General features: G+C 35.5%; 1 protein-coding gene across 1 annotated transcript; it reads left to right on the top strand.

The window, feature by feature from the left end:
• The first annotated feature begins 11,756 nt into the window (after positions 1 to 11,756).
• PTGFR (prostaglandin F receptor) lies at positions 11,757 to 66,056 on the top strand. The gene is made up of 3 exons (XM_053693326.1): positions 11,757 to 12,036; positions 15,949 to 16,781; positions 62,524 to 66,056. The coding sequence occupies exons 2-3, from the start codon at positions 15,981 to 15,983 to the stop codon at positions 62,854 to 62,856; spliced, it is 1,134 nt and encodes a 377-aa protein (XP_053549301.1). The 5' UTR covers positions 11,757 to 12,036; positions 15,949 to 15,980; the 3' UTR covers positions 62,857 to 66,056.
• Positions 66,057 to 72,089: the final 6,033 nt, after the last annotated feature.

Genomic DNA, 72,089 nt, shown 5'->3' with positions numbered 1-72,089 from the left:
GCTTATAATCTAGCCTTATATATTTCTATGTATATCTGATAATGTTAATGTAAAATATATACTCATACCTATATATCTATATGAATATATATGTATATATACAGTAGATATATATATAGAAATATTTATTTAAAATAAAAATAACATTTTCCTGTATGTGAAGAAAATTGGAATGTTAAATATTTATAGTAAATACACAGTAAACCCCATTATTTAATATTATTATATAATTATTATTTAGACACACACACACACACACATATATATATATATATATATATATATATATATATATATATATATATATATATATATATATATATATATGTGTGTTATAGCCCTTTGCATTCAAACAAATGGCCATATACCATATTCCTTTAAACCTTAAATATTTTTAATTAATATTTATATGAATATTTTTTATCAGATACTGTAGTGTTTAAATGAGTGTAACAGTTTATGTTAATGTATTTATTTTGTATTCGGTGCAACTTTTATTTTAGCCCTAACCCTTTACACAAGGTCTTCAGTCACTGCTTTAAATCCGATTGTGCTCAATCAAACATGTTTACTTTCAACTTGTAATATGCGTAGAAATTAACGGGCCCACGATATTCCAATATAGCTCTCGAGCTAACATTAGCACGTCACTTGTAATCTAGCTCCGTATGTTTTAACAGATATTATAGGAGATGGAAATTAGTCAGATTTTTTTTACAGATAATAAGTCTTTAATGGATATTTATGCATCTTGATCAGATAATGTTGGACAGAGCTGCATCACTGAATCTACAAAAACTGTTTCCGTAGCAAAATCCCTTGCTATGATGCCAAGTAACCTTGAGGCTAACAAGCAAGATGAATGATATGTTTACTTCAAAGCTCTTATAGATGTTGATAGCTGAGCTAACTGGCATGAGAACTCAATAAATTTTAGAACTTAAGCGTACTGAGGACAGAACATGATTGACTAGTAAATAGAACATTAGCTCACTAACTATGTGTGTAATGAAGATATAAATGGTCAAGCTATTGGCTTCATACTGTATAAATTTGCTCTTCCTTCCAATAAATGAACTGGTCCCAGAGGCAAAGTTCCTCCCAATTTCTAGACATTAACAATAATTGTTTTGGCCTAATGCTTCTATTTGAAAGGGACTTGAAACCCAATATTTTAATGATTTAGAAAGAGCATGTTTTGTTCTTTTTGTATCCTTTGTTGAAAAGTATATCTAGATATGCCGGAAGCTGCTGATTGGTGACTGCACATATATGCCTCTTGATATTGGCTTTCAGCTAGTTACCAGTAGTGCATTACTGCTCATTCAGCAAAGATACCAAGATAATGAGGCAAATTAATATTGTATGATCTTTCTGAGTCATGAAAGAAATGTTGGGGTTCATGACCTTTTAACCTTTAGCTAAATGCAGCTCTCTCTGTGAAAGGACACTGAGGTAGGTTCAGGAGTGTGCATGTGTCTTGACCACTGTATAGCAGCAATGTTTGCAACAATGTTAGCTTTAATGTTTATAGGTCTGACAGGGGCTGCTGGTTAGGGCTTCTTTGAACTTGCAAACAATAAGTTGCCGGAGGAATCTATGGTTGTGCTTGTTTGCGCATAGCCAAGCTTTGCTTCGTACTGTTGGTGACCAGGGATAGTTCTAGAACTTAAAAATTAGGAAGCTAACGTAGGTTGCCAACTCCAAAATGAATGGCTGTTGACATTATAATTAGGGTAAAACAATTGGAGGTGCATAGCACCACACTAGTGCGTCCACTGCCACATCTCACATTATGTAATTGGCTCCTACTGCACATGTGCCAACAGCTATGCTTGCTCATACACTGTGCCATCTGGTGGTGAAAGAAAGGAGCACACAAAACAATTAAAAAAAATGTATTTTAGCCTCATCCTGCTGGTACTAATTTGTTAAATTGGAACAAAGTTCAGATGTAAACAAATTAGTAAAAAATTGAAACCACGCGATCGTACATGTGATCGCATGATTTCAATGATGGGATTGGGTCTAGGGGGAGTGCCTATGATGCTAGGCACGCCCTCCAGTCCGCGATCCCAGTTAGGAAGCCATAGCTGCTTTAGTACAGCAGAACGGCTAGGACATGCCCCAGAAATTAGAAACTGCTGTTTCATGAAATTTCTCGGTTTTGTTTAACCCCTTAATGACAACTGACGTACCAGGTACGTCCTGCAAAAACTAGCAGTTAGTGACAATGGACGTACCTGGTACGTCAGTTGTTTAAGAGAGTGCTGGAAGCGATCGCAATTGCTTCCAGCAGCTCTCAGGGTATTGCAGTGATGCCTCGATATGGAGGCATCCTGCAATACCTTTTAACAAGCCTCCGATGCAGAGAGAGCCACTCTGTGGCCCTCTCTGCACCGGTATCAATGGTGCAGTGTTCCGTGGGGAAGGGAAGCAAAGAGGCGGCAGCGTGCGGGCGCGCACGTGCACGTGGGGCGCGCGCGCATATTAGCCACTGACACCAATGAAAAAAAAAAAAGTTCAAAACATAAAAAAAAAATATATATATATAAAAGGATCTGGGGGGGGGTTGGGGGTATTGAGGGGGGGGGCTGCTACACTACAGAAAAGTTTATAAATATTTTTGGGGGCAAAATTTATAAATATTTTTGGGGGCAAATTGGGTACTGGCAGACAGCTGCCAGTACCCAAGATGGCGGCAATTAAGTAGCAGGGAGGGTTATAGAGCTGTTTGGTGGGGGATCAGGGAGGTTGGGGGCTAAGGCAGGGCTCCATTACAGCAGAATACATTTTTTTTAAAAATAAAATAAAAAAAACTCCTTTTATTTAGTACTGGCAGACTTTCTGCCAGTACTTAAGATGGCAGGGACAATTGTGGGGTGGGGGAGGGAAGAGAGCTGTTTGGGAGGGATCAGGGGGTGGGATGTGTCAGGTGGGAGGCTGATCTCTACACTAAAGCTAAAATTAACCCTGCCAGCGCCCTACAAGCTACCTAATTAACTCCTTCACTGCTGGGCATAATTCACGTGTTGTGCGCAGCAGCATTTAGCGGCCTTCTAATTAACAAAAAGCAACGCCAAAGCCATATATGTCTGCTATTTCTGAACAAAGGGGATCCCAGAGAAGCTTTTACAACCATTTGTGCCATAATTGCACAAACTGTTTGTAAATAATTTCAGTGAGAAACCTAAAATTGTGAAAAATTTAAAGGTTTTTTTTTATTTGCTCGCATTTGGCGGTGAAATGGTGGCATGAAATATACCAAAATTGGCCTAGATCAATACTTGGAGTTGTCTACTACACTAAACTAAAGCTAAAATTAACCCTACAAGCTCCCTACATGCTCCCTAATTAACCCCTTCACTGCTGGGCATAAAACACGTGTGGTGCGCAGCGGCATTTAGCGGCCTTCTAATTACCAAAAAGCAACCCCAAAGCCATATAAGTCTGCTATTTCTGAACAAAGGCGATCCCAGAGAAGCATTTACAACCATTTGTGCCATAATTGCAGAAGCTGTTTGTAAATAATTTCAGTGGGAAACCTAAAGTTTGTGACAAAATGTGTGAAAAAGTGAACATTTTTTTTAATTTGATCGCATTTGGCGGTGAAACGGTGGCATGAAATATACCAAAATGGGCCTAGATCAATACTTTGGGATGTCTTCGAAAAAAAAATATATACATGTCAATGGATATTCAGATATTCCTTACAGATATCAGTGTTCCAATGTAACTAGCGCTAATTTTGAAAAAAAAGTGGTTTGGAAATAGCGAAGTGCTACTTGTATTTATGGCCCTATAACTTACAAAAAAAGCAAAGAACATGTAAACATTGGGTATTTCTAAACTCAGGACAAAATTTAGAAACTATTTAGCATGGGTGTTTTTTAGTGGTTGTAGATGTGTAACAGATTTTGGGGGTCAAAGTTAGAAAAAGTGTGTTTTTTCCATTTTTTCCTCATATTTTATAAAAAAAAATTTATAGTAAATTATAAGATATAATGAAAATAATGGTATCTTTAGAAAGTCCATTTAATGGCGAGAAAAACTGTATATAATATGTGTGGGTACAGTAAATGAGTAAGAGGAAAATTACAGCTGAACACAAACACCACAGAAATGTAAAAATAGCCATTGTCATTAAGGGTAAGAAAATTGAAAAATGGTCCGGTCATTAAGGGGTTAATGTTCCTTTATTATAATCCATAAATTGGACCTTAAAGGAACTAAAAATGTAATGTTATAGTCTTACCATAAGGTTCCTAAACATATTGTAAGTTTATTACAGCACTCAAATATGACTTTATGTCACATAGCAAGGCAGCATTTGAAAGTCTTATTTCTTCCATCTGATAAAATAACACAAGCTCTGCTGCCAGACTCAATCTATAATTAGAGTCTTCAGACTGGACTTATGAAAAATGTGCCAATGTTTTCAATATTTTATTAATGATATCAAATGTCCAATACATGTGTTCTATCTTATTGGACATTCAAATGTATGTTCCTTCAAGTTTTCATTTGGTTGCTATTTGTGACTTGTAATGAAAGTCATTTGGAATTCACATCTGAATGTTACATTTTGCTATTTTGATTAGAAACATTGAACCTTAGATTTTGACAGCAGATAAGAACCATAGGGAAATGGAACCCACACTTTTTCTACCATGATTCTAATAGAGAATACAATTTTAAACAATTTTACAATTTACTTCTATTATTTTAATTGTTTCATTCTCTTGTTTTCCTTTGCTGAAGAATAGCATGGGTGTGCCAATAATAAGGCATTTATGTGCAGCCACCAATCAGCAGCTCCTGAGCCTACAAAGAAACCAAAACAAACTAGATAACAAAAGTAAATTGGAACGTTTTTTAAAATTGCATGCTGTCTCTGAATCATGAACAATTGGGTTTCATGTCCCTTTAAATCTGCCTATATATTTATATAAAAGTGTAAGCTTAAAGGGATATGAAACCCAACAATTTTATTTCACTGTTCAGATTGAGCATGCAATTTTAAACACCTTTACCAATTTACTTCTATTTTCTAATAAGCTTTTTTCTTGTGGTATCCTTTGTTGAAAAGCATAGCTAGGTAGGCCCCAGAACAGCAATGCACTACTGGGAGCTAGCTGCTGATTAGTGGCTGCACATATGGGTATCTCTTCATTGGCTCAATCAATATGTTTAGCTAATTCCCAGTAGCAAATTGCTGCACTGTCACAGAGGATATCAAGAGAAAGAAGCTAATTTAATAACTGTTATACCTGGAGCTGAACCGGGGCCCCCAGCTTGCTAGACAGTTTCTTTGCTTTTGTGCTATATGTGATCTGTGGCAGTGGCTGGTCTCGTTTTTATAAATCTTGTTTTTGTTGTTCTCTCTGGCTCCACCTATCTTTAGCTGCAGCTTATTTGCAATTACTATCTGTCCGTATAAACCCAGCACTTCCTGTTCTCTTTGTCCAGTTATAGTTATCTCTGGGTGTGTCTGTTCCTATTGGTTTGGTGGATTCTGACCTTGTATTGTTTCTGACCATTCTTCTGAGTTGTCCTCTGGTACCTTGCTGCTCATGTGGTTATTGATCTAGTTTGTGACCGGCTATTCTCTGTCTAGTGATTTTGTTTACTGCTGCTTACATGATATTGACCTTGGACTGTTACTATTCATTTGGAATCATGTAACTGACTCTACTATTCAGGCTCTTATCCTGAACTTTACCCTAGTCTAAGTAAACTTCCACCTGATGCCAACCAGCGGCCAGGAGGTAGGGAAGGAATCACTGACTGGAGGTGCCTGACAATAATAGAAGTAAATTGGAAAGTTTTTTTACAATTGTATATTCTATCTAAATTGTTAGAGAAACATTTTGGGGTTTGTATCCCTTTAATTAGTTCATAAGATAGCCTTATGCTTATCCGAGATATTCTTGAAGTCCCCCACAGTGTTTGTCTATGTCCTCTCTAAAGAAAGTTTATTCCATGAATCAACCCTTTCTGTAAAGAAGTACTTTTGTAAATTACTCCTGAACCTACTACCCCTTGTTCTGATGTTGTAACTTTTGTAAAATATACTCTCACTTTATTTAAACCCTTGATATACTAAAACATTTCTATCTTATCACCTCTCCCTATTCTCTCCTATATGATATACATATTTAGGTCATCAGGCTATTTTTTGTAAGTTTTATTATTTAGACCATGTAACATTTTAGTAACCCTCCTTTGAACAGATTAGGGTTGGCAATGATATTATATTATGTTGGCATCACTCATCTGTATTTTTATGGTTCAGGCCAATGAACATAATAAAATATAAAAATAAAGACCTTACTATGGTGATTCATCTCCTTAGTATGTTGTATTCTTAATTTAAAGAAATGATCATTTAAAATCAGTCCTAACAGCTTTAGTTTATGAGTAATGCTGTGTATAATTTATTTATGCAAATGTATGCAATCGCTTGTTTTGTTTCCAGTGTAACATTTAAGGAAAAATTATATATATATATAAATTCATTAAAATTATGGGGGGAGATAAAAAACTGAAATTAAAATCCTCCATGTCTCAAAATTAAATCAATGTAAATATTTGCATAGGAAATTAGCACATCTAGGCAAGAATCCCCGCTGCAGGGATTCTTGCCTAGATGTGCTAATTTCCTATGCAAATATTTACATTGATTTAATTTTGAGACATGGAGGATTTTAATTTCAGTTTTTTATCTCCCCCCAAAATTTTAATGAATTTTGGTTTAACCTTGAAAATAGCTTTATCAATGCAGCAACCAGAAATCTATCTCCTACTGATGAGTTCCAAATAGAACGAAACAGGCTGTCAAGGAGTGATTTCTGATTTGCTGCTATAATCCTGTTTAAAGGATAGCTGTGTTAAAACAGTATTTTTGAAGCAAAAAAACTGAGAATTTGTATATCTAATTTGCATAGCTTACCCAGAATTCTCTTGTGCATTGGTAACATTTTATATGAGTTATTTCTGGAGAAAAAGCAAGTGGGATTGTTGCCTAGATGTGCTTATTTCCTATGCAAATATTTACATATATATATATATATATATATATATATATATATATATATATATATATATATATATATATACAAGAAAGGAGAGGAATATGGATTGGCGCAAATATACTAACCAATTTCTAATTTATCTAGACAGAATAAATCTATTATAAAGATATTACATACAATATACACAATGTGTGGATATGTGATAAGAGGCTGTTAAGAATTACAAATACACAATAGATAAAATATCAAAGAGCAATATCCACCAACTATTTAAATGAACAGCAATTAATACCAGCTAATAAAGATATAGTTTATTGTTTCATAAATGAAAGACAAGGTTCATCAAAATGAAGATGGAAAACATAGATCCTAGTCCCTCTTGGGTGTCTACTTACACTCTTCTACCTCAATCAATATGAGGTAAAATCAAGATCATGGGGACAGCATTTGCCTAGTGTCCGTGACAGACTATCTCTACACTGTGTGGCCCCTACCTCATATTGATTGAGGTAGAAAAGTATAAGTAGACACCCGAGAGGGACTAGGATCTATGTTTTCCATCTTCATTTTAATGAACTTTGTCTTTCATTTATGAAACAATAAACTTGATATTTTTAGCTGGTATTAATTGCTGTTCATTTAATAGTTGGTGGATGTTGCTCTTTGATATTTTATCTATTGTGTATTTATAATTCTTAACAGCCCCTTATCACATATCCACACATTGTGTTTATTGCATTTATTATCTTTAGTATAGATTTATTCCGTCTAGATAAATTAGAAATTGGTTAGTATATTTGCGCTTATCCATATTCCTCTACATTTTTTGTATCTTTTTCTGTATTATGTTACTGCATTAGAGGGAGTGCAGTTAACACAATAATTGGATTTTGGCAGCATAGATTATTCGATTCACAGCACCCAGGTCACCTTTCTTTCTTCTGCTGTATATATATATATATATATATATATATATATATATATATATATATATACAACAACAATTAAAATTATGGGGAGGCGAAAAGTGAGTTTAAAATCCTCCACTAAATACAAAATGTAGAGAAAATAACTCATTGTGTAAATGGTTTACACAATGAGTTATTTTCTCTACATTATATATATATATATATATATATATATATATATATATATATTAGAGAAATTATTCATAAAAATTCCTTGTCTCTAAGGGGCACATTTCTGGGAGGGGTGTAGATTACCTAAAAGTGAAAAAATTAGGACAGAGCTCCAGATAGAGTCCACTCCAAAAATGTTTGATGATGGGAGCTATGTATTTGCAGCAAAGATAAGCATTGTCTGTTTCATATTAGAAGGGGTGAAGGAGTAGTAGGAAGGGCCACATGAAACACTGGAGGGCCACATAGTAGCCCCTGGCCCTGGAACCTACATTTAGAGTACATTTACTTTGCATTGACAAATACAAAGTAAGTTTCTTACTGATAAGTTCTGAGATTTCAGAAGCTGTCTTTGCCCTTGGAATAAATGCCTTTTATTATAACAATAATAATGTTTAACAATGCAGTTTTAAAGTCATAGCAGTACATTCATCTGATCAGATACATTTCCTTAGTAACTGTTTAGATCATATTTCTGACATATATCTCGATTTAACTTTTCTGTGCTGAACGCAATTTAGTAATTACATTGAATAATTATGTATATTGAATATTTTAATTTAAAAAGGATATTAAAGTCAATCGAGGCACTATAATATGTATTAAATGTTTCAGTTTTCTTAAAAAATGCTGAAAACTAAAACTTTTTTTTGTTCTAATGATCATTGGGCTCGTTTCCATTGAGCCGTAATTAGGTTTGCATGCACTTGCAAACCGATAAATATGCTGTCGCAAGCAATATCATTCACAACTGCTTTCAACGGCCCATTATACCTTAATTTCGGCAACCGGACTCCAGGTGCCGAAAACTTTTTTGTGTCCCATACAAAGTAACAGAAGCCGCTAATCTATAAATAATACCAGGTTTCCAATGACCGTGCAAACCGTTAATACACTGTCGGAGGCTTCCGATATAGTGAGAAACATTACACCCAGCTCAACTAGGTGTAAAATAGGAAAAAGGAGCTTTTTGAGAACTATTTCCTATTGAAATCTAACCCGCCTCCCACAAATAAACCGACACGTCAAAACCCGTCTATCCACCATCCCCCCACATCGCAACTAATAATAAATGTATTAACCACTAAACTGCCAACCCCCACATCGCAACTAACAATAAAAGTTATTAACCTCTAAACTGCCATGCCCCCACATCGCAACTAACAAAGATATTAACCACTAAACCACCATCCCCCCACATCGCAACTAACAATAAAAGTTATTAACCAATAAACTGCCATCCCCCCACATCGCAACTAACAATAAAAGTTATTAACCACTAAACGACCATCCCCCCCCACATCACAACTAACAATAAAAGTTATTAACCCCTAATCTGCCATCCCCCACAATGCAATCTACCTGTTTAAACTACTAACCCCTAATCCGCCATCCTCACACAAAGCAATCTACCTGTTTAAACTATTAACACCTAATCCGCCATCCTCCCACAACTCAATGTATTAATCTAATCCCCCTAACCTAACACCCCCTAAATTAACCCCATTGCATAAAATAAAAAAGACTATTAAACTAATAAATTAAATTAACTACCAAAATTTAAAATCCTAATCTAAAATTTAAATAAAAAATCCTAACATTACATAAAAAAATTAAACCTACAATTTAATTTAAATACAAAAGCTAAGATTACATAAAATAAAAAAAATATAAAGTCACAAAAAAAAAAAAAATCTAAGATTTCATAAAAAAATAAACGAAATTATCCAAAATAATAAAATTTAAACCTAATCTAATACCCCTATAAAAACAAAAAAGCCATCCGATTTAGAGGTTAATAACTTTTATTGTTAGTTGCGATGGGGGGGTATGGTGGTTTAGTGGTTAATAACTTTAATAGATACTTTGCAATATGGGAGTTGGCAGATTAGGGGTTAATACAATTATTAGTTATCGCGGTGGGGGCATGGCAGTTGAGAGGTAGATATTGTGCATGCGTTAGGTGTTTGCTTTTATTATAACAGCGAACATCGGGTAAAATATACACGCCACACTTGTATGTGGCGCAGTATATGTGATCAAGTGTAAGTGTAGTGTAAGGCCAGGTTACCATAGTAACCTATTAATTTTCAAGAAATCCTGCATCAGGTGGAAGCGTTAACACAACACTAACTTACACCTACACGAAAAGGGCAACTACACACAATCCGCAAACTATTTAAATGGAAACCTGGTACTAAAATGGAGCCGTAAATTACTTTTAGCTGTCGGCCGCTTTGGTAGCTTACGGCTCCATTTTTAACGGCTTAATGGAAACAAGCCCATTGTTATTAATATACTTTATCACCTTTAAATCTCAAAATGTCTGCCTGTCTCTAAATCACTACAGACCTCCTCTTATCTCAGTGCATTTGTATTGCTTTTCACAGCAAGACACTGCTAGTTTATGTGTGCCATATGGATACCATTGTGCTCACTCCTGTGGAGTTGTTGGTTAAAATGCAAGTCTGTAAATTGCACCGAGATAAGGGGTCAGTCTGGAGAGGCTTAGATACAAGGTAATTACAGAGGTAAAAAGTATATTTATATAACCATGTTGGTTATACAAAACTGGGGAATGGGCAATAATAAATGGATTATCTATCTTTTTTAAACAATAAAAAGTTTGGAGTAGACTGTCCCTTTAATGTTTTTAACAGTTGATGATATATTATTAGTTAAAGGGATATAATGCTCATATGCTTAATCACTTTATAGTGATGCAGTATAACTGTAAAAAGCTGACAAAAAATATCACCTGAACATCTCTATGTAAAAAAGGAAGATATTTTACCTCAAAATGTCTACAGCTCACGTAAACAGCTATATTTCAGCTACGGTCCACCTGCAAGTTGAAAACAAAAAACAATAGTCAATTAGCATCAGCAGTGCTGAGGTCATGCATTGCTGTGAAGGAATCTCCTGAGATTTCACTGAAATCTTGTGAGATTTCATAGTAAACTCCCTTAAACTGAATAGGGAAATAATATGACTGTGTCTGCACATGCGAGATGCACAAGTCCTGGGACAAGTATCCTGATTGGCTGCTTAAAGTCATTTTACAATGAGATGTGAACAGTTAGGAAATTCTGAGGTAAATATCTTCCTTTTCTACATAGAGATGCACAGGATGTGATATTTTATAGCCAGCTTTTGACAGCAATGCTGCACCACTTTCAAGTTAGTCAATATTTGGATATCACGTCCCTTTAATTTTTTTTATCTCCAATATACCAACATGTACCTTATACCAATTTATTGCCATATAATAATAATAATAATAATAATAATTATAATAATACTTATTATTATTATTATCATTATTATTAGTATTTTTATTATTTATGAAGCTCCAACATATTATGCAGCTCTGTAACAATAAAATGACCCCATAACATTATAAAACAAAAGCACACATAGAAGACAATGCTATATATTATCGCTAGATGATTTGTACTACAGTGGTTGTGTAATGCGACAGTGTGTTTGGAGTCTTAAAATGGTTAAATGCTGTGATGTGGGAGGGGTTGGACAACCTGCCCAGTTTGTGAAGCACTACATGCATTTGCAGTTCAGAGTACGGCACAAGCTGCTGCAACTGAGTCCAGCTCTTCCTAATTGCTTGTTTATTCCTGAGAAAAAAATGAGCACATGAACACTCCAGCCCAGGGTTAAGTGTTCTTATAAATGAAGATGTGAAAAGGATCCCAGGAGTCTTTCCTTTCTTTTGCTGGACTATCATTTCATAGTTTTAACAAGCTGTATTCACATACTGTTTGCTGTCTTCTGTAGAACGAAGATTGAACTCCAGGATGAAAAACTCAGAGCTTTGTAATTGTATTTGGAACATCTGCATTGATATGGTAATAATGTATTTTGAACATCTTGTTGAATTTAATGTTTAGCACGTGCAATAGTTGTGTTACGTATTTAAGTATCACAATATGTTTTAGCATTAATAGTGATAAAAAGTTCCATATTATATCTGAAGTTCTGCTAATGAATAATGTACTTTTTATATAGAGTACAGTATAGAAAAAATAAATGCACATGTAGGGAAATAAATATTAAATATTTATTAAATATAATACATTTGAAATCTATTGAAAACTTGTTTAATTAAAATCTACACAGAACAACACATCCAGTGTCTGTGGTATATTTATAGAACTACAAAATAGATTGTGTGATAAATATTGTATAGAATAGGCTAGTTATGAACATATGTGCAATGCGGAAAAATGTGAAAACATATATAACGTAAAAATATTAATATGCTTGATTACAAAAATATTAAACTACAATATATAATGTATTCTTATTTAAAAAAAAAGAATTAAACCAAAAAGTATAAATATACTCAATTACTATTTTAATCTATTTTTGTGTTTTGACAACAGTCAAAAAGATTTTGCAATAGCTATGGTGATTGTGTGATCTGTGGCAATGTAAATTTGCCTGTTTAAAGAGTTACTTAATGCATGTCACTGAAGTCATCTATGCCATAATCATTTTTAACACTGACAATTACATATTATTATTATTATTATGAATCAAAATAGTTTTATGAGTAAAATGTACAATGAATATGGAAAGTGACTGAGTCTACTTTTTGAAGTCAAGGCACAAATGAAGTTGTTATTGTTATGTAATAAGAGTAGGACAGCTCAAAAATACTTAAAGGAACAGTCTACTCTAGAATTTTTATTTTTTTAAAAGATAGATAATCCCTTTAATACCCATTCCCCAGTTTTACATAACCAGCACGGTTATATTAATATACTTTTTACCTCCATGATTACCTTGTATCTAAGCCTCTGCAAACTGCCCCCTTATTTAAGTTCTTTTGACAGACTTGCTTTTTAGCCAATCAGTGGGAAATTTATAATGTAACCCTAGAATTGATGTAATATGTATGATTATTATATAGTTGCAATATGATAATACTAAGTTAATATGTCTTCAGTTTAATAAACCATTTTTGTATATTATATAACCTAAAAAACACTATCTCAAAACAATAAGTTTTAAATAGGGGCATATCAAAGCACCTATATTTCTTAAAGGTGAGTTTATCAAACATGAATCTTTGAACAGACATATATGTCAACTTATACACTTCAGAGATAGCTTCCTGTATTTCATAGAGCAAGCAAAGTGACTTATAAGGAGCTTAGTAAAAACAAAAATCAATACACAAGTACTGTAACTCATTAATATATAATTCTTTAGAAATATAATTGTTTCAAGATTAATAATAATAATTCCACAATATTGTAGGTCAGCTACTGATGTCTTGAATATGGTGAGTAGTCTCCATACTCATAATCTACCTTTGGTCATGTAAAGATATATATATATATATATATATATATATATATATATATATATATATATATATATATATATATATATATATAATTTTCCTGTATGTTATTACCACTTATGCTTAGCTGTTTACTTTGGAAACATGCCTGTTAAATCACTAGCCTCCCAAGTTGTCGACTGGAATGAAAAGACCCTTCTGTAAGTTTTTTGTGACGTTTTGTAGCTCTGCGGTGTTAAAACAAGACATTTTGCTCCAGGATTAACTTGGAACACATGTTCCTAAGTCAATTAATTCTTAAGAATCCACTGCAAGAATGAACTCTGTATTACATTTAAAAAAGTATCACAGTATCATTTTTTTTTAATCTAAATTACACCAATTGTAGAGGCTTATACATTGTGACTTGTATTGTCAAAAGTTTGTGTGTTTTTTTTAATCTTTAATAAAATATCTGTATAAAATGTATAGAAAAAGTAATCAAATTAAAGACTTATGGATGCCTGAAAATGCTTAAAATCTACCAAATAATCTAAACAAAATAGAAAATGTTTTAACTGTAAGAACAATGTGATGAAAAATAACTAAACAATAACATTCCAATTACTTTGTCTGCTTTTGAGTCATAAAGTCCCATTAGCGTAATGCACACAGGACAGGGCTTTTACAGCTTCCTCCGGTTAATTAGTTTGCCTTTTACTGTGTTTTGAAAAAAAAAGGTGATATGAATACAGTATTTCATATTTTTTAACAAAAATAAGTTACATTTAAAATAAAACATAGCCACGTTTAAAAAAAAAAGGGACATGAAACACACATTTTCTCTTTCATGATTCCAACTGAGAATACAATTTTTAAAACAAAATCAATTTTACTTCTATTAGCAAATTTGTTTGGTTCTCATGTTATTCTTTGTTAAAGAGATATCTAGATATGAGCTCTAAATGGCTAGAAAAAGTGCTGCCATCAAGAACTCTTGCTAATGAATAACATTCCTGCAAAACTGCTGTCATATATTCAGGTAAACTCTGTGAAAAAAAATCACAAGACAAGGGTGCCCCCTAGTGTGATATTGTTGTGACACTATACTTGATGTGAATGTGCAAGAGCGTACTCACAAGTGAAGCAGCACCCAAATGTACTTAGTGGGACAGACTGGGAATTTTCAGTGTCCCAGCTCACTGTTCCAGCGTGAGAACCGTGTTCCTAGGTCATTTCCAACACCAGAAAAAAGCTCAGACTCTCAAAATGGATTCAAATCTTCAATTTAATAAAATACACATAAAAACAAGGGGTCTGGTATTGACCCTATGGGGCATATTTAACAATGTTCAAGCGGAAATTATACAAAGTAGCGTATCATGTCCGCCGCACATCGATAAATGCTGACAGCATACTCTGTCGGCATTTATCATTGCACCAGCAGTTCTTGTGAACTGCTGGTGAAATGCCGGCCCCTGCAGATTTGCGGCCAATCGGCCGGTAGCAGGGGATGTCAATCGACCCGATCGTAAATGATTGGGTTGATTTCTGTCCGCCACCTCAGAGCAGGCGGACAAGTTATGGAGCAGTGGAGCTTGATAAATATGGAGCATACGGAGCTTGATAAATATGCCCCTATATGTTTTAATAAACAGAAATCAACGTGTTTCTCAGATCTCTGTCTGTTTCCTCGGGCTTCTCAAAGGGACATTGAAAACTCCCAGTCTGCCCCACTAAGCACATTTGGGTGCTGCTTCACTTGTGAGTACCCTCTTGCACATTCACATCAAGTATAGTGTCATTACAATATCACACTAGGAGGCGCCCTTGTCTTGTGATTTTTTTCACAGAGTTTACCTAAAGTTTGGATGATTATATCATCACAAGGAGCTGACTCCATCTGGCAAGGTCCATCTGGCAAAGTCCATCTGGCAAGGTCCATCTATTTGGAACATCACCTGTCTGAATTGGTGACCAGACACCTACCCTAAGGACTGGCATTCTAAGCAGATAAGACTCGTTGGGAATAAGGGTCCACATTTGTATTATACCTATTGATACTATTTCAAGATGTTTTAATCTGATAATATAAGATATCTCTCATTTATCTGTATAGCTTATACCCCTTGCACCCCGTATAGTTGACACAAGGATTTGTGTATTAACAGACTAGGAGTGCTGTCATATATTGCTGCAGACACATGCATTCTCCTGAGCTTTCCTTCCTGCTTTTTAACAAAGGGATACCAAGAAAACAAAGAACCTTTGATAATGTAAATAATGGGAAAGTTGTTTAAAATGCAATGTTCCGTCTGAATAAAAAAAAGAGTTTTATGCACCTTTAATTACAGTTATCTTTCTGCAGTTACATTATGTTCAATTTTATTGATATACATAGTTGAGCACGTTTTACAACAATGGCCAGATATGTATTTAATCAGTTTGTTTGAATCTTCCATTTTCACAGATATTTTAAATTACATGTGAAGTCTGACAACGATGCCAACAAACAACAGTTCTGAGTTAATACAACGCTATGAAATTGGAAACCCTTCAAACACAACCTACCTCATTGACCAGAAAATATCAGTCTTTTTTTCTGTTATATTTATGTCAGTAGGAATAATATCAAACAGCCTTGCCATTGCAATACTTTTAAAAGCTTATCAAAGATTTAGAAAAAAGTCCAAAGCATCGTTTTTATTGTTTGCTAGTGGATTGGTAATCACTGATCTCTTTGGCCATCTCATTAATGGAACAATTGCAATTTTTGTGTATGAATCTGACAGAGAATGGATCCGATTCAACCAATCAAATATTCTCTGCAGTATTTTTGGAATGTGCATGGTATTTTTTGGGCTTTGTCCACTTTTACTTGGGAGTGTTATGGCAGTGGAACGTTGTATAGGAGTCACCAAACCAATTTTCCATTCTACAAAAATGACTTCAAGACATGCCAAAATTATTTTGACTTTGGTGTGGCTCTTTGCTTTTTCAGTGGCCTTGTTGCCTATACTTACTTTACGAAAATATCATATACAAGCATCAAGAACGTGGTGCTTTTTAAAAACTGATCGTGTCGAAGACTGGATGGATCAGATGCACTTGCTGATATTTTCCATTTTGGGACTTCTGTCCCTTACCATCTCATTTCTGTGCAATGCAATGACTGGCATTACACTTTTTAGATCTAAGATGAAAAATCAACAACACAGACAGGGAAGATCTCATCATATAGAAATGATAATTCAACTCCTGGCCATAATGTGCGTCTCTTGTATATGCTGGACTCCATTTCTGGTAAGATTTGGAATAACATAAGGAAACAATTTGTGTTTTGTTAGCCCATTATTCCACCCACTCATCTGCTAAATACTTAATGATGGTCTTGTATCAATGTGGTTTTTTCTAGCGATTTATAGTGTCTGTCTCCATCCGTCACTTTTAGATATATACATTTCTCCTCTGTTTTTATGTTTAAATTTTGCAACTTTGAAAGCTGACTAAATATCACTGAGTTATTTCCCAACACACATAAACAGTTTTAACATTTGCTTTATATTATAGTTATCTCAGTTAAACTACATAGAAAGTTTGTATAATAGGAATTCCTTTAACTTTTTTCAAGGCATTAACAATTACAGATTGTAAACTGAAAAAGCTATCACTTTTTTTTAACTATAACTAGAAATGTATGGATTTAAACAGAGAAGTGCAACAGCTATAAGTGCATATTTTTATGGATAGACATATACAGCATATCTATTTATATAGTATATATGATAGATAGAGAGAGAGAGGGAGAGATAGACAGACAGACAGAGAGACATAAATGTATAAAGAATAAAAGCAAAACCAGCTTTTAAAGAATATTATGAATTATTCTTTTTTTTAAATTACAATAGAACAGTACACATAAATGATATTTCCCACCCCAGAGACCACCTGCTAAATATGAAGGGGATATAGCATATATAATTACACATTTTAAATTGGAAATTTATTCTTGGACTACATGTAATTTTAAACCGAGCTGGGGTTTTTTTTATGTAAAGGTCGAATGAGTATACTAACCAAATTTATGACTCAAAATGTCACATCCTAAAAGTAATAAACTGCTTTCTCCATATTGACATCATGTAAAAATGATGTTAGCAAGAATATAATGTAAGTTATACAAATTCTATTACTTATAAAGAATTACAATGTGGACATCTGTTATCACTTTTATGGCTTAAAGGAACATAAAACCCAATCACTTTCTTTCATGATTCAGATAGAGCAGACAATTTTAAACAACTTTACAACTTACTTCTTATATCAAATTTTCTTTGATTTCTTGTTATCCTTTATTTAAAAGCATAAAGGTAAGTTAAAGGGACAGTCGACACCAGAATTTTTGTTGTTTAAAAAGATAGATAATCCGTATTTTCAAATAAATTTAAACTTACCTGTAGAATTAAAATAAACTATTTTTAAACTATTAATTAACCTACCCTAACTATTATACTACACATAATTAAACATTTCACAGGGAATTTAATTATGAGCTTTAAAGGGACAGTCTACACCAGAATTGTTATTATTTTAAAAGATAGATAATCCCTTTATTACCCATTCCCCAGTTTTACATAACCAACACAGCTATAATAAAACACTTTTTACCTCTGTAATTGCCTTGAATCTAAGCCTCTGTAAACTTCCCCCTTATTTCAGTTCTATTAACAGACTTGCATTTTAGCCAATTAGTGCTGACTCCTAGGTAACTCCATGTGCTTGAGCTTAATGTTATCTATATGGCACACATGAACTAACGCCATCTAGTGGTGAAAACTGTCAAAATGCATTTAGATACGAGGCAGCCTTCAAGGTTAGCATATGAGCCTACCTAGGTTTAGCTTTCAACTAAGAACACCAAGAGAAAAAGAAAAATTGGTGCTAAAAGTAAATTGGAATGTTGTTTAAAATGACATGCCCTAATTGAATCATGAAAGTTTATTTTGGACTTGACTGTTCCTTTAATGAGTGTGCACGTGTCTGCAGCAAAATATGACAGACGTTTTGCAACAATGTTATACATTAGCAAGATAACTAGATTGCAACACTATTTCCTGTCATGTATAATGCATTAGACGTGTATGTTACCTATCTCTTCAACATTGAATAACAAAAGAACAAAACAAATTTGATAAAAGAAGTAAATTGGAACATTTAAAATTTTTTATTTTCTATCTGAATCATGAAGGGAAAATTTGTGGTTTCATGTCCCTTTGAAGCATTGTCAAATAAAATATGTTTTCACTGCCATTTTGCCCGACACAATTGTGTGACTTGTTAGGAATACCAACTACTTACCATGGCATAAATGAACAATTAAGCAATGCAATTACATTTTTTTTTTTTTATATTTTACATTTTATTCATTTTGTTAGGGCAGTTCAGGTTTACTGCTCTTGGAAAGCCTGGTGGAATCCTTGTATCTATTCTCATTTGTTGTGGCCAGTTAGGGACAGGGGTAAATTAGCTTCTTCTCTGAGCTAACCAATTGCTGTGCAGGCTCAGGTTAATTTCACCATACTTAAATATGATAGAAGACCTCCAGCTTCTCTAGGGGGAAGTAAAATAAGTCTACTTTTCAGATGTATTTTACAGCAAAAGCAGGCAAAATGAATGCTGAACGTATATTGCAATGTTGCTTATTTCAATTCAATATTTTACAGGGAGATTAAATAATGGGTGTCTAAATTTAATGTTTATAGACCTCAACTTGATCCGAATTTAACAGCACATTAAAAGGACATTAAAGTTTTTTTTGTTTTTTTTTTTAGCAAATATTTACTGCATTGCAAAATAAATGTTTTAAAAAACATTTAAACTGTCATTTTGTTAGAAGAATGTGCATTGCATGCCCCTTGAAAAGCCCCTTGCAGATTTTCTACCTTACTTCCTTTGCTGTGGCCAATTAGGGACTGATAAAAATTAGCTCTTTTATGTATCAAACAATCACTGTGCAATATATTGAAGTGTTAAGGTTCTGATTTCCATGAAATTCCATTCATCACTACAAATTCCAGAGTTAAATTAAAGGCAAAGTGTTGTAGTGTTAGGACCAGTTATAACAGGGACATCTTGTTAGTTGGTGTCTGACTAAGCAGAATATGGGCATAAGATGCCAATTTTAATATAAAAGCATAGGTGATTTTTTGCAGCATTTAAAAATATTTTGTTTATTTGCAAATTGAAGTGCACCAATAACTAGGGATGGGCGAATGTTTCTCAACATTCGAAAAATTAAACAAATTTTAACACATTCGTTTGTTAGAATTTTGAATGTTTACATAACATTCTAACATTCGATTTTCGAATGTTCGGATTTCGAATTTTCCGATTACATTCGAAAATATTAGTTTCGAAAAATTTGAATTTATATTTGTAATAGTATTTCTAATGCTTTCTCTTAATTGAATATTCAAATTATGCAATATTCAAATTCGAAAAATTTGAATTTATATGTTTGTAATAGTATTTCTAATGCTTTCTTTAAACATAATATTCGAATTATGCAATATTCTATATAGAAACATTTGAAATGATATATTTGTATCTATTATGTATCAATTTACTAGATTCCCACCCTACCACATGAACTATTGAACTTCTGACTAGTATTTGTTAAATAGAATGTTAAATTCAAAATTTCGAATGTGGACATTCGATATAATTATAAACATTCGAATTCGAAAGTGACATTCGAAAACTGTAAATAGCATTCGATTATAGAATTTTTAAGAATATTCATTCATATCAAGATTCGGATTTTTAATTCGAATTTCGGTAATAACATTCATTCTAACATTCCAATTCTGAAATTTACACATTCGCCCATCCCTACCAATAACATATGTTTTATGTAACTGGTCTCAATCGCTGCACTCTGAAAGATGTATGTAAATTTTTTGTAAGGTCTGCTAAACCAAACTTTGTGGAATTGTATTTAAATTAAAGGGAAAGCGGGGAAAATAATGTAAGAATGAAAATTGCTATAAAGCAATCCCCATTGATGTCTATGGAGACAAGAACGTTTTGTTTAAATCTAACACCCTAACAAGCCGCTAACTTTAAATTAAAATTACAACATTCCTATTTTCAAATAAATTTAAACTTACCTGTAGAATTAAAATAAACTATTTTTAAACTATTAATTAACCTACCCTAACTATTATACTACACATAATTAAACATTTCACAGGGAATTTAATTATGAGCTTTAAAGGGACAGTCTACAACAGAATTGTTATTATTTTAAAAGATAGATAATCCCTTTTTTACCCATTCCCTAGTTTTGCATAACCAACACAGTTATATTTATATTTTTTTTACCTCTGTGATTCTCTTGTATCTAAGCCTCTGCAGACTGCCCCTTTATTTCAGTTCTTTTGACAGACTTGCAGTTTAGCCAATCAGTGATGGCTCCCAGGTAACTTCACGTGCATGAACACAGTGTTATCTATATGAAAAACATGTCCTAACACCCTCTAGTGGTGAAAAAGCTGTTAAAATGCATTCTGAAATTAGCATATGAACCTCCTAGGTTAAGCTTTCAACTAAGAATACCAAGAGAACACAGAAAAATTGGTGATAAAAGTAAATTGGAAAATTGTTTAAAATTACATGCACTATCTGAATCATGAAAGTTTTTTTGGACTAGACTGTCCCTTTAACCCTTTAAACGGACATTCTGTTTAAAATTGAAATGCACTAGATTAATTTAATCTTTGAATAGAAACATATTTGCATTATACGTGTATTGGCAAAAATGCTTCTATTAAAAGTTATTGCTGTTTTACTGTTAGCATTTTTCTCTGCATGTGCACGTGAAGCATAGCTATATATTCTCAGTGCACTAGCATTTCAAATACTGCACCTTCTCAGAGCATCAGTGGGGCTTGTATCATATCAGCAAATACAAGCACCTTAGCCTCTCTGAGCAAGTGCTGTGTTTAAAATGCTGGTGCACGGTGCATACTTAAATACACTTTTGAAATAGCTATAGCTTTTATAAGAAGCATTTTTGTTAATACATCTATATTACAAAAATGTTTTTATTCAAAACTGAAATGCATCTATGTGGATTTCAGTTTTGGCTGGAATGTTCCTTTTAGTCCAGATGACGAAACATGGTCAACATCTGCACAAATGTTTTAAGAGTGGAGGGAAGCACTTTCAAAGCTAATCATGCACCCCCCTGCACTTAATAGGGCATAAAAGGCGACCTAGTGGAAATCCAGGAATCTAGAATAACTGGGTTGCTGTCTGGAGCTTTTGGGAGCTGAATGAGGGAGAAAATACTCAGACGCTTAGATCTCGGTTTCCTTATCTCCTAGAGATCCTCAAGACACACTGTTTGAAAGACAATTTCCTGCTATTTAAAAAAAAATGTGTGTCTTTGCGTATAAAGTATAAACACAATTTAAAAAGACATACAATATGAGGGGGATATAGGCTCTTATAGCAGGCCATCAAAAAGGCCCCCATAACTCCTTGTTTTAAAGCCCATAAGCCCCTCTTTAAAATAAAGCCCCTATATAAATTTTAATAGTCAGGTCATCACTGTGGTAATAGTAATCACCTGGTGTGAATAAATTTGCATCTATATGAGTAGAGGCTTATGTGAGCCCCTATATACACATAAGGCCCTTATTTATATGAGGATAACACTTTCTTCTTTTACCTATAGAGTTTAGTAATAAAACAACTTTTTACTACCATGTTTATTAAAATGTTAATAGAAATAATCTTTTTTTTACACATTTTTGGATGGAAATAGCTCAGCAGTTAAGGGGTTGAATAAAACTACATTTTTTTATCCCTCTTAAAGATTTATTGGAACCTCTTATTTAAAGGGACAGTCAACACCTGAATTTTTATTGTTTAAAAAGATAGATAATCCCTTTATTACCCATTCCCCAGTTTTGCATAACTGACACTGTTATATTAATACACTTTTTACTTCTGTGACTAACTTGTATCTAAGCATCTTCTGACCGCCCCAATCACATGACTTTTAGTTATTATCTATTGACTTGAATTTTAGCCAATTAGTGCAGTGTCTGCCATTAGCCACGAGCGTGATCACAATGCGATCTATATGGCCTACAAGAGCTAGCTCTCCCCTGCTGTGAAAAGTAAATAAAATAGAGGCGGCCTTCAAGGGCTTAGAAATTATCATATGTGCCTTCCTAGGTTTGCTTTCAACTAGAATACCAAGAGAACAAAGCAAAATTGTTGATAAAAGTAAATTGGAAAGTTGTTTAAAATTACATGCCCTATTTGAAAAATGAAAGGTTTTTTTTGGACTTGACTGTCCCTTTAACTTTTTTATTTTTTTATTTGAAGAATAAAGCGTAAGTAGCATCACTTTACCTTCAACTTGCAATGTAAAAAATATTGAGCGAGATATTTTACAATGACTAAAAGCAGGCTGAAGTAAGAGTGAGTCATTGTGAACATAATTTGCATATCTTACCCAGAATCCTTTGCTGCATTGGAAACAATGTATCCAGAGGTTTTCTGTGGGAAATGCAAGTCTTCTCTCTTGTCTAGATTTGTTAATGAACTACAATGTGTTATTTTCTCTACATTTTGTGCCTAGTGGAGGATTTGAAACTCACTTTTCAACTCCCCATAATTTTAAATGTTGTATTTTGCACAAAAATCAACTTCACCTAGCAGTGATTCAAACTACTCACAGCTGATGAGTGGCCAAAACCACAAAACAGCTGTCCTGGGATGGTTATGAATCACTGTACTAAACCCCCAGCTAAGCTTAAAAGCTGTGTATACAACTATGCTATGGCGTAAAGGTAGTCTGCGTAAAAGCAGATTGAAGTAAAAAAGTGAGTCATTGTGAACCTCATATGCATATCTTACCCAGAATCCATTTAATGAGTTAATTTCTATAAATTTTTAAACTTCCTTTTCACCTCCCCATAATTTAAAAAGTTGTTTTATATATATATATATATATATATATATATATATATATATATATATGTGTGTGTGTGTATATATATATATATATGTATGTATGTGTACATATGCATTTAAATAATTTTGTGTTTTACTGTATATTTACCATACATATTTAACATTCCAATGTTCTTCACTTGCGGAACAATTTACTTTTTATTGTAAATACATTACCAATTCTAGACAAGTCAAAGACTTGTTTTTTTTTAATCTCAATTAGATATCTATTTTATATAGAAATGTAAAATGTGCGTAACACGCTTCTGGGTTCGAGCTTTAGGTCTAACGCGATTGGGTTAGCGCATATGAAGAATGAATACATGTGATACCCCGACGTGCACAAAAAGCCTATGTCTAGTGAAGTTTACACTTGAGTGGGAGCGCAAAATAGTGCTCCACTTCTAAAATAGCAAATATGAAAAAACAGAAAAAGGCCCTCCAATGGTGCAGAAGATCACAATTGTTGGAAATTGTATCAATACATCCCTCTACAGAATGATACTCACAAAAGCGGCACACTATGTTGCAGTGCAAGTTAAGCAGGCTGGATAGATCAGAGCCCACCAGCTAGCTCACTCCAATTCATGGATATTCCAAAGGTTGCTGCAAAGTAAGATACAGAGAGGGAGGGGGAAGGGTACTCTAATAGTGCATGGAATCCCTATAAAATAGAGAAAATTCCCAAAGACCCTCTAAAGAATATACTCACAAAAGTGGCGCACTATAATGCAGTGCAAGTCAGACCAGTTGGGTTAATATGAGCCCACCAGCTAGCTCACTCAGGCAAACAGGTACCAGATCCACAGTTAGAATAAAAGTAAATTATAATCAAGTTTTAAATATACTGTTTGTATAATGGTTAATTTGGTATTAATCTAAGACTGTGAGTGTGTTTTTTTTTTACTTTTATTCTAACTGTGGATCTGGTACCTGTTTGCCTGAGTGAGCTAGCTGGTGGGCTCATATTAACCCAACTGGTCTGACTTGCACTGCATTATAGTGCGCCACTTTGTGAGTATATTCTTTAGAGGGTCTTTGGGAATTTTCTCTATTTTATAGTGATTTCATGCACTATTGGAGTACCCTTCCCCCTCCCTCCTTGCATTTTATTTTGCAGCAACCATTGGAGAGAGCCAACTGGTGGGCTCTCAATCTATCCAGCCTGCCTGACTTGCACTGCCACATATTGTGCCGCTTCTGTGAGTATCATTCTGTAGAGTGATGTATTGATACAATTTCCTACAATTGTTGTAATCTACTGCACCATTGGAGCGCCTTTTTCGTTTTTTTCATATTTGCAGTTTCTCCATTTGTTCCAAGTAGAGCGGATCCTGGTGCATCTCCCAACAACCATCGACGGAAGCCTCTAGAGGGCGCCTTTGTCTTGAGGGACCATCTTTGATGGACTTTATTTGGTGATTTTTTTACTTTTAAAATAGCCCTGTATAGTATATGAACCCTGGTTAATGTAAATGTTTCAGATATGCATACACAAAAATGTGCTACCTGTGTCCCAAAGATGTCATCATGGTGTCTGATTGATTTTTAACAACAACCTTCCTCCAATGTATTGTGGTACAATGCGGACTTTAGTTGGTGGCAATTTTCCTTTATAGTTTTGTATATGAGTATAACTAGTTTTAATCGGTTTAAAGCTAGGCAGAAATCACATCAATTTGCATCTATTTTTTTTTATCTTTATGAATGATAATAAATTGATGCTACTGTGTAAAAAAATACAAGCATCAGTTCATTCTTTTTGTATCTAAATACTCCCTTTTCAAACAAATACAAGACTCGTACAAAGCTCACTAGCTTTTAGAACTCAATTCATAAAAATTACAGTAATGATTTAAAGTTCTGTGAAAAAAGCATAACTTCTTTTGCCATTGTTCTTTTAAAAAAATTATACCATATGACCATAAACTAGTATTGTTTGTGTGTGTGTATATATATATATATATATATATATATATATATATATATACATACACACACATTTATATATAATGCTTTTTATGTATATTTACTACAGACACATAGGTAGCATTATGCTTCCTCAATACCAGCCTACATTCTTAAATTTTAAAATACTTAAAGGGACACTTTCTAATTCACTCCTATAATCATTTTTTCTTAGTTCTCTTGCTATCTTTAGTTAAAAAAGAAGGCATCTAAGCTTTTTTTGGAGTTCAGAACTCTGGACAGCACTTTTTTTATTGGTGGATGAATTTATCCACCAATCAGCAAGGACAACCCAGGATGTTGGTCCGGCATCTAAACTTACATTCTTGCATTTCAAATAAAGATACCAAGAGAATGAAAAATAATTTGATAATAGGAGTAAATTAAAAATTTACTTAAAATTTCATGCTCTATCTGAATCACAAAAGAAAAAAATGGGGTTCAGTGTCCCTTTAAAATGAAATTGCTCTAAAAGTAGTTTATAGTTTTAGGAGTTTATATGTTTTCAATTATTTATATAGTGACTTTAAATGACTGGCCATATTTAATATAATGCATAACATGTTACACTAAAGGAAATTACATAAGCAGCAAAGTCCCAAATGGAAAATAATAGTTGACAGATCTGCAGCAATTCAGCTGGGTTTAGAGGAAAAAAAGAGGCTAGTTTCAAACTCATCTGATTTCACATACTGTATGTCAAATCCATTTTAGGCAAAATAAAAATATAGTACATATAATCATTTGCTCACTGGTGTGTTCCACAGTAGCTGCTTAATGACTCTAAGCAAGCTGTTGGTTTTCTATGCTTGAGGATAATGTATTTTTCATACGATGAGGTGCTATAAACAAGACAGTAAGGGAGAAAGTGAATTCAGCAGGAAGTCAACATAAATGTTAAAGTTTAGCCAGTAAGGTTTCTGTTTAAAGTCTTTGTACAGAATAAATACTAAGGATCAGATACACAAGATGCTGTTGCTAATGCAGTGACAGTTATGTTGCTGTTAATAGCTGTGGATTAAAGGGACAGTCTAGTCAAAATTAAAGGGACACTAAACACAATTTTTTTTCTTTCATGATTAAGATAGAGCATGCAATTTTAAGCAACTTTCTAATTTACTCCTATTATCAATTTTTCTTCGTTCTCTTGCTATCTTTATTTAAAAGGCGGGAATGTGATGCCATTTTTGGTTGAGAACCTGGGTTTTGCTTACTTATTGGTGGGTAAATGTAAGCCTCCAATAAGCAAGCGCTATCCATGGTGCTGAACCTAAAATGGGCTGGCTGCTAAGATTTACATTCCCGCTTTTAAAATTAAGATACCAAGAGAACAAAGAAAAATTGATAATAGGAGTAAATTAGAAAGTTGCTTAAAATTGTATGCTCTATCTGAATCATGAAAGAAAAAATTTGGGTTCAGTTTCCCTTTAAACTTTCATGATTCAGATGCGGCATGCAATTTTAAACAAATTTCCAATGCATTTTTATCATCAAATTTGTTTTGTTCTCTTGGTATTGTTTGTTGAAAGCTAAACCTAGATAGGCTCATATGCTAATTTCTAAGCCCTTAAAGGGACATGAAACCCAAACATTTTCTTTCATGATTTAGGTAGAACATACAATTTTAAACAACTTTCCAGTTCACTTCTATTATCAAATTTGCTTCATTCTCTTGGTATGCTTTATTGAAGGAGCAGCTATGCACCACTGGTTTCTAACTGAACACATGGGTGAGCCAATGAGAATTGGTTTATGTATGCCGCCACCAATCAGCAGCTAGAACCTAGGTGATTTGCTGCTCATGATCTTTCCTAGATGAACCTTTCAGCAAAGGATAACAATATTCTTATCCAGAACAGCCCAATATTGATAATTCCCTATGTGATCCTGCTACCACAAACACACTCACATGTTCAACCACAAACACACTCACATGTTTTTACTATAAACACACTCACATGTTCTACCACAAACACACTCACATGTTCTACTATAAACACACTCACATATTCAGAACATGTGAGTGTGTTTATAGTAGAACATGTGAGTGTGTTTGTGGTAGAACATGTGAGTGTGTTTGTTCTACCATAAACACACTCACATGTTCTACCACAAACACACTCACATGTTCTACCACAAACACACTCACATGTTCTACCATAAACACACTCACATGTTCTACTATAAACACACTCACAAGTTCTACTATAAACACACTCACATGTTCTACCATAAACACACTCTCATGTTCTACCATAAACACACTCACATGTTCTACTATAAACACACTCACATGTTCTACCATAAACACACTCACATGTTCTACTATAAACACACTCACATGTTCTACCACAAACACACTCACATGTTCTACCACAAACACACTCACATGTTCTACCACAAACACACTCACATGTTCTACCACAAAAACACTCACATGTTCTACCACAAACACACTCACATGTTCTACCACAAACACACTCACATGTTCTACCACAAACACACTCACATGTTCTACCACAAACACACTCACATGTTCTACCACAAACACACTCACATGTTCTACCACAAACACACTCACATGTTCTACTATAAACACACTCACATGTTCTACCACAAACACACTCACATGTTCTACCACAAACACACTCACATGTTCCACCACAAACACACTCACATGTTCTACCACAAACACACTCACATGTTCTACCACAAACACACTCACATGTTCTACCACAAAAACACTCACATGTTCTACCACAAACACACTCACATGTTCTACCACAAACACACTCACATGTTCTACTATAAACACACTCACATGTTCTACTATAAACACACTCACATGTTCTACCATAAACACACTCACATGTTCTACCATAAACACACTCACATGTTCTACTATAAACACACTCACATGTTTTACCATAAAAACACTCACATGTTCTACCACAAACACACTCACATGTTCTACCATAAACACACTCACAGGGTTTTACAAAGTGAAACTGGGAAACTATACATGTCTCAGGATTGACCTGACCCATAATAATTCACAGCAAGTAACACTAATGGAATGAATAACTTAACCTTGCCCCAGATATTCCATATTTCTGATGATGGGTTACCAGGACTCTGACCAAGGGGTAGATTTACAAGCGGCCAATGCTGCAATCTACCCCCGTAGTTTCCAGATCGCTGAAAACAGGAGTTAAGAAGCCACTGTTGTACGATCGGTTTGATTGACACCCCCTGCTAGCGGCCGATTGGTCGTGAATCCCCAGGGAGCGGCATTGCACAAGCATTTCACTAGAAATGCTTGTGCAATGATAAATGGATATTATTTTAGAAATGTTGGGAGTTATTTGTTAAACAAACTTATTCTATTAAACACTTAGTGGAAGGTTCTATTGAGGGTTCAGTATCTGCATAGGTTAAAGAGATTTATGGATTCACTTATTTTTTTCCCATGCCTGTTCGAATAAACAATATTACTTTTATGTATAGGCAAGTTTCAACAAGATAAATAGAAAAGAGCTGCAAGGGATTTCAGAATAACCAAATCAGTTTCATAATTTTCAACGTCTCTCTAATAATATTTCTTGAATTAAAACGCACTGTATTAAGTTTGATTTAAAGGGACACTGAACCCATTTTTTTCTTCTTTCATGATTCATATTGAGCATGCAATTTTAAGCAACTTTCAAATGTACTCCTATTATCAATTTGTCTTCATTCTCTTGTTGTCTTTATTTGAAAAGCAAGAATGTAAGTTTAGATGCCGGCCCGTTTTTGGTTCACAACCTGGGTACTTGCTGATTGGTTGCTAAATGTTAGCCACCCTTAAATAAGTGCTGTCCAGTGTTCTGAACCTAAAATTGTCTGGCTCCTTAGCTTAGATGCCTTCTTTTTCAAATAAAGATAGCAAGAGAGCAAAGAAAAATTGATAATAGGAGTAAATTAGAAAGTTGCTTAAAATTGCATGCTTTATCTGAATCATGAAAGAAAAAAATTGGGTTTAGTGTCCCTTTAATTTTTACCAGGGTTACCTCACTTCACATAATTGTATTTAATAAGAACATGATCATTACTTTATACTTAAAATTCAGTAAGCAGTTAATTTAGTCCAAATTATTCTGGCGGGCTGAACATATACTTTATTTTGTCACATCTTATATTTTCATTGAAATTTAATAAAGTCCAATTATGTTGGTATTTGTAGATCATCTAGAGAACATAAAACGACGATGTTCAGATTTTTAAATCAGGGGAAGGACGAATCCATTAGCGAGATAAGCTATTGTTCTTTTCACATAGTTGCTAATACATTCTGGAAATGGGATGCTAAAATCAATGAGTGTTATTGTACACACCCAGACACACATAAAGTATCAAGCCAAGTTTCTGTTTCCAACATCTTTTCTAAGTTGGATAATAAACATCTCTTGCTTTTAGACAAAAAAAGGATTTCCACACTGATTCATCAGTATAAATATATAAATCCAAAACATTTTATTAGGTAGGCATTAAAGGGATAGTAAACACCAAAAATTTTATTGTTTAAAAAGATAGATAATCCCTTTAATACCATTCCCCAGTTTTGCATAACCAACACTGTTATAGAAATATACTTTTTACCTCTGTAATTACCTTGTATCTAAGCTTCTGCAGACTGTCTCCTTATCTCAGATCTTTTGACAAACTGGCATTTCAGGCAATTAGTGCCGACTCTTAAATAACTCCACGTACAGGAGCACAATGTTATTTGTATGAAACACATGAACTAACACCCTCTAGCTGTGAAAAACCGTCAAATGCATTCAGATACGAAGCAACCTTCAAGGGCTTAGAAATTTACATATTAGCCTACCTAAGTTTAGCTTTCAACTAAGAATATCAAGAGAGCAAAGCAAATTTGATGATAAAAGTAAATTAAAGATTTTTTTTAAATTACATGCCCTATCTTAATCATGGAAGTTTAAGTTGGACTTTACCACCCCCTTAAAAGAAAGAAAGTAAGTAACACCATCAATAGCAAAAGTCTGACCGGATTCTTTCATTTGACCAAACTCACACGCCATATCTTGCTTTTGTATAAAAATAAATTGTCCCACACTCCCTGCAGAAGCCTAAAAGTGAAATCTTAGTTTTTTTTCAAAATGCTACCTATTGCCTAAACCAGCTATTAGATTTTCATAATTTGCAGGTTCCAGAATAAGCAGTTTTTACACAAAGCAAGAATTATTTACTGATCTTTTAAGCTTTAAAGTGATGGTAAAGTTAAATCCTTATTATTTGTAATCCTTGTTACTGTAAAAGTGGATACATACCCCCCCCCCCCACACACACTTTTAGTGGTTGTAAAAGGGTTAAACTGTGTTCCGCTAATACCTACTCGGTTCACACTCCTCTACTGGCCCACTGTAAACCACTATTTTTAGTAGTGACATTTTCACTGCAAGTCAATCTGTGTGTGTGAGCCATAATAGTTTAGAGTCGGCCAACAGAGGAAAGTGAACTGAGTAGTATTAGCAGAACAGAATTTAACCCTTTAACAGTTGCTAAAAGGAAAAAAAAATGATCCACTTGTACAGTGATAAGGATTACAAATAATGAATCAAAGGGACAGTCTAGTCAAAATTAAACTTTCATGATTCAGATAGAGCATGCAATTTTAAGCAACTTTCTAATTTACTCCTATTATAAATTTTTCAACGTTTTCAGCACCTGGGTAGCGCTTGATGACTGGTGGCTATGCGCTACCCAGGTGCTAAACCAAAAATGCGTTGGCTCCTACGCTTACATTCATGTTTTTCAAATAAAGATACCAAGAAAAGGAAGAAAAACTGATAATAGGAGTAAATAAAAAAGTTGCTTAAAATTGCTTGCTCTATCAGAATCTAGAAAGTTTAATTTTGACTACACTATCGTTTTAACTTCCATTAAGCTTACCATCACTTTAATTTCTATAATCACGGTCAGCACACACTGCTCAAAGGGATTATGTATATATTAAGAAGAGCTATTAAAGTGTATAATATGTGTTTAGTTAAATATATATTGACAATTAAGCACTGCATCATAATAGTTTTGTCATACCAGAATTGTTTTATAAGAATTTGAAACTAACATTTTGCAGTCCATGGCCATACTTCTTGAAGACTCTTGAGTATGTTTATGCATCTGATTTTTGTTTTCTTAAAGTTTTTAAGGGGTTAATACTTACCTCAATGTGCTTTGAAGAGTACGCTAACCCAATCCTCTTCTTGCCAGAGCCCCGGCCTCATGACAGGAGGATTAGCACGCTCAGGTTCCAGGACCTGCACTTAAGATAGTGCAGGTTCTGGGAACCAAAAGCGTTAAGCCTGCTGTTAGCTTGGCTGGGGCTCTGGCAATAAGAGGATCAGGTTAGCGTGCTCTTCAGAGCGCATTAAGGTACGTATTGTAGCTACAGGTGAAATTTAGTTTTAATACCAGTGCACGCTAATGTTTCATGGTTTAATACTAGTTATTTTGCATACGTCTTCTTCCAACATAACTCTGACCTATGTATTTTTTCCAATGCCCCAAACCGGCTAAGGTGCCTCCTGCAGAATACAGAACACTGACCCTACAACAGTCTACAAGTGGTTGCTTGATCAGTGCAGAATCTCATGTATAGCTCATGAACTGGCCACAGCAAAGGAGATAAATATTAGAGATGTGCAGCCAAGAAATTCAATTTGTGATAAATAAAAAATGTAGAAACCGAAATTATGTGAAAAAGTTTGTGAAAAAGTTAGTGATTTCTTTTATTTGATCGCATTTGGTGGTGAGATGGTGGAATGAAATACCAAAATGGGCCTAGATCAATAATTTGGGTTGTTCAGGGATTCCTGACAGATATCAGTAATACAACGTAACTATCGCTAATTTTGAAAAAAAAAAAATAGGTTGGAAATAGCAAAGTGCTACTTGTACTTATTGCCCTATAACGTGCAAAAAAGCAAAGAACATGTAAACATTGGGTATTTCTAAACTCAGGACAAAAGTTAGAAACTATTTAGCATGGTGTTTTTTGGTGGTTGTAGATGTGTAACAGATTTTTGGGGGTCAAATTTAGAAAAAGTGTTTTTTTTTTTTCCATTTTTCCATCATATTTTATAAAAAAAATTATAGTAAATTAAAGGATATGATAAAAATAATGGTATTTTTAAAAAGTCCATTTAATGGCGAGAAAAACGTTATATAATATGTGTGGGTAAAGTAAATGAGTAAGAGGAAAATTACAGCTAAACACAAACACCACAGAAATGTAAAAATAGCCCTGGTCCTTAAGGGTAAGAAATTGAAAAATGGCCTTGTCCTTAAGGGGTTAAGTAATATTCAGTATTTGTTTCATTTTAAACTAAATGAATACTAAATAGTGCAGCCACTGAATATTCGGGGGAAATGAAAATCCCTGAATATTCGGATAGAAAATTTCATCACAAAATAGAATTTCTTGGCTGCACATCTCTAATATTTATCTCCTTTGCTGTGGCCAGTTCATGAGCTATACATGAGATTCTGCACTGATCAAGCAACCACTTGTAGACTGTTGTAGGGTCAGTGTTCTGTATTCTGCAGGAGGCACCTTAGCCTGTTTGGGGCATTGGAAAAAAATACATAGGTCAGAGTTATATTGGAAGAAAACGTATGCAAAATAAACCATGAAACATTAGCGAGCACTGGTATTAAACCATGAAACATTAGCATGCACTGGTATTAAACCATGAAACATTAGCATGCACTGGTATTAAACCATGAAACATTAGCTTGCACTGGTATTAAACCATGAAATATTAGCGAGCACTGGTATTAAACCATGAAATATTAGCTTGCACTGGTATTAAACCATGAAACATTAGCGAGCACTGGTATTAAACCATGAAATATTAGCTTGCACTGGTATTAAACCATGAAACATTAGCGAGCACTGGTATTAAGCCATGAAACATTAGCGTGCACTGGTATTAAACCATGAAACATTAGTGTGCACTGGTATTAAACCATGAAACATTAGTGTGCACTGGTATTAAGCCATGAAACATTAGTGTGCACTGGTATTAAGCCATGAAACATTAGTGTGCACTAGTATTAAGCCATGAAACATTAGCGTGCACTGGTATTAAACATTAGTGTGCACTGGTATTAAACCATGAAACATAAGTGTGCACTGGTATTAAACATTAGTGTGCACTGGTATTAAACCATGAAACATTAGCGTGCACTGGTATTAAACATTAGTGTGCACTGGTATTAAACCATGAAACATTAGCGTGCACTGGTATTAAACATTAGTGTGCACTAGTATTAAGCCATGAAACATTAGCGTGCACTGGTATTAAACATTAGTGTGCACTGGTATTAAACCATGAAACATTAGCGTGCACTGGTATTAAACCATGAAACATTAGCGTGCACTGGTATTAAACCATGAAACATTAGTGTGCATTGGTATTAAACATTAGTGTGCACTGGTATTAAACCATGAAACATTAGCGTGCACTGGTATTAAACCATGAAACATTAGTGTGCACTGGTATTAAACATTAGTGTGCACTGGTATTAAACCATGAAACATTAGCGTGCACTGGTATTAAACATTAGTGTGCACTAGTATTAAGCCATGAAACATTAGCGTGCACTGGTATTAAACATTAGTGTGCACTGGTATTAAACCATGAAACATTAGCGTGCACTGGTATTAAACCATGAAACATTAGCGTGCACTGGTATTACAAGGTGGAGCGCTATATCCCTTGCACGCAAGCGATATTTAGCACTCTACTTGTAATCTAGCCCTTTGTGTGATTTCTCTCCATGCTGGTAAGATTTTGAATATCAGCCCACCAGACATATACAGTTTCTCAGTTTAGGGATGTCTTCACCAGAGGGTCACATATTTCACAATGCTTCAATTATTGAACAAATAATTTGACGAAAAAAGAAAACACATGTATCCGAATGTGCGTCACTCAATTCACCTTTAATGTCATAAGTTTAAACAACTATTTTACCTCTTTAACATGTAATCACCCTTTACATTTTTATGAACTGTATTATCTGCTAACTGATTTGACATTTTTTGAGCACCATTTTTCTTCACGGTTCTCAATATCTCTATTTGCCAATGTTTAAGTAAAAACATAACAACACTTTAGGGTTCCCCATTTTAGATGTTTTATAAAAGACAGTAACAAGATTTACTGGGTGCACTAACAGAAATCTAAAAGGAGCATCTTAAAGGGACATATATTTGCAAAATGAAAATGCACTAATTTTTTAGAACATTTTATTATTGAACTAAAGCATACTTCTATCAACAGCCTTTGCATGAGTTAAACACATAAATAAAGTAAGCTCCAGAGAAACAATGCATTACTGAGAGCTAGTATGACCACATCTGCTGAGCCAATGACAAGAAGCATATGCATAACTACCAATCACCATCTAGCTCCTAGTAGTGCTTTGTTGCTCCTGAGCATACATAGGCATGCTTTTCAACAAAGGACACTTCTTTGTCCCTTTAATTTATTTATGTATTTATTGTCAGTCAAGATGGCAGCCTTTTTAAAATGTTTCTGGATTAAAAACTTATTTGATACACTATAAACATTTCCATGCTCATGCCCGTTTCATAGACATAGTAACAGCAGGAAAAACACAAATATTGTGTCAATAAAATCAGCAATGGAGCAGTAGAACAGAAATACCTTTATTTTTAAATATACAGAAACAATGATTACCCCGCGTAAATATATTGAGTTGTCATTGTTACTTGCTGTTGTAGGGCTTTTTCTCCTCATACAGATCTTTGTTTATGCCTTTCTACAAATATTTGTTAAAGGGACAGTCTACACCAGAATTTTTATTGTTTTAAAAGATAGATAATCCTTTTATTACCCATTCCCCAGTTTTGCATAACCAACACAGTTATATTTATATACTTTTTACCTCTGTGATTATCTTGTATCTAAGCCTCTGCAAACTGCCTCTTTATTTCAGTTCTTTTGACAGACTTGCAGTTTAGCCAATCAGTGCTGGCTCCCAGATAACTTCACGTGCATGAACACAGTGTTATCTATATGAAACACATGAACTAACACCCTCTAGTGGTGAAAAACGGTTAAAATGCATTCTGAAAAGAGGTGGCCTTCAAGGTCTAAGAAATTAGCATATGAACCTCCTAGGTTAAGCTTTCAACTAAGAATACCAAGAGAGCAAAGGAAAATTGGTGAAAAAAGTAAATTGGAAAATTGTTTAAAACTACATGCCCTATCTGAATCATGAAAGTTTATTTTGGACTAGACTGTCCCTTTAAATACAATATTTTTACACTAGGCTAGAGGTGTCCATTTTTTTCAGTAACAAGACATCACTATGGACCAGACAGTTGACACAGACTTTTTTTCAGGAGTATTATTAATTCATAAGCTTCACATTAACATGTGTTTATTATGGTCATAATCCTAGGTTTACAATCACATTACAATCAATAGCTAAACAGCTCCCCCCCCCACCCCTGCATATTATGCTGATAACATAACAGGTGGAGCTGAAGCTTATAATATTTGTGATGGAAATAGAAATACAGCAGAATTTGATACTATAAATAAAAACGTTAAGCTTTATATTGTAACATTACTTAAAGGGATAGTCTACTCAAAATTAAACTTTTGTCAAGAATGTAAGCTTAGAAGCTGACCCATTTTTGGTTCAGCACCTGGGTAGCGCTTGCTAATTGGTATCTAAATGTAGCTACTAATCAGCAAGTGCTACCCAGGGTGCTGAAACAAAAATTGGTGGCTCATAAGCTTACATTCCAGTTTTTTTAATAAGATACCAAGAGAATGAAGAAAAATTAATAAAAGCAGTAAATTAGAAAGTTGCTTAAAATTGCATGCTCTATCTGAATCATGAAAGTTTAATTTTGACTAGACTATACCTTTAACATTTTACAAATCTCTTATGCATAAATAACAACTTATAGGGATTTATCACAATCCTTTAGAAAAGCTTTTTAAATTATTTGTCTACAAAAATCCCTAAAGATTTTAATGGTGAATTCTGTAGAAAAAGCATTGAACAAAATTTGCTAAAAACTATTGTGATTGACCCCATAATCTCCTTAAAGGGACATGAAACCTCAATTATTTTCTTTCATGATTCAGATAGAGCATAACATTCTAAACAATTTTCCAAATTATTTATATTATCTTATATTCTTCATTCTCTTGATATTATTTGCTTAAATGCATACCTAGGTAGGTTCAAGAGCATCAATGCACTACTAAGAGCTAGCTGCTGATTGGTGGCTGCACTTATATGCCTTATTTTATTGGTTCACCATATGTGTTCAGCTAGGACACCAAGATAACAAAGCAAATTTGATAATTAAAGTAAACTGGAAAATTGTTTAATCTGAATCATTAAAGAAATATGTGGGTTTTCATGTCCCATTAATAATATGTGGCACCTAGGGGTTGATCACAATCCTTTAGCAAAATATATCTAATGATTTTCTACATAAAACCACCATTAAAGTTTAATAGGAATTTTGTAGATAAGTCATTTTATAAGTGTTTTTCTACATTGTGATCAACCCTTTAGCTTCTAAAAATTGCCATTACCCATTAAAGAACAGATTACAAGTGGCATTAACAGTTGCGCGTGAGCAAAAATGGGTTTATCTCTTGTGCTTGCACGTCGGGTTTACTAAATATGGATGTGTATGTGTTTTTGTGTGTACATATGTATTTATATGTGTATATATGTATTTACAGACATGCATACACATATAAACACATAAATACACACATATAAACACATAAATACATATATACAGGGAGTGCAGAATTATTAGGCAAGTTGTATTTTTGAGGATTAATTTTATTATTGAACAGCAACCATGTTCTCAATGAACCCAAAAAACTCATTAATATCAAAGCTGAATAGTTTTGGAAGTAGTTTTTAGTTTGTTTTTAGTTATAGCTATTTTAGGGGGATATCTGTGTGTGCAGGTGACTATTACTGTGCATAATTATTAGGCAACTTAACAAAAAACAAATATATACCCATTTCAATTATTTATTTTTACCAGTGAAACCAATATAACATCTCAACATTCACAAATATACATTTCTGACATTCAAAAGCAAAACAAAAACAAATCAGTGACCAATATAGCCACCTTTCTTTGCAAGGACACTCAAAAGCCTGCCATCCATGGATTCTGTCAGTGTTTTGATCTGTTCACCATCAACATTGCGTGCAGCAGCAACCACAGCCTCCCAGACACTGTTCAGAGAGGTGTACTGTTCAGATCAGGTGAACAAGGAGGCCATGTCATTAGATTTTCTTCTTTTATACCCTTTCTTGCAAGCCACGCTGTGGAGTACTTGGACGCGTGTGATGGAGCATTGTCCTGCATGAAAATCATGTTTTTCTTGAAGGATGCAGACTTCTTCCTGTACCACTGCTTGAAGAAGGTGTCTTCCAGAAACTGGCAGTAGGACTGGGAGTTGAGCTTGACTCCATCCTCAACCCGAAAAGGCCCCACAAGCTCATCTTTGATGATACCAGCCCAAACCAGTACTCCACCTCCACCTTGCTGGCGTCTGAGTCGGACTAGAGCTCTCTGCCCTTTACCAATCCAGCCACGGGCCCATCCATCTGACCCATCAAGACTCACTCTCATTTCATCAGTCCATAAAACCTTAGAAAAATCAGTCTTGAGATATTTCTTGGCCCAGTCTTGACGTTTCAGCTTGTGTGTCTTGTTTAGTGGTGGTCGTCTTTCAGCCTTTCTTACCTTGGCCATGTCTCTGAGTATTGCACACCTTGTGCTTTTGGGCACTCCAGTGATGTTGCAGCTCTGAAATATGGCCAAACTGGTGGCAAGTGGCATCTTGGCAGCTGCACGCTTGACTTTTCTCAGTTCATGGGCAGTTATTTTGCGCCTTGGTTTTTCCACACGCTTCTTGCGACCCTGTTGACTATTTTGAATGAAACGCTTGATTGTTCGATGATCACGCTTCAGAAGCTTTGCAATTTTAAGAGTGCTGCATCCCTCTGCAAGATATCTCACTATTTTTGACTTTTCTGAGCCTGTCAAGTCCTTCTTTTGACCCATTTTGCCAAAGGAAAGGAAGTTGCCTAATAATTATGCACACCTGATATAGGGTGTTGATGTCATTAGACCACACACCTTCTCATTACAGAGATGCACATCACCTAATATGCTTAATTGGTAGTAGGCTTTCAAGCCTATACAGCTTGGAGTAAGACAACATGCATAAAGAGGATGATGTGGTCAAAATACTCATTTGCCTAATAATTCTGCACTCCCTGTATATATATAGCCATATATATAAGGGCAGTTGAGCCCTTTGCAGTTATGGTTGTAAACAGTGAGGGGGGGGAGAGAGGAGGAGGAAAGATAAGTGTTTGGGAGGGATCGGGAATGGATCAGGGGGTGGGAGGTATAAGGTGAGTGGGTAATCTCTACATTACAGCAAACATGAAACATACAAGCTAACTGATTAACCCCTTCACTGCCAACCATTTGTACTTGTCTTATGACTGCAGTAGTTGTGTGTAAATAATTTCAGTGAGAAAGCAACACTAATGTTCAGTGAGAAAAAGTTTACAAAATAGATAAAAAAAAATATTTTTATTTTGTTACACAATGTTATTATCTATATGGCACATATGAACTAGCGCTGTCTAGCTGTGAAAAAACTGTCAAAATTAACTGAGATAAGAGGCAGCCTTCAAGGGCTTAGAAATTAGCGTATGAACCTACCTATGTTTAGCTTTTAACAAAGAATATAAAGAGAACAAAGAAAATTGGATGCTAAAAGTTAATTTGAACGATGTTTAAAATCAAATGCCCTATCTGAATCATAAAGGTTTAATTTTGACTTGACTGTCTCTTTAACACTCACATTAGACTGTCAGTAACACATAAAACAGTGTTGTTTTTACCCTCCTTAGCTGTCAGCAACATTTATGGTAGTGCATGCACAATGTATCTTTTAGGACCATATTTGTATTACACAGAGGCATAAAGAGCCTGTTAAATTTAACTGAATCTCAGGGGACTTTAAAAAAGTATTTTTTTGTTGATTTTAATGGAGAGCCTGCTAAAATACGGCACACCTGTTAACCCTACTAGTTATATATAAATATATTAATTCAGGTAAATTGTAAAGGCCTTTCTATGCATCTGTGCATTATAAACATATCCCAAAAAGAAATGGTACAGCAAATAAAAACTCTAAGCTAAATTACAAGTGGCATGCTAATGTTAGCAAGGGACACGATAAGCAATATTGCGATCACGCTAAATAGCGCTTACCGGATTAGTGTAATTAAAGACCTAGCATAAAGTGTGAGTTAAAAACAATATTCATGTTAGAATAAACAGATAAGAACAGTGCTGAGCCCAAATGTTACAACTCGGCCGCTCCCAAACCACCTCCCTCAAAGTGGATAGAATTGAAAAGAAACAGCAGCAAACACATTTATTCATAAACATCTAGTCAGGATATTAAGCCACAATCAATACGTAAAAATAATGGTTGTAAGTATATGAATAAAATTATCGTTCAAAATAAAGGGACGTTTTCCCTTGTAGCAGAGCTTAGAATATTGCTCTTAAAAACAGACTTAATTTAAAAACAGCCTAGTTGGATAGCAGGAAAAATTACAACACTATCTCAATGCATAAAATGAAAAAAAAACAAAATATATTGTTGCATAAAAAATTAAATGTTTTCAATATACCAGCTTAAAGAAAAAAAGATATGTATCAAAAAATAGTGTGTATATGCATAAAATGTAGTCCCAAATTGGTCCTTGAAATAGCGTATCCTTAATATCTGAACCCAAATGGGTAAAGTAGCTGTAAATGTCTCCAGATAAAGTTGAAAAACAAACAGCTGTTACTGTAACACTCCTTCAACAGGGGATTAATATGGCCACTATGTGGCAGAGTGATGGAATATCAACAGGATAAACAATATATCGAACACTCCTGGCTTCTTTGTATATATAACACAAATACTCCGTTATGGGAGCAGATAGTTCACAAATAACCTCTTCAGCAGTTCATACAATTCAATGCACCCTTTGTTTCAGTGCTCTATGAATTATGAGACCGAATTTAAATTGGATAACACTCGTCTTCTGGAGATCGATAGAGTGATCTCACTCACCCCTCTTCCTCCAGAGTAATGGCTTCCGCTTTTGACTTGAATTCCAGTGCTCCAGTTTATGCAGAGTTGCCGAGATGGATGAGGCAGACTCTCTAATTGTGATCAAATGATGCCCTAAAGATATGCAACTGCACCTCACTGATGAGGCCCAAGAGAGGCCGAAACGTACGTCTGGGGTTTGTTGTTTGTCTTGTTCAGAGAAGAATTGCCTGGTATTTCGGCGCTGGACTGTCATTGGGCAAGATCAGACTGATATGCTACAGGATATTTTTTCTCTGTGAAAAGGCATAGTGTGCAAAAAGAGACTGCACCCTGAGTGGCACTGGCCTTGTGGACAAGCACAGAAGTTTTTCTAGCTATTGTTCTGTCTCAGTGAGTGCGTCTCTCTATTTTCTTGATTTTATATATACAAAGAAGCCAGGAGTGTTCGATATAGTGTTTATCCTGTTGATATTCCATCACTCTGCCACATAGTGGCCATATTAATCCCCTGTTGAAGGAGTGTTACAGTAACAGCTGTTTGTTTTTCAACTTTATCTGGAGACATTTACAGCTACTTTACCCATTTGGGTTCAGATATTAAGGATACGCTATTTCAAGGACCAATTTGGGACTACATGTTATGCATATACATATATACACTATTTTTTGATTTGTATCTTTGTTCTTTTTTTCTTTAATGTGATATATTGAAGATATATATTATTTTTCATCAATATATTTTGTTTTTTAATTTTATGCATTGAGATAGTGTTGTAATTTTTCCTGCTGTCCAACTAGGCTGTTTTTAAATTAAGTCTGTTTTTAAGAGCAATATTTTAAGCTCAGCTACAAGGGAGACATCCCTTTATTTTAAACGATAATTTTATTCATATACTTACAACCATTATTTTTATTTTCATTTTTACGTATTGATTGTGGCTTAATATCCTGACTAGATGTTTATGAATAAATGTGTTTGTTGCTTCTAACTTTCTAGCACCCTCCTTTTTTTCATCTGTTTCTTAAAAACAATATTCACCTAACACAACATAAATACATTTAAACAAACTAATATACACAGGTTTAAAATGTATATGGTATATGACAAGGTATTTAACTGGAAAGGGCTAAAATGTATGTATGTATGTATGTATGTATATATATATATATATATATATATATATATATATATATATATACACATACACAGTACATACATATAAACACATGTATACACACATATGCACATGTATACACATATATATAAATACTGTATATACTTTGCAGCCCTTTCCACTCAAATACCTTTAAACATGATAACTATTTTTTATCTGTTTTACCTTATTGGTAATAGACATATTTAACATTTCAATGTTCTTCACATAGAAGAAAATGTTCTTTTATTTTTAAAATGTATTTCTGTATATAACAAGCAATAAGTGTGGGGAGAAGTTAATACAGCAGCAATATCTGAATTCCTGAAGTTAGCCTGCATCAGGTTTCACTTGTGTGCAAACTTTTTACTTTTAATTAATATATGCATTAACCTTACCCGCCCACATTATATTATTAATTCTAGCAAAGTTAGTGGGTAACCACTTATAGTCTAGTGCTTTGTGTAAAAACACTGCTCTGTGCTTACTACTGGAGATAACAGATATTCAAATCACGGCTGCATTCAATTCAAGTTTTAATTTTATCTGTATTTTTGCTTCACTAATTCCTAATTTTAGAAGCCTGAAAAGCTCTGGAATATGTCTCTTATAATCATTTGGCATGGGCACAATTAAACAGGTGTCAGGGCACATGCATTTTGGTTTATACTACAATCTGAATGCCAAACCACTAGACATTGCTGATCTTAATTTATGCAATGTGTTTTGCTCATTCAAACATCTGACAGCACCTAATTTTAATGTCTGTTATCTACTTGAACAAGAGCGTTCATGTGTACTAAGCTATTTGATCACTTTATATTTTAGAAACTGTAGTAGAGTTAGAGGGGGGGATTAGAAGTAGTTCGGTCTTGGCCATGTTTATTTTTAGGTGGTGAGAGGCCATCCAGGAGGAAATGCCAGATAAGCAGTTGCTGATGTGAGAATTGACAGAAGGAGAGTGCAGGGGTGGAAAGGTAGATCTGGGTATCATCAGCATAGAGGTGATAGCTGAAGCCATAGCTGTTGATAAGTTTACCCAGTGAAGAAGTGTAAATAGAGAAGAGTAGAGGACCTAGGACAGAGCCTTGGGGTACTCCAACAGACAGAGGCAATGGAGAGGAGGAGCCACCAGCAAAAGAGACAGAGAAGGATATGTAAGAGAGATAAGAGTAAATCCAGGAGAGGGCAGTGTCACAAAGCCCAAGAGAGCTGAGAGTCCGTAGGAGAAGGGGATGGTTAACAGTGTCAAAGGCAGCAGAGAGGTCAAGTAAGATGAGTATAGAGTAGTAGCCTTTGTTTTTAGCAGAAAGGTAGTTCGCAGGAGAGTTAGGGTCAAGGAAGGGTTTTTTGAGGATGGGGGCATGTTTGAAGGAGGCAGGGAATGAGCCGGAAAAAGTGATAGGTTGAATATGTGTATAAGAGCCACATGTTTGCATTAATATACTGCATAAAATGTTTGACCTCCTCTAAGGTCCCCTGGCAAATAATGATAATATCAATGTAGAGGTGACAACTAATTAGTTTTGACCTAAAAGGATGTTCTGTACAGATATATTTGTCCTCAAATTGGCCATGTGTAGATTAGCATATGAGGACGCAAAAGTAGTCCCCATAACTGTTCCTTGTAATTGTCTATAGAACTGGCACTCAAAAAAAAATAAATAGTTGTGATTAAGAATAAAGTCAATAGCCTGTATTAAAACTATCGCCTAGATTACGAGTCTTGCGTTAGGCTTAAAAAGAAGCATTGAGGGGTCCCAACGCTGCTGTTTAACGCCCGCTGGTATTGCGATTCTTGATTTTACAGGTGTAACGCTCACTTTTTAGGCCAGGCTCAAAAATACCGCAAATCCACTTACGTCAATTGCGTATCCTCTTTTTTCAATGGGACTTGCATAGCGCCGGTATTACGAGTCTTCCAAAAAGTTAGCGGTTGACCCTCTCCTGTCAAGCCTGGTACCGCATTTAAAAGTCAGTAGTTAAGAGTATAACACTACAACGCCATAGTATAAAACTCTTAACTAAAGTGCTAAAAAGTACACTAACACCCATAAACTACCTATTAACCCCTAAACCGAGGCCCCCCCACATCGCAAACACTAAAATAAATCTTTTGACCCCTAATCTGCCGAACCGGACATCGCTGCCACTATAATAAATATATTAACCCCTAAACCGCCGTACTCCTGCATCGCAAACACTAGTTACATTTTATTAACCGCTAATCTGCCGTCCCTAACACCACCGACACCTACCTACATTTATTAACCCCTAATCTTCCGCCCCCAATGTCGCCGCCACTATACTAAAGTTATTAACCGCTAAAGCTAAGTTTAACCCTAACCCTACCCCCCCTAACTTAAATATAATTTAATATAATAAATCTAAATAAAATAACTATTAACTAAATTATTCCTATTTAAAACTAAATACTTACCTATAACATAAACACTGAGATAGCTACAATATAGCTAATAGTTACATTGTGTCTAGCTTAGGTTTTAGTTTTATTTTACAGTCAAGTTTGTATTTATTATAACTAGGTACAGTAGTTATTAAATAGTTATTAACTATTTAATAACTATTTAATAACTACCTAGCTAAAATAAATACAAAAGTACCTGTAAAATAAAACCTAACCTAAGTTACAATTACACCTAGCACTACACTATAATTCAATAAATTCCCTAAATTAACTACAATTAAATACAATTAAATACAATTATCTAAAGTACGAAAAAAACAAACACTAAATTACAGAAAATAATAAAATAATTACAACATTTTTAAACTAATTACGGTACACCTAATCTAATCCCCCTAATAAAATAAAAAAGCCCCCCAAAATAATAAAAAGCCCTACCCTACACTAAATTACAAATAGCCCTTAAAACGGCTTTTTGCGGGGCATTGCCCCAAAGTAATCAGCTCTTTTACCTGTAAAAAAAAGTACAATAACCCCCAACATTAAAACCCACCACCCACACACCCAACCCTACTCTAAAACCCACCCAATCCCCCCTTAATAAAACACTAACCCCTTGAAGATCACCCTACCTTGAGACGCCTTCACCCAACCGGGCAGAAGTGGTCCTCCAGATGGGCAGAAGTCTTCATCCTATCCGGGCAGAAGAGGTCCTTCCAGATGGCCAGAAGTCTTCATCCAGACGGCATCTTCTAGGTGTAATTAGTTTAAAAATCTTGTAATTATTTTATTATTTTCTGTAATTTAGTGGGGTTTTTTTGTACTTTAGATAATTGTATTTAATTTTATTTAATTGTAGTTAATTTAGGGAATTTATTTAATTATAGTGTAGTGTTAGGTGTAATTGTAACTTAGGTTAGGTTTTATTTTACAGGTACTTTTGTATTTATTTTAGCTAGGTAGTTATTAAATAGTTAATAACTATTTAGTAACTATTGTACCTAGTTAAAATAAATACAAGGTTGCCTGTAAAATAAAATTAAACCCTAAGCGAGCTACAATGTAACTATTAGTTATATTGTAGCTAGCTTAGGGTTTATTTTAAAGGTAAGTATTTAGTTTTAAATAGGAATAATTTAGTTCATTGTAGTAATTTTATTTAGATTTATTTAAATTATATTTAAATTAGGGGGGTTAGGGTTAGACTTAGGTTTAGGGGTTAAAAACTTTAATATAGTGGCGGCAACGTTGGGGGCGGCAGATTAGGGGTTAATAAATGTTGGTAGGTTGCGGCGATGTTAGGAACGGCAGATTATGGGTTCATACATATAATGTAGGTGGCGGCGGTGTCCGGAGTGGCAGATTAGGGGTTAATAATATAATGTAGGTGTCGGCGATGTCTGGGACGGCAGATTAGGGGTTAATAAGTGTAGATTAGGGGTGTTTAGAATCGGGGTTCATGTTAGGGTGTTAGGTGTAGACATAAATGTTATTTGCCCATAGGAATCAATGAACGCTGCTTTTTGCAGGTGTTAGGTTTTTTTTCAGCCAGCTCTCCCCCATTGATACCTATGGGAAAATCGTGCACGAGCACGTTTTACCAGCTCACCGCTAGTAATGCTCTCTGCTCACTTTTCTGTGGCTAACGCTGGGTTTGTAAAAACCGGTAATACCAGTGTTGCCTGTAGGTGAGCGGTGAGCATAAACTGCACGTTAGCACCGCACACCATTACCCACAAAACTCATAATCTAGCCGTATATTTGTGTTTTTGACATATTGCTCTTAATACATTCCTGTTCTATTGCTAAATGACCATTATTATGGGTAATTCTAGTGTATAATGCTGCTACATCTCATATCGCCCATATATAATCTTGACACCAAGGTTTTCCTTTATATTTATTTATGTCATCTATTGTGTCCCTTAAATAAGCTTTGGTATTCATTACTAAAGGTTGCAAAAGTAATCTATGTATTAAGAAAGGTTATAACACAGAGACCCTATTCCCAAAATAATTGGTCTACCAAGGTGGTGTAGTGGGTCATTGTGTATTTTTGGTAAATGATAAAACAGGCTTTTTTTAGGGTAAGTATCATAAATAAAATGAAATTCCAAATCATTTAAAATTCCATCATTTTTGGCTGATGTTAATATATTGAAAATATCTCTTTTATAACTTATAGTTAGGTTAAAAGTGTGTGCTTTAAAAATGTATTGATTGTTTAATAGGATATAAGCCTCAAGAAGTTCCTTCCTGTTCTACACTACTAATTCTCACTAGGAATGGGCAAACGTGCTTAAAATGTGATCATTTGATAGGACTAATAGTCCTGCGGACATTCATTTTGAACAATCAAAAGCTGATAAGAAGGAAAATTCATTAAAATTCGGTAAACAAATGTTATTACCGGTTTTTGAATGTTGCTTTTGTTTTCGAATATTAATAATTATATCGAATATCCAAATTCAAATTTTTTAATGTAAAATTTAATGTATCAAATACTATTCATGATTTCAATAGTTCATGTGGTAGGAAATTTAGTAAAATGATACATAATAGATACAAATATGTTGATTCAAATTTTTGAGTATCAAATGAGAGTATTAGAAATACTATTATAAATACATTGATTCTAATTTTTTGACTTGTTAGAAAAATTAAAATCGAATATTATATTTAAAGATAGCATTAGAAATGCTGTTACATTAAACAAATGTTAGAATGTTGTACAAACATTCGAAACAAATGAACAAATGTGTTAAAATTTGTTTTATTTTTCGAATGTTGCAAAACGTTCGCCCATCCCTATTCCTCCCCCTTCATCTGCTGCACAAAATATAATATCAGGGGTGTTTAAAAGATTTTTTAATGCTAGTCTTTTATCAGGTATTAAGTAATCCCTAATAGGTTTATGGTTCTCTATATCCCTATTGAAAATCTTGTCAAAATCATCACATACTAATTTATTGTAAACTGATATATACTCTACGTATTAGTAGGATAGAATATCGATTTTCTTTTTAAGTTACAATGTTCAAAGGGGAATTCATTAACTTCATAAGCTGAAATGTTTGAACGGTCTAATGTATTAATTCCGGAAGTTATAGATAATGTATCCCCATAGCTTTCCTTCTCCAATTCCCTTAAAGTTAAGAGAGTGGATACATCATTACTATTCCACACATATTTAATTTATATGCCAATTGTGTGCTTGAGAGTAAGGAATTTGATGTGGAGCTCGGTGATTTAACCTGCAAGTTAAAGCAGTGAATAAAGAAAATGCTCTAAATTAGAACAATACCATTATTTCACTATTGCTTGTATATAACCATGTGTTTGCAAAGTGATTAAACACATAGTTAAAGTCAGTTTCAGAGCAATAATGCACTGCTGGAAGCTAGCTAAACACATATCGTGAGACAATGACAAAAGACAAATGTGTGTAACCCACCAATCAACAGCTAGCTCCCAGTAGTGAATTGCTGCTGTTTAAAGATATGTACACATCCTTTTCCACAAAGGTATCCAAGAGAACAAAGTTAAGTGAATTTAAAAATGACATGTTCTATCTGAATCATGAAATTGTATTTCATTTAACTTTCCTATCCCTTTAAACAACAAGTATGGCTAAATTATACTACCAGTATTCTATGTGCTTTTTTGGCGTGGATTGGGTGGAGCTATGCAAACAATACATGGCTGTGGCTCTATTGCAAAGTGTCTCTGTGACAATAAGAACAAATATAAATAATATAAATCATAACTAAAAAGGTTTATAAATCTATCATACAACAATATATCTACATAATTATTTATATGTGCTATCTAAATACATCTATATGTCACTTCCTGTTGTTACACTTTTTATGAGCACAATATTATAAGCTAGTTCTAAAGCCCGTGTACACGGGCCATATATTGCAGTGCAGCGGTACTCTCTCTATCCCCCCTCTCTTTTGCTCTCTCCCCCTCTCTCTTTTGCTCTCTCTCTTCCCTCTCTCTTTTGCTCTCTTCCTCCTCTCTTTTGCTCTCTCTCTCTCTCCCCCTCTCTTTTGCACTCTCCTCCCTCTCTTTTGCTCTCTCTCCCCTCTTTTTTCCTCCTTCTTGTTTTTTACGCTCTCTCTCCCCTTCTCTTTTGTGCTCTCCCCCCTTTCTTTTGCTCTCTCTCCCCCTCTCTTTTGCTCTCTCTCCTTCTCTCTTTTGCTGTCTCTCTCCCTATCTTTTGCTCTCTCTATCTCCCCCTTTATTTTGCTCTCTCCCCCTCTCTTTTGCTGTCTCTCTCCCTCTCTTTTGCTCTTTCTATCCCCCCTCTTTTGCTCTCTCTATCCATCCTCTTTGGCTCTCTCTCTATCCCCTTCTCTTTTGTTCTCTCTCTCCCCCCTCTCTTTTGATCTCTCTCTCTTGCCCCCTCTCTTTTGCTCTCTCTATTCCCCTCTTTTTCTCTCTATCCCCCCTCTTTTGCTCTTTCTCTCCCCTTTCTTTTGCTCTCTTTCTCCCTCTCTTTTGCTCTCTCTCTCCCTCCTCGCTTATGCTCTCTCTCTCCCCCTCTCTTTTGCTGTCTCTCTCCCCTCTCTTTTGCTCTCTCTCTCTCCCCCCTCTTCCCCCCTCTCTTTTGCGCTCTCCCCCTCTCTTTTGCTCTCTCTCTCTCCTCTTTTATGCTCTCTCCCCCTCTCTTTTGCTCTCTCTCCCCCTCTCTTTTGCTCTCTCTCCCCCCTCTCTTTTTCTGTCTCTCTCCATCTCTTTTGCTCTCTCTATCACTCTCTTTTGCTCTTTCTATCCCCCCTCTTTTGCTCTCTCTATCCCTCCTCTTTTGCTCTCTCTCTATCCCCCCTCTCTTTTGTTCTCTCTCTCCCCCTTCTCTTTTGATATCTCTCTCTCCCCCTCTCTTTTGCTCTCTCTATTCCCCTCTTGTTCTCTCTATCCCACCTCTTTTGCTCTTTCTCTCCCCTTTCTTTTGCTCTCTTTCTCCCTCTCGTTTGCTCTCTCTCTCTCCCTCCTCTCTTATGCTCTCTCTCCCCCTCTCTTTTGCTGTCTGTCACCCCTCTCTTTTGCTCTCTCTCCCTCCTTTTTTATGCTCTCTCCCTCTCTCTTTTGCTCTCGTTCCCCTCTCTTTTCTCTCTCCACCCTCTCTTTTCTCTCCCCCCTCTCTTTGCCCCCCTCTCTTTTGCTCTCTCTCTCTTCCCTCCTCTCTTTTGCTCTCTATCCCCTCTATTTTGCTCTCTCTCCCCCTCTCTGTTTCCCCTCTCTTTTGCATGCTCTCTCTCCCCTCTTTTGTGCTCTTCCTCCTCTCTTTTGCTCTCTATCTCCCCTATCTCACCCTCTCTTTTGCTGTCTCTCTCTCTCTCTTTTGTTCTCTTCCCTCTCTTTTGCTCTCTCCCATCTCTTTTGTTCTCTCTCTTCCCTCCCTTTTGCTCTCTCTATCTCCCCCTCTCTCTTCCCCTCTCTTTTGCTCTCTCTCTCCCCCCTCTATTTTGCTGTCTCTCTCCCTCTCTTTTGCTCTATCTCTCCCCCCTCTTTTGCTCTCTCTCTCCCACCTCTTTTGATCTCTCTCTACCCTCCACTCTTTTGCTCTCTCCACCCTCTCTTTTGCTGTCACTCTCTTTTCCCCCCCACTTTTGCTCTCTCTCTACAGCCTTTCTTTTGCTCTCTCTCCCCCCCTCTCTTTTGCTCTCTCTCTCTCTCTCTCCAACCTCTCTTTTGCTCTCTCTCTCCCCCTCTGTTTTGCTCTGTCTATCCCCCTCTAGTGCTCTGTCTATCCCCCCTCTTTTGCTCTGTTTATCTCCCCTTTTTTGCTCTCTCTCTCCCCTTACTTTTGCTCTCTCTCCCCTTACTTATGCTCTCTTCCCCCTCTCTTTTGCTGTCTCTCTCCCACTCTCTTTTGCTCTCTCTCCCTCTCTTTTTCTCTCTCTCCCCTTCTCTTGTGCTCTCTCTCTCCCACTCTCTTTTGCTCTCTCTCTCCCCTCTATTTTGCTCTCTCTTTCTTACTCCCCCCTCTCTTCACCCCCTCTCTTTTGCACTCTCTCCCCCCTCTCTTTTGCTCTCTCTCTCTCCCCCCGTTCCCCCTTTTTTGCGCTCTCTCTCTCTCTGTCTCTCTCTCCCCTCTTTTGTGCTCTCCGCCCCTTTTTTGCTCTCTCTTTCCCCTCTCTTTTTGTCTCTCCCCCCTCTCTTTTGCTGTTTCTCTCCCTCTCTCTCTCCCCCTTTTTTGCTCTCTCTATCCCCCTATTTTGCTCTCTCTCTCTCTATCCCTCCTCTTTTAAACTCTCTCATATCTGCCTGGGCCCACCCAGCCCCACGCACGTCACACCGGTCACGCCCTGGGCTGACAAGCCCTGCCCACATCACGCCCTGTCCACATCACGTCCCCCTCACACCCAGTCGGCCCCAGATGCCAGGTCAGTCTGAGACTCTGTTGAAGGCCAGGTGTGTTTGTTCTCGCGCAGTCCCTACTGCGCATGACAGCTTCAGATGAACACATGTCCTTTTATATTATAGGATGCCTGCACATAAACACTGTAAAAACAGATGCAGTAATCCTATATTTAGTTTTCCATTTCTATCCAAGCAGGAACTCCGTAAATATATATATATGTTCAACTACCCCTTCTTCTACTCATACGGTTAATTCCCTGTTTGTTAAGGAAACACAGGAGACTTCTGTTTCTCTTGCAGGGACCCAAAATTTCTGAGCAGGTGCTTTTCTTAATGGAAGTAGGTGTCTCTTCTGCTCAGTTAAATTTTACTGCTTGGCAGGGTACTGTCTTTGTATCATTGTCTTGTGGTAATGACGCTCAGCTGATTTAGGGGAACGTAAATATGTACTTGACACCAAGGGGCCTATTTAACAAAAGGTCTGTCGGACATCGCTGAATGCGGAGAGCAATACACTTTCCATATTCAGCATTGCAGTGCACCAGCAGCTCTTGATTCACGGACAATCGGCCGCCAGCAGGGGTGACAATCAACCTGATCGTACTCAATCGGGTTGAATTGCGGCGATATCTGTCTGCCTGCTCAGAGCAGGCAGACAGGTTATGGAGCAACAGTTTTTAGACCGCTGCTTCATAACTGGTGTTTCTGGCGAGCCTGCAGGCTCGCCAGAAACACAGGTCTTCAAGCTCCATATGGAGCTTGATAGATATGCCCCCAACGGGCCGATTTATCATTGCGTCGATCTTGGCGCATTCATTGGAGTTAATACACTCGCCAGACATCGCTGACGCAAATCTACATACGATGGCCTTATTTATTAAAAAGCCTGTCAAAAACACACGTGTCAAGTACGGCGCAATGAGCATTGGACTGTTGATAAATAAGAGTCATCGATTTTGCGGATATTCTGTTTTTTTCCAACTTTATTTATACCATTTAATTACTGTCCATGAACAAGCACATTTCTCTAAAGCTAATCTTTTATTTTTTATCTGTTAATGTCCAAGAAATAGCTAGATTTATACCTGAACAAACAATAATATCTCATAGAAAGTTATTTTTCTATTTATTTGTTATACAAAAAATCTGATATATGATATCTTCACATAAATGAATGTGTATTTTTATTTCTATAAATCATGATATGCCTTCTATCTCATATTTTTTTCTTTTTTTTAAATGATTATTAATGCTATAATGTGTACATATATTTTTGCACATACTTGTTGATGAAGGGGTTGTGAACCCGAAAACGTTCCATTGAAGAATTTTGTGGAAGTCCTGAGAGTGCATTTGCTTCTGTTACATATATATATATATATATATATATATATATATATGTGTGTGTGTGTGTGTATGTGTTACGTCAGAAATCTTTTGCAAACATATTTACATGTCCCTAAACAATGTTGACTTTCATATCTCTATGTTTATGTATACCACTATATATATATAGTGTAAATATATAATTGTTCTGAGCAAGAATAATTGAAAAAATTACATGTAATCAGGGTATCATATGTATATATTTGCAATTAATGGATATTTTAAGAGCTGGGCCAGTTTTCTCTCTGCACCTGTGTAATCTTCCTGATTGCAGTCTAGTTTGAAACACCACCCTACACAGGTGTTATAAAATGGGCTGGCATATAAAATGACATTTCTTAAAGAAAATGAAATTCAAGAGAAGGAAGAAAAACACTGAAAATTGCATGAAAGTAAAGAGGTGATTTTAATTTCTGCTATATCCGATTCATGACAGTGTAATGTTATGTAGACTTACTCTTTGAGCTATAAGCTTAAAGGGACATGAAACCCCATTTTTTTCTTTCATGATTTATAAAGGGTATGTAATTTTAAACAACTTTCTAATGTACTTCTTTTTTCTAATTTGTTTCATTCTCTTAAAGGGACAGTCTACACCAGAATTTTTATTGTTTAAAAAGATAGATAATCCCTTTATTACCCATTCCCTAGTTTTGCACAACCAACACGGTTATATAAATACCTCTGGGATTACCTTGTATCTAATCCTCTGCAAACTGCCCCCTTACTTCAGTTCTTTTGAAAGACATCTATTTTAGCCAATCAGAGCTGGCTCACCTGAACTACACGTGCATGAGCACAATGTTAACTATATGACACACATGAACTAACACTCTATAGTGGTGAAGAACTGTCAAAATGCACTGTGAGAAGAGGCGGCCTTCAAGGGCTTAGAAATTAGCATATGAACCTCCTAGGTTTAGCTTTCAACTAAGAATACTAAGAGAACAAAGCAAAATTGGTGATAAAAGTAATGTTTAAAATTACATTCTCTATCTGAATTATGAAAGTTTATTTTGGACAAGACTGTCCCTTTAATATTCTTTGCTGAAAAGGCTCAGTAGCTGCTGATTGGTGGCTGCAGATAGATGCCTCGTGTGATTGGCTCACCCATGTGCATTGCTATTTCTTCAACAAAGAATATCTAAATAATGAAGCAAATTAGATAATAGAAGTAAATTGGAATGTTGTTTAAAATCGTATTCTCTACCGGAATTATGAAAGAAACATTTTGGGTTTAGTGTCCCTTTAAGATTATATTAAATAAAACATCATTTGTTTATTAAAATTACTGTCAGAAATATTACACTGTGTGGCCTAATGTAATCATCAATGTTTATCTTAAATACTAATTTCACATATACCAGACATCCCAACTCTCCCTGAAGTTCAGGTAATCTCCCTGATTGTAATAGCGGCTTCCTGATTCCAGCAAATGGAATGCAATCTCCCTGAAACTCCAAGTACCATGATCAAATATGGCCCAAATCCGGAAAAGTGTTTCTTTAAGGAATGCCTTTAGTTTCTGGGACGTTATAGAACCCTCAAAGCATGCAACAGTAACCAAAAAGTCCCCACTGATTCCAATAAAATAAAACACAAATACTACCTTATTTACTGCACGTAATTAAACTATGTATTCTAAAATATTTAAGCATTCAACAACCGTACAATCACGGGAAAATAGGTTTGTTGTATGTGGTTGTGCAATAAAGCTACTTTTTTAATGTGACTTAAGTGGGAAGCTACTTTAATGATAAGTCTCTATCTTATTTAGGGTTTCATGGTGTCCAATATATAACTGGGAGGGAGGGTGGCGGTGCAGTAGCGGGTGAAGCCACCTCCCTGAAATTTTTGCAGGTTGGAATGTCTGCATATACTGTACACACTTTCAAAGTATAATACACAATGTAACAAATGACACTTACAAGTTCTGATGAGTGATCAATGACTCAAGTATAGGGCAATTTCATTCATTAGTGATAGTAGAAAATGCATATTTTAATCAGATTGGCTGATTTAATTAATCACATGATTATGCATTTACCAATAAGAAGTTGTGGAAAACGTTACTAGTTTGTCGGTTGTTTAGGAGTTTGATTATTGCATCAAATTTGGTGCAACGTGGAGAATGGGACTGGTATGACATGTGTTAAACATGGTGCAAATAGATTTATCCAAAAAAAAAGGAAGTTATATTATCTAATGTATTTATTTCATTTTTATCACTATATCTAGTGCACCAAATTTGGAGCAATAATATTGTCCCCTAGCTTTGTAATGAGAGACAAAGATGTAACATAATCCATAAGTAGTAATGTATTTATTTCATTTTTATCCCTATATCTACTAGTGCACCAAATTTAAAGCAATACTTTGCACCAAATTCGGAGCAATAATATTATCCCCTTGCTTTGCAATGAGAGACAAAGATGTAACATAATCCATAAGTAGGGTAACGTCTCCCTAATTTACTTTTATTATCTAATATGCTTCATTGTCTTGCATCATCGAACATAACCTTTCTGTGTTTTTAGACTCCCATTGATTTCTATGCCATTCGCGGCCTCAAGGGTGGCAGTTTGAACGATAGGTAAGCTGCGTCGGGAACACACATGAGCGTACCTGATGAATGTTTGATAAATTGACAAGATGGTCAAATGGTGTCGAATGTGATGGCGGATGATCAGTATTCCGCTCGAATAACACAAGCATCGATCTGTGTCAGATTTATATCACGGGAGCGTATATTATGTTACACATTTCAACATTTGACGATCTTGACGCTTTGTTAACTACGGCGAATCAACTTTGCGTCTAATTTGACGTGGACTTCCAGCGCATTATCAGTTGAAGCTTTGATAAATCGGCCCCCAAATCTTTCTCTGCTCTTCTCCTTACTGATTTCTTGGTCATAACATTTATATTGTACCTGCTGGTCAAAAACTGTGCATTGTACCTACTGGCTATAACTTTTGTACCTGAAAGATAAAACTTTCATATTGTACCTGCTGACTATAACTTGCATTTTGTACCTGAAGGATATAACCTGCATATTATACCTGCTGGCTATAACTTGCATTTTGTACATGAAGGATATAACTTGCATATTATACCTGCTGACTATAACTTGCATATTGTACCTGCTGACTATAACTTGCATATTGTACCTGCTGGCTATAACTTGCATTTTGTACCTGAAGGATATAACTTGCATATTGTACCTGCTGGTTATAATTTGCATTTTTTACCTGAAAAATATAACTTGCATATTGAGTCTGCTTGCTATGATTTATCACACACGCTTGGCTTATACCTGCTATTAGTACCTGTCTGACCAATGTTTGCTGTCAGTAACTGTTGGGCTTTCCCTGATAACAGTACCTGCTGGCCATTACTGTTAATACCTGACCTTTACTACTTTGGCCATACTTGCTTGCCTGTAATACCTCCTGGCCATACTAGTCTACTTATATCATATATTAGCCATAACTTACTAATTCTTGCCTTTATTTTTTAGCCTGTCAAAGTTATCATCTTGTCTATTTACATTACTATTGTATACCCACCTCTTGCCACTGCCTCTCCTATGTCTTCAGGTTTTCTAAGTTTAAGAACGGCTTATTCTTAGACATTTACACTCATTCTCCTTTTTCTGTATATTCCATAATACCTAATACCTTATACTAATGTAATGTAGAAAAAGCCATTCCTGATCTGCTGATGTACTGTATATTCATTAAAGGGACAGTAAAATATTTTTTCTTTGATAATCCAAAAATAGAGCCTGCAAATTTTAACAACTTTCCAATGTAATTTTGTTACATAATGTGCTTCTTTTTTTGGTATCCTTTGTGTAAAAGCATACCTTGGTAGGCACAGGAGCAGCAATGCACTACTGGGAGCTAGCTGCTGCACATATATACCTTTCGTCATTTAAAACTAGTCCTAAAGCCCAATCACATGGGCCATTTTTTGCAGTACAGCGGTCCACCCCTTGCTCTCCCCCCCCTCTCTTTTGCTTTCTCTCTTACTCAATTTCCCCCCTCTCTTTTGTGCTCTCTCCCCCTCTCTTTTGCTCTCTCTCCCCTCTCTCTTTTGCGCTCTCTCCCCCTCTCTTTTGTGCTCTCTCTCCCCCTTCTCTTTAGCGCTCTCTCTCTCTGCCCCCTCTCTTTTGCTCTCTCTCTCTGCCCCCTCTCTTTTGCTCTCTCTCTCTGCCCCCTCTCTTTTGCTCTCTCACTCTGCCCCCTCTGTTTTGCTCTCTCACTCTGCCCCCTCTCTTTTGCTTTCTCTCTCTCCCCCCTCTCTTTTGCTCTCTAACTCCTCTCTCTCTCTCCCCCTCTCTTTTGCTTTCTCTCTCTCTCTCCCCTCTCTTTTGCTCTCTATCCCCCTCTCTTTTGCTCTCTATCCCCCTCTCTTTTGCTCTCTCTCCCCCTCTCTTTTGCTCTCTCTCTCCACCTCTCTTTTGCTTTCTCTCTCTCCCCCCTCTCTCTTACTCTCTCTCCCCCCTCTCTTTTGCTCTCTAACTCCTCTCTCTATCTCCCCCCCTCTCTCTCCACCTCTCTTTTGCTTTCTCTCTCCCCCCCCCTCTCTATCCCCCTCTCTTTTGCTCTCTCTCCCCCTCTCTGTTGCAGCAATGCACTACTGGGAGCTAGCTGCCGCACATATATACATTTCGTCATTTATTCATAAAACTAGTCCTAAAGCCACCCCTTGCACTCCCCCCCCCTCTCTTTTGCTTTCTCTCTCCCCCTCTCTTTTACTCAATTTCCCCCTCTCTTTTGCGCTCTCTCTCCCCCCTCTTTTTTGCACTCTCTTTCCCCAACTCTCTTTAGCGCTCTCTCTCTCTGCCCCCTCTATTTTGCACACTCTCTCCCCCCCTCTCTTTTGGCTTTCCCCCTCTCTTTTGCTCTCTCTTCCCCCCTCTCTTTTGCTCTCCCCCCCTCTCTTTTGCTCTCTCCCCCTCTCTTTTGCTCTCTATCTCTACCCCCTCTCTTTTTCTTTCTCCCCCTCTCTTTTGCTCTCTCTCTGTCCCCCCTCTATTTTTCTTTCTCCCCCTCTCTTTCTTTCTCCCCCTCTCACTTTGCCTTTTATATTATAGGATGTGTTTAATTAACTGCATGCAGAGCATTGCTGCTCCTTCAATAAAGCATACCAAGAGAGTAAAGTATATTTAAAACTAGAAGTCAGTTGGAAAGTTGGTTCAAATTAAATGCTCTGTCTAAATTATGAAAGAAAAATGTTGGGTTGTATGGCCCTTTAATACTTTACAGTTTGTTTTAATGTTTATAAAGCAATTCCTTGTCTGCTGACTCATGAATGTCCACCTTAGTGATATAAAGTAATATTCACTATGATGGAGGAGCAAGTAATATTCACTATGATGGAGGAGCAAGTAATATTCACTATGATGGAGGAGCAAGTAATATTCACTATGATGGAGGAGGAAGTAATATTCACTATGATGGAGGAGCAAGTAATATTCACTATGATGGAGGAGCAAGTAATATTCACTATGATGGAGGAGCAAGTAATATTCACTATGATGGAGGAGGAAGTAATATTCACTATGATGGAGGAGCAAGTAATATTCACTATGATGGAGGAGCAAGTAATATTCACTATGATGGAGGAGCAAGTAATATTCACTATGATGGAGGAGGAAGTAATATTCACTATGATGGAGGAGCAAGTAATATTCACTATGATGGAGGAGCAAGTAATATTCACTATGATGGAGGAGCAAGTAATATTCACTATGATGGAGGAGCAAGTAATATTCACTATGATGGAGGAGCAAGTAATATTCACTATGATAGAGGAGCAAATTATAGAATGATGAGCCCTTTTAAGAGACTGTCAAGTGTAGGTCCTAGCTAACCATTTACTAATTGATTGCTAAATGCATTTCTGGCAAATATGAGACAATATTTATATTTATTAATTATACATACCAAAGTAGTTCAAAGCTCATTTTATAAAGTACTCATTTTATACTTTGTCATTTATCCATTTTCAATTTCAAAGCAATATATGCATATCCTGTTATATGTCTAGATGTGATGACTAATTGAATTTGAATGTTGTTGAACATGTACTTACCAGGAAAAAAAAAAAATCTAATTATATTTTATTTCTGCTTAACACACAAATAACATTGAAGAAAGAAACCATTTGTAATCCTTATAGCCACGGAGAGCATTTGTAGTTGCTGTTGACAGAACAGCATGCTTTTTAATAAACAACCTTATTCTCTTAAGGCACAGTGACAAGTGGGAAATCTATGTCAGGCAACCAGTATGAACAGACTGCAGAATAATCAGACAGAGAGTAACATACGTAGGGACTCCAGGGTGCCCAGAATATGTAAATAAGCAAGTAAATAGGCTGTAATAATACTTAAAGGGATATAAAACCCAAACATTTTCTTTTGTGATTCTGACAGAGCGTTCAATTTTTAAAACGCTTCCAATTTACTTCTATTATCAAATTTTCTTTGTTCCCATGGTATTCTGTGTTGAAGAGATACCTAGGTAGTTGTCTGGAGCACTACATGGTAGGAAATAGTACTGCCGTCTAGCGTTCTTGCATATATTTTTCTTTCTTTTTTCTTGATGACCCACATATATTTTAAACATTACAGAAATCTGTCTTGTAAAGGGGGTAAGTAGCGCAGCGATGGCAGAAAATATAAATATATACTGTATGTCTATCTGATCTCTGGTTCATTTTATAAGTGCTCGCAGTAGCAATAACCAGCCACTTGTAATGGCTGATTATTTATCACACGCCTGCAAACAGGCATATTTTTCTGTTTGCAGGAGCGCTATAAATTAGTGCTCCACTTGTAATCTAGCCCTAAATGTTTAAAGGGTGATAATAGCAGAAAACTTACTAGCTCTAATTCACAAGATCATGTAATTTTAAGACTATCAAACCTACGCTACTGTGTGTTTAACCCCTGCAAATCTGCCGCTCTGGACCTGTGAAGCACTGTAGACAGTAGTGTAGGATCGATAGTCTTAAAATTACATTAATTAAAAGCATGTCATTTCTCAACTATTATAGCCCTTTAAAATACAATGATATGTGCAGATATTAATATTAATATTTAAAAATCTTATGAAAACCATATCCCCAATAACCAATAACAGCTATGGCACATCTTCACACACTCGTGAGCCCACCTACCGGAAGTGATGATCTTGCAACTACCAGAAGTAAAAACATTGTAAACATGGTAACCAATATACGGTAGCGAACCTACTCAACAGAGTGCCCTGGTACAAAAAATTGTTTGCCCCCCCCTAAAAGTAACTCAGTAGTAAACAATAATAATAATATACATGCTGTCCTGTCTAATGATTTTGAGGATGGATAAATAGATAGATGGACCTGCAACCTGCACTAATAAAAGGCTCCCCTGAATTAGAATTAGACACATTCTGCACATATCTATGTATAGACTAGCAGCTATGGGGCCCCACAGCATTTGGGCCCTTGTGCAACTGAACCTGCTGCATCAATGGTAGCTCCGCCCCTGCACATATACACAAAACTCTCACAATAGCTCTGTAGGTACAATCATTAGACCACTTATAACTTAAGTATTATAAAAGCACTGCATATCACAAAAATCAACACTCCTAGATATAATCTTTAAGTGCAATTAAACATTGTGATAGGAACCCATTCTATTTTGTAGTCTAAATACAGCATGTATTCACACAAGTTGACTTGACATCACTTGTATAGGGGCTAATGATGCATAACCTCACCACAAAAAAACACAATAATAAAAACATTAAAAATACCTTATTGGAATGTGTCTCTATTTACATGATATTTCTTCATATCTCTTATTGCCAGGTAGAAACCACTTGGAATGTAGCCATTCATTCCATACAATTTAAAAACAAAGATAATAGCAACATTATTCTAGATAAATGAACAAACAGTTTGCAAAGTTAATTTATAGAAACAGCTGAAATTCAGGATTGAGTTTAACCCCTTAGGAGTAACTGTGTACAGATAAATCCATCTTGTTTTTGTGCGTGAAAGATCCGGTCATTGCCTTTCTGTAGGACCGGTATTTAATCAGTCAATATAGCTCTTAATGTGGAAACTTGGTGGCCAGAAAATGTATCACCACTGATTGGTCGGAATATCCAGTTTTAATAGCCTGTCTGATAGCTCTTAAGATTTTTCCTTCTTTCCCTGAATGTTGTTACTATTTTCCCAACATAATACAGGAAACAGGGACAAATAATTATATTCACCATATAGTCTGATGTGCACATGAGTCTATGGGGTAGATTTATCAAGAAGTGGATGCTGCAATCTACCCCCAAAGTTTTAGGTCCGCCTGAATCTTAAGTTAAGAAGCAGCGGTCATAAGACCGCTACTCCTTAACTCATCCGCCACCTCTGAGGTAGCGGACTGCAATCATCCCGATCGAACATGATCAGTATGATTGACACCCTCTGCTAGCGAATGTACAGGGGGCGGCATTGCACAAGCATTTCACAAGAAATGCTTGTACAATGTTAAATGCCGACAGCGTATGCTGTTTGCATTTATCAAGGTCGGGCGGACATGATCCGCTATAGCAGATCATGTCCGCCCGACATTTGATAAATCTACCCCTAAGTCTAATATTATATACTCTATTCATTTGTGGGTGAAGAAATATTTTACAAGTCAGTCATTAAATGTGACACAGTTTCCACATCTAAAACATCCAGGTTTTGTTGAGGTTAACCAGTTCTGTTTCTGGTAACAGTGCACCAGGTCACATTTACCAGAATATCCCTTAGACTTCTTCCACTACAATGCACCACTCTCAGTATTTCTATCCTCTGGAACAGTAGACTTGAAACAGACTATAATTTTCTAATGCAAATTATAGGCTATAATTTGCACTGATTCCGCTTTTCTGATGGATAGGATAAAATCTAGAGTAGTTCAGGAATGAGTTCCTATCTGTTGGCTTATTGTATGATTAAGTACATAATTTATATTAACCATCACCATGAGCTTTATATATTTGGAGGTGCAAAAAATGTATACTGTTGGAATCATACTTTATCTAGTACTAGTAGTAGGTAATTAATTCAAATGTTCAAAACACATATTAAGTTCATCCAATGTGCAGCAATAAATAAAAAAATAATAAATGTACTCAGCCAGAAGTTAAAACAAAGAACCCCTCACCTAAACATTGGGACTCACTGGAGGATATTTTAGAGTTTTTTGTATTTTAGAATGCTTATAGAAAATAGAGCAAATAGGATGGTCAGCCATCATAAAAGAAAATACATGAACATTGATTATATGTTTACTATTCCTTTAATCATGAGAATAAATGTTGATAAGGTTGGATAGGGATAGAATGTTGTCCCCATTAGAAAAAATCTCCCCATTTATGAAGCTGCGTGCAGACAAGGTTCTCATAGAGAGAACCTGTCCGCACACGTTCAGGGCCTCCAGATCAGCATCTGCTGCTGAAATATAAGATTGCACATGCAATTGTTCATGCAACCCCACCCCCTGCTCACATGTAAACAGTTGCACATGAGCAGGGCTTGTCAGTCATCCCAGACAAACACGTCCAGGGTGTTTTCCATTTGCAACCTCTAAGGTTGCAAACACATTAAGAGAAAAAGGTAATACAACTACGGTTTCTTAACTTTTGGTTGCAGGGTCGCATAAGTGAACCTAAAAGACCCCAAAGCTTTTTAAACAGCTTCATAAATGGTGGCCTATGCCTAACATCACATTTGTGGTTGTTGTATGCAAAGATCAAGAAAGCAAAATAAAATAAAAATAAAATAAAAGGAAGCTTAATGATGGAAAAATAAGTAAAACAGCCAAGTAGAGGAAAAACAATTGCATGGGCCTAGGGCAGTATAAGAAAAGTAATGTCTGACAGAAAGTTGCAAAGATATATATCAAGTTATAGGGCCCTTTTAAGTCATTTAAAAATGTTATTTACTCTTCTCTGTTCTGTATCTGTTTAGAATCAAATTCTTTACTGTAGTGAATATAGTGTTACATATGATTAAATAGTATGTTTTGTTAGTACCTCAAGTATTTTGGCATTATATTTTGCCTTGGTGGAAATTCTAAGATAATTACAAAATTACTGTATCTGTTCATGTAGAAAACAGTTAAGTCAATTTGTGAAATCAATTTTAGAGCAGAGACAGAGATAATGAGGAGACAGTTCTGACGAAGAACAGAAAATGAGTAATGATATATTGAGTGGATGTTACATATTCAAGAAAAGAGCAAAGGATATATTTGAAGAAGACTGTCAATGAATGTTAATATGCAACACAAATCTGTATATTTTTCAAAATTGACTTGACACTTTGCATAACTGAAATTATTATGTTAAATACTGTACATTATTATTTAACTTGCCATGTAATTTAACAAACTGTTGACCTGAGTACTTTTTAACATATGTTTTCTTTTGCAGGTTACAATGGCTAATATAGCAATACATGGAGATAACTTACTGGACATTTCAAAAACTATACTTTTTTCACTTCGTATGGCTACATGGAATCAAATTTTGGACCCCTGGGTTTATATCCTTCTGAGGAAAACTGTACTTAAAAAATTATTTAGAATTGCCAGACGTTGTTGTGGTGTGGAAATTATTCGTTTACATACCTGGGAATTTAGCTCCTTCAAAAATTCGTTGAAAATTGCTGCCGTTTCTGAATCAAATTATTCTCGAACAAACACACTGAACGTGACTCCAAAGAGTGACACTGAACAAAAATGTGAACTTCTAGAAAGTAAATAACAAATATTTTGATGTTGATGTTAGCATTAAAATGCATTAACAAACGGCAGAAACTGATTTGGACTAATTGTATCCACTGGTGAACTTTGCCTCTCTTCTGATGTAGTGGTCATTGCTTAAAGGAATAGTCTAGTCAAAATAAGATTTTCGCGATTTAGATAGGGCATGCAATTTTAAGAAACTTTCTAATTTACGCCTATCATCAATTTTTCTTCATTCTCTTGGTATCTTTATCTGAATATAAACTTAGGAGTCGGCCCATTTTTGGTTCAGCACCTGGGTAATGCTTGCTGATTGGTGTCTAAATATAGCCACCAATCAGCAAGCACTATCCAGGGTGCTCAACCAAAAAAATGGGCCGGCTCCTAGACTTTACATTCTTTCATTTTCAGATAAAAAATGCCAAGAGAATTAAAGGACCAGTCAACACAAATACAAGATAACAAGACAATGCAATAGCACTTAGTCTGAACTTCAAATGAGTAGTATATTTTTTTATAACAAATTTCAAAGTTATGTATATTTCCACTCCCCTTGTACCATGTGATTGCAATCAGCCAATCACAAATGCATGTACGTATAGTCTGTGATTTCTTGCACATGCTCAGTAGGATCTGGTGACTCAAAAATTGTAAATATAAAAGATTGTGCACATTTTTTTTAATAGAAGTAAATTGGAAAGTTGTTTAAAATTACATGCTGCATCTGAATCATGAAAATTTAATTTAACCTGAGTGTCCCTTTAAGAAAAAAATGATAATAGTAACAAATTAGAAAGTTGCTTAAAATTGCATGCTTTGACTAGATGATCCCTTTATGTACAGGGGCAGTCCTGGTACCCAGTAATGATATAATTTACATAAATTGGTTTAGCAGGATTACAGTACTGCTATTCCAAATCTTAAAGGGCCATAATACCCAAATGTTTAAACACTTGAAAGTGATGCAGTATAGCTGTAAAAAGCTGACTAGAAAATATGACCTGAACTTCTCTATGTAAAAAAGAAAGATATTTTACCTCAAAAGTTTCTCAGTTGCCACATCCCATTGTAAAGCACTTCTAAGCAGCAAATCAATATGTCTGTCCCGTGACAGCTAAGGGAGTGATCTTACGTGCACACTCATCTTATTTCCCTATTCAGCTTAAGGAAGTTCACTATGAAATCTCATGAGAGGTAAGTGAAATCTCATGAGATCACAGTAAAAGAGTTCATAACCTCAGCACTGCTGATGGGCTGCTGTTCATTTCTTCATTTTTTTTTTCTTTTTTACCTGCAGCTGGGCTGCAGTTGAGTATAACTTTTTACACAGAACTTACTCTGCTGAGCTGAGGAGATTGTGAGGTAAAATATCTTTTTTACATAGAGATGCTCAGGTGATATTTTCTTGTCAGCTTTTTACAGTTATACTGCATCAGTTTCAAGTGATTTAGCATATGAGTATTATGTCCCTTTAAGGCATGTTAAATGTGCAACAAATAAAAAAATAGTAACACCTTAAAAAGTGAAGATTATAATCTATCTCACCCCCATCCATAGAGGTTCTGCTTTTGTCATGAACATTTTTATAAAGAATTGAAAAAAAAAAAAATAATACAGATAGAATCAGCATGCTAAGGGTCTAAGCTTTTGGAAGAATCATTTAATCATTTGAATATTTCTCATACATTTCGAGGCCAACATGAGTATTAAAGAACTTATTTTTGTAGCATTTTCTTTTTACAAAAATGTGCAATATCACTGTATATATTAGATTCCAAAAATATAAGGAACATATTTATGTGTAAAGATTCCCTTTTTTTTATTATTCTTATCTCTCCGGGTGATTGAACATGTTATTTACTATATTAAAATATATAAAAATAAATTATTTAAAATGAAATAGAAATACCTAAAAATTAACATTAGTATAACTGTCGCAGCAATACGGCAGGGACGTTAAAGTTAATTAGTTGATCCCCTATTACTGTTCTTTTCAACACCACATTTTGTAAAGCTAATTCATATTTTTTTTTTTTTACATTTGGAAGCCATGTGATACAAAATTAGATTATATTATTAAATAGGTGCGGGCACCATCATTTTAGTAAAAAACATTTATTACCAATAAGGGCAAATTTGTACCCATATATTTGTGCGTAAATATTTTGTAACATTTCATTTTATCAAGTTATTCAGAAAATCTGTAAATGTCTTATTTGTATGTCGATGCAATTAATGAGCTAACAAAGTGAATCTCCAAATTAATTCAATATGGAAATTAGCAAAGTACATCTGAATTTCTTTTATTTGCATGAAAAAAATAAAATAAAAAAACAATTATACCAGAAGTAGCAAGAAATAAATGCTGGCACAAAAATCATACTGCAGTATAAATGGTCATAGGATGAAAGTGAAAAAAAGAAAACCTAATAGCAACAACAACAAAAAATTGATACGCATGTACCTGAATTCCTGAATTTTTATGAAAGAACTGAAAGCAATCTGAATGAGCATTTTGATTCCTCAGTGCTTTCAATATCTGTTTATATTTTTTTCTAGAACAATAAAATTGCTAACAAAAAAATATATGCACACTTAAAGGGACGGTAAAGTCAAGATTAAACAACTTTTCATTTTTAACAACTTCCCAATTTATTTCTAATATAAAATTTGCTTAGTTCTCTTGGTATCCTTAGTAAAAGAGTAATCCTAGGTGAGATTAGGAGTGTGCACTTCATTAGCCAGATGTACGCCCCTGTCCATCTGTAACTCTTAAATCTGGGCCATAGAATGCAAAAGAATATGTTTATTCTTCAACTAAAGATACCAAGAAAACAAAGCAAATTTGATAGCTAAGGTAAATTGGAAAGTCGTTTAAAAATGCCTGCTCTATCTGAATAATAAACATTTAATTTTGACTTTACTGTCCCTTTAAACAGGGGCAATACGCTCTATATTCAATTGCAGTTCAATATATAACTATAACTGGAGGGTATATCACACAAATGCTAATGCATCAAGAATAATTGTATATGTGTTGTTTAATACATTACCTGTTGCATGACATAAACAATGCTTCAAGAGGTCACTTTAAATATTATGCAGTGTACATTTTGTCACTTGTCTTGGGACTTAAGCAAATAATTAAATCAATGTTAAGTGTTTTGTACATCATTCGGTGTTACTGTTTAATTCATTAAATGGTCTTTATTTTAAAAATAGGTATTTTTTTATTGTTCTCAAACAGTTATGTTATTAGTGTCTTATGAGGAGGGTGGTATTTATTACCAATGGTTTCTCATTACTTCATAATCGACCTTCACATGTATGTAGCTAAGCCACTCTTTGAGCTTGATTTGTAAAACCATGGTGGACAGGGCGGTATATATTTGCCCTTGTCTGCCCGAGCTGTCCTCCGGTGAGCAGCAATCCGCTGCCAGAATTTAACATTGCACGTGAACACTCCTTTGTGCTCGCGTGCAACACTGCCTCCACACAGCATATCACAAGCAAGCAGGAGCTGTCAATCTCCCCAGTCGGACGAGACAGGGAGATTTAAATTCTCCACTTTAGATGGGGAGAACAAAGTAGAGAAACAGCAGTCTGATGACTGCTGCTTGATTAATCCTGACTGCAGGTTCTCTTGTGCGAACCTGCAGTCAAATGGAGGAGAAGGGCTTGATAAAGTCTGCCCTTACTCTTTGCCACACTTCTTTTGATAACAAGCATACTTTCCATTTAAAACAGAGATATTCCAGTCAACATACTGTATTTTACAAACACATTAAGTACAGAACATATTTCCTGTCTGATCTCCCCATCATCCCACACATAAATGTTATAAAATAACCTTTGCCTGTAACCCTCTGAAAAAGGAGATTACAGGACCGTTTATTATGCTACAATTGCCCTTTAAACTACATCATCCTGTCTGATTACCAATAGTATTAATATTGTATAATTCCTTTATTTTTGTTTATGTGCACATACACACCCAAGTTGATATGTAGCACTTAAAATAATATATACAACATATGTGGTTGCAAAGACTGTAGCCAACTGTATTAACAAACATAATTCAGCATTAATACCAGATAGCTCAACATGCTAAGGCATTGTGGCTGAGCTCTGTAGCAACTCAAGAGTTGCAGGTTCGATCCCAGGTGAGGTCCACTCAGCCTTTCATCCTTCAGAGGTTGATAAAATGAGCAGCACCTTGAGACCCTTACAGGTGATTAGCCACCCTTTACAAGTACCCAATACAATACATCTTTATGAAACCCACAAGCGCCCCCCCTCTTCCACAACATATGCCCACTTAACCATAAATTTGGCATTCCCATAGTCATCTTATGAACCAGTCAATGATTGACAGGATGTACCTAAACTATGCCAAATTCTAAGCCACAGTAAGCAAAGCATATGCCAACTGGCTGCAACAAAACCATCACCATTAGAAATAGAAGGTGGTAACTTGTCCTTGCATATACAGGTACAGACTGATGACAGATTCCTTTCTCCAAAGCAGCCTCCCCCACTACTCCTTAAAAACTTTAATTGCCCAACAAGGGCTCAGAATTCCATACCTTTATTCTCTTTATACAGGGATAAATGTCTATTATTATAAATCATTCTTCTTCATATGTTCTTTTCCACTGACATTCCTCTACTAAAAACGCATTCGATTTAATAAAGTTCAATAGTTCATGTGGTAGGGAATTTATTAAATTGATACAGAATAGATACAAATAAATAAATTCAAATGTTTCTATTTTGAATATTGCATAATTTGAATATTACATTTAAAGAGAGCATTAGAAATACTATTACAAATACATTGATTACATTTTTCAATTAGAATATTGCACAATTTCTAATATTACATTTAAAGAAAGCATTAGAAATACTATTACATTAAACGAATGTCAGACTGTTGTACAAACATTCGAAATTCGAAACAAACGAATAAATGTGTTAACATTCATTTAATTTTTCGAATGTTGCAAAACATTCGCCCATCCCTTATGCCAAGCAAACAAAGTAAAATCAGGAGCAAGCCTTCACTACAAGCAGCAGGAGCTGTATCAGTAACTATGTAATCGACTAAACCTCCTGCTGCAGAAGAAGATAAAAAAAAAAACTGTTCAGAACTGGAGGCAGATGGTGGGCACATCCACAGGGCATCTTTAAATGCATTGTAATAATGAGAAACGTGCGAGATATGCTTAGCATGTTCCATTTACAGATGCAATTTTGAAATCTGTAATATAAATTCTAGTGTTTACAGTCCCTATAAACAAATAATGTAATTCTACCACATATGATGCTTATTCTCCTAATTTTATTTTTTCTTTCATATATGTATCTGGCAAAGCAGGGGCGTATTTAGGTTTTGTTCTGCCCTTGGCACTCAAAAACTTCTACTACCACCCCACCCCCACCTCAGGAATTAATCCTTTTTTGTTCATAATATTTTTTGGCCAGGGTTTAACATTACTTTTTTATATATGGCATTATCAAAGTAAATGTTTATGTTCAAGTGCACATCTGTGTATATGTGTGTGTGTGTAGTGAGTGTGTGTGTGTATATGGTGAATGTGTGTGTGTTTATGGTGTGTGTGCAGTGCAGTGTGCATGTATGTGTGTGTGTAGTTTGTATGTAGTGCTGCCTCATCAAATCTGCTGCCTAAGGCAAGTGCCTTGTTTGCCTATACCAAAATATGCCCTTGTGGCAAAGGGCTGCATAAAGTCTTTGCACTTTTGCTAAAATAAATGAGATTGCACCATTAAAGGGACAGTCAACACCAGAATTTTTGTTGTTTAAAAAGAAAGATAATCTCTTTATTACCCATTACCCAGTTTTACATACCCAAAACAGTTATAATAATACACATTTTACCTCTGTAATTACCTTGTATATAAGCCTCTGCTGACTGCCCCCTTATTTCAGTTCTTTTGACAGACTTGCATTTTAGCCAATCAGTGCTCATTACTAGGTCACTTCACATGCATGAGCTCAATGTTATCTATATGAAACACATGAACTAATGTCCTCTAGTGGTCAAAATGAATGCAGATTAGAGGCAATCTTCAGGGTCTAAGAAATTAGCATATACACCTCCTAGGTTTAGCTTTCAACTAAGAATACCAAGAGAACAAAGCAAAATTGGTGATAAAAGTAAATTGGGCCCTATTTAAATCATGAATGTTTTTCTTTCCTAAGATATGGTGAGTCCATGGCTTGAGTAATTATTGTTGCGAATATCACTCCTGGCCAGCAGGAGGAGGCATAGAGCACCACAGTTAAACTGCTATCACTTCCTTACCCACAACGCAGTCATTCTCTTTGCCTTCGGTGCATGGAGGAGGTTAGGTTTAGGTGTCTAAAGAAAAATGTTGATTTCATCTACAAGCAAGTTTTGGGGTATAGCCATATTCCTCATCATTCCTTGCAGCCAGGTAGTGGTGGCTTTAAAGCAGTTAGAAACTTGTAAAGAGGTACTTGCTGCGTTTTCCTAACAATTGCTGCCCTAGTTTAGAAAGCCAGAGTTGGCTACTCTGTTCTTTCTTTTTCAAAGGTCTCTGTGAAGAACTGTGTCTTCTCATACCTTGTAACTGTCTACATGCCGGACAGCAGAGCATGTAAGTGCTTTTTCTTCCAGTTGGGGACACCATGCACTTAACAAATTAAAAGACACTGCTTTTTTATTGGGACATAGATAATCCTGTTGTATTGGTTACACTGGGGCATAAAGCAGGCACTGTAGCATGTGTGAGACTAACATTTAAACTCTTTTAAAAAGAAAGGGTAACATGTATTTTTAGGCTTTATTTTCTGACATATTTACTTGAGAAAACAATACAAGTTTAAACTGAAAGTAAGGCTGAATTTTCTATTTCAGCAGTTTATTCATTTTCCCTTTGCTTTAAAATAAAATGATGCAACATTTTAAACTGTCAGGTTTGAAAAATCGGATATTTCTGGAACTCAGTGTACCAAGAAGCTGTTTTTAGTGCCTCTCTGTGTAGCAACAGTAATTTGAGCTCTGCAGTTGCGGTCACATGACCAGCTTTACTTTAAAAAGTTGTTTTTCTCAATCTCTGTGTGATCCGGTCTTAATTGGTAGCAGTAAGGCACCTCAGTAACTGAGGTGTGGGGTTGTCTGAGGGGTATTTTAGAAGTTTATTTGATGTTTATTAAATGTTTTTTCTTATCTTTTCTCACATAATTTTAGCTGGGGATCTATTCTAATTTGGGATAAAATTTAAAGTGTATTTTTTCCTTGGCTTATTTTAATTGAATATTAAAATTTAGAAACTTATCTGTACAAGTTTATTTACTGTTTCACAACATGTTTGATACGGAGCACAAGCCTGCTCTCATGAATTCATGCTTATTATGTTTAGATGCACAAATTGCAGCTTCTATGCAATTTTGTTCTTCATGTGTCAAGAAAACTTTGCAAAAAAATGTTTTAGCTTAATGTCTCTCAAGATGATGCTGTTAAAATAATACCTCAGCTTTATCCTAAGACATCCCAAGCCTGAATGGCATCACATGCAGTGCCCCGCGGTTCCTCTATAACTCCTAGTTGAGTTTATTTAAAAGCAGAAATTGCTGCCCAGGTATCTTCAGGGGTATTTGAAGCATTAGCTGCTATTCCCAGATTACAGGGAAAACACAAGAGGAAATCTAGAAATTCAGAAAGTAAGGTGCCTTTCCTAAGTTCTACTTCCCAAGTTGCTCTTTCTCATAAGTCTGATGAGGAAGATACATCGGAACTTTGTGAGGGTGAAATCTCAGATTCAGACAGTATAATTCCTTCTTCTGAGACTGAGGTGGTATCCTTCAGAATTAAGCTTGAACACCTTTGTGTATTATTAAAGGAGGTTTTAGCTACTTTAGATGACTCTGATACAACTGTTGTTGTCACTCCTAAGAAATCTAGTAAACTTAATTGTTTCAATGCTGAACCTTCCACTTCGGAGGTTTTTCCTGTGCTGGACCATGCTAGGGAGATTATCTTACAGGAATGGGAGAAACCAGGGGTGTCTTTTTCCCTGTCTCCTATTTTTAAGAAAATGTTTCCTGTCGAGGACTACATTAAAGACCATTGGTATACTGTACCCAAAGGTGAAGGGGCCATTTCCACTCTGGCTAAGAGAACCACTATTCCTATTGAGGATAGCTGTTCTTTTAAGGATCCAATGGACAAGAAGCTGGAGACTTATTTGAAAAAGATTTACGTTCATCATGGTCTCCAATGGCAACATGCGGTGTGTATTGCCACAGTGACTAGTGCAACATCTTATTGGTTAGACGCCTTGTTTGATTCTATTCAAGTAGAGACTTCCTTGGATGAAATTCAAGATAGGATTCAAGTAGGCCAATTCCTTTATTGCAGATGCCATTTTACACTTCTAGTTTCTCTGTCCTAGCCCTCAGGGCATTATGGTTGAAATCCTGGTCTGCGGATGTTTCCTCTAAAGTCAAACTTCTGGCGATTCCTTACAGGGGCAAAATCTTGTTTGGACCTGGTTTGGCAGAAATTATCTCTGATATTACAGGTGGAAAAGGGTTTTCTCTACCTCAAAATAAGATAGGCCTAAAGAACGTCAGAGTAATTTTTATTCCTTTTGTAACTTAAGAGGAAAGCCTTCCCCTCCTTCTTCCAAGCAGTACCAATCCAAGTGTTCTTGGAAACCCAATCAGTTTTGGAACAAGGGGAAACAATCAAAGAAACCTGCAGCTGATTCCAAATCAGCATGAAGGGTTTGTCCCCGATCCGGGATCGGATCAGGTGGGGGGCACACATTCTTAGTTCTCTCAAGCCTGGATACAAGATGTCCAAGATCCAAATTGGAATTCAAGACTTTTCCTCCCAGAGGCAGATTCCATCTCTCAAGATTATCTGCAGACCAGATAAAAAGAGAGGCCTTATTGAAATGTATACAACATCTTTCCTCCCTGGGACTGATAGTTCCAGTGCAGGAACAGGGTCTTGGGTTCTACTCCAACCTATTTGTGGTTCCCAAAAAAAAGGAAACTTTCCGTCCCATTCTAGTGTCTAAACAAGTTTCTTAAAGTTCCATCCATCAAGATGGAGACTATACGCTCCATTCTTCCTTAAGTACAAGACGGTCAGTTCATGACAACCATAGCCCTAAAGGATGCGTATCTTCATGTTCCTATTCACAGGGACCATCACAGATTCCTGAGATTTGCCTTTCTGGACAAACATGTCCAGTTCA

This window comes from Bombina bombina, chromosome 10 (assembly GCF_027579735.1).
Source record: "Bombina bombina isolate aBomBom1 chromosome 10, aBomBom1.pri, whole genome shotgun sequence".
Classification (NCBI taxonomy): domain Eukaryota; kingdom Metazoa; phylum Chordata; class Amphibia; order Anura; family Bombinatoridae; genus Bombina; species Bombina bombina.
This window is presented reverse-complemented; position numbering and strand designations above follow the sequence as displayed.

Coding starts and splice junctions, on each gene's coding strand:
- PTGFR (XM_053693326.1), top strand. CDS start 15,981: ATGCCAACAAACAACAGTTCTGAGTTAATACAACGCTATGAAATTGGA. Junction 16,782..62,523: donor TATGCTGGACTCCATTTCTG/GTAAGATTTGGA, acceptor TTTCTTTTGCAG/GTTACAATGGCTAATATAGC.